We start from the raw sequence: 72089 nt of genomic DNA, 5'->3' as shown, positions 1-72089 counted from the left end.
TGGGTTTTCATGGATAAAAATATACCTCAATGTAGATATAGAAAAATTATCAGCATTTTGAAAATCCTCTTTTTGATGTTTTTCATTCCAAAAATGATTCTAACCTTTTTGAAATAATTTTTGACCTTATAAAAATATTTTCCAAGTATTTTAAAAGGTATCTAGGTCCAATAAATTAACCTAAGAGTTTCATATATCCATATTGAAATTATTTGAAGTACTTACATGAAATTTCCTATAAACTCCTTCAAATTTCCAATTCTTGAATTCCTTGTAGTCTTTATGCTTGCATCATCTTTCTTTGAGCTTTCATCAAGTTCTCATTAATCCTCATGCTCTCATGATCTTCAAGATTTATCTTTAAATTCATTTTTGAATTCATGCTTCAAGCTTGATATAAATCATCCTTCTTTGAAATATAAGTTTTCATGAATTCTTTAACCTTACATTTATCATTGAGTCCTGAAAATACATCACTTAAACAAAGCATGTTAAGTTCTACTTGTTTGTTAGCATCAAAACAAAATGTTAAGTCTTGTAAGACCAACAATCTCCCCATTTTTTATGATGACAAACAAGTAGCAAATATTGGAGTGAGCCTTAAAAAGACTTCCCCTTTCAATAAGCATCATTTTAGCAATATTTACAAGATCAGTATTAATTTCAAAAACTCTTTTGTAATCATGCTCATCACTTCATTCAAGTTTAAGTTTATCAATCAATATTAATTAGTTGTCCTCCTTTTAATATATATTTTGTTCATGCTCAGTTTTTGCAATATCATGCTCAATTTTTGCTTAACACTTCTCCCCCTTTTGACATCGATCAAAAAGAGAAAATAAATGATTAAGTTCAAATAAAATCAAATTCTGAGCATATCATCAAACATGCATATTAAACATATGAACACACTCAATTTATAGTTTTTCAATATAGTAAGTGTAGTGTGTTATAACATTCAAGTATATGAGTTGTAACTTCATTACTAACAACTTTTTCCTTTAGACAATATTCAAGATTTCAATTATTGATTTTATGATACCAATTTAAAATTGAATTCATGATATCTATTTAAACTTCATGATACCAATTGAAAACTTAATTCATGAAACCAATTGAAAATTCTCTGAATTGATTAATAGGGAAACAATCATAATATAAGCAATATGACATAACACTCCCCCTGAATTTAACACATTCAGTTTTGTTATCAATTTTGCTTTCATCATCTCATGTTTCAAAACATTGATTCACATTATGTATCAAATATCAATATTATGTTCATATCATCAATGTTATATACCATGCTTATAGATATAATCATACTTGTCATGCTAAAAAAAAATTGATCTTTTAGATTTTGATACCAAGTGAGCTTTTTAAAATTGTGATACCAATTGAAATTTTTAAATGTGATACCAAAAATATTCATGGATACCAAAAACTTTATAGATACCAAAGTCATTTTCACATTATACACAGCTCATGAATACCAATATAACCATTATATCTCTTATAGCTTATGGATATCAATATAAAAGCAGTAATGTTATCCATGTAATTCATCAATAGCATACATGATCAAGAATTAATCTCATATAAGAATTCATGCTTATGCTCAATAATCTCATGCTCAAATTTTCAACATAGTGGGCCATAAATTTCCAATATAAGTCAAGTCAAGTCATACACATGTAGCATATAGCATATTATATAGGCATGTAAGCATATAGCATATATAGTCTTTCATTCTCAAATATTTTTTTCTTAATCAAGGTACTTATGTAATAATTTCAATAATATTTTCTTAAGTTAAGCCTTGTAAAAATCATCCTATGATGTTTGCCAACAATACCATTTTAAATAAGCTCTTAAACTCATCTTTAAGTTTTGCTATTTCAACTAGTTCAATTGTTGATCATGAATTAAGTTACTTTCCTAATTTTTAAAGGGGGCTGACTTAATCCATAAAGTTTTTCACTTATGAACTAGTATTTCATCTTGGTACCCATACTTTCTTGATTCCGATTTGTAACAACTTACTATTTAACTGGGACTTTTTTTTTTTTTTTTATACTATGATAATCAACATGCTCTGATACCATATGGGGGTAAACCCAATCATCAACCTAAGCAGCAAGAAGCGGAAATCAAATAAACATATCCATACATACTCATATACAATACAATACCAGAGTGCTAACATATTTCCCTTACTATACACATATCACTGTTCCCCCCAACATCCTCAACCAATGAGGGGTATACAAAAATACTCTGAAAAATATACTCACTCTCCCTCTGACTGGGCAGTACTGAAGCCCCTCTATCTGCGAGCTTGGTCTGCTCGCCTATCTGGATCACCTGAAAAATGGTTCAACACTGGGATGAGCCAAAGCTCAGTAAGACGAAATATGCTATTACTAGTGTGTGGCAATTGAGCTACAATACTGAGAAAATCTACTACTATATAATCATGTATCACTGAATCTGTAAAGTACAATAATAGAAATATAGCCTTTATCTTTTACCTGTTGCTTAACATTTCTGTACTTTGGGTTTCTATTCAAAATACTGCTAATATACGTATATATTTTCTATTTTTGTAAAGTTGTATAAACATAATAATAACTGTAAACTTCCCCTGTGGATAACTGTGTGTCATGATTTAACCCCTCATGATAGGGTTGTACGGCCCGTAGGCGGGATTTACCCTAGTTGGCCAACTAGGAATAAATCACTATACTCCATAGTCTAATCAACCCTCCTCTACCCATGTCTGATGGGGAGCCTGTCCACTCGTGGGCTCTATGCGATCGACCTTTAAACCACGTATTATCTGAATAGGTGGTTGCACTCTATAAACTGTATGTAACTACGGTACCATGCTCTATAACTATATGGTCCAACAGGGCTTGATACTATATAATATATCTCTATATACCACTATCTATTTTACCATGATTCTGTAATAGTTGTGTAAACCATGATGCTGTAGAAAACTGTATCTATAACACTGTGTTTCTGTATTGAACTGTAAAACTATATGTCATGGTACTATAAAACTATATAATCATGGTATTTCTGTAATTGCTATAAAATACATTCACTGTTTATATATTCTGTAAAACACATCTCTAAAAAATACTGTAAGCATGTTTCTATACAATGTGCATATTCTCAAGTCACATAGTAATTTTAAAACATATTAAACACATTTGGCAAACTGTATAAAACTCTGCTGTAAACAATACTTTAGTAGAATATTTATAATTTCATACTAAAAACATTCTCAAATAACCTAGCATAGCATATTTCTCTTACCTGTTTCCTGTTAAAAATCCCCTTCTATAACGGCTCCAACACCCGCAGGGTTCTTCACTTAACACCCTGAAAACCATAAATCTCAGAACAAAACATCAATATTTCTTGGCCTACATCGTTTCCTATAACTGTCAGAAGGCCAAAAACTGAATGAAAGACCTTACCTTGGATTTGGGATGAAATCCAACTTTGTTTTACCAACGATCCGCTCTGGCAGACTTGTAGAGAACTTCACTAGGAGCGTCGTGGTAGTTTCAGATCGTCGATCCGGTGACTGGTAGGACCGAAATCGAAGACATAAGGGAGAGGATTCGTGGGAGAGAGAGTGAGGCGCTGAATTGTGATAAAAATATGGTTTTTAGCTATTTATAGGGCCAAATTCGTTGACGAGACACGTCACTTTGTCGATGAATCCTTCATAAATTCATCGACGAAACCTTGTATTCGTCAACGAAATTCAGAATAGTCCAACTCGTTTATCGGTAACGAAACCCTGTGTTCGTCGACGAACCTTCATCGACAAAATCCTGTGTTCGTCGACGAAGTCTACGGCCTCCTTCTGTTCATGTTTCCATTTCTCTCCCTCTTTATTATTAAAATACTATTTTTCTTTGAGTCATTACACGGTTGGTTTAACAAGGGATGATTCCTTAATTCTCCATACTTGTTTAATTTTCACATCCTTTCTCTTAAATGGACATTCAAACTTTATATGCCCCTTTTTCTTACATTGATAGCATATTGTGTTGGTATAAGCATTAAAGGATGTGCTTGAATTATCTTTGGAGGCTTTTGAGAAATAACCCATGTAAATATTCTTTTTCTTTTTATTTTCAATTCCATTAAATCCAATGCCTTCTTTGTTTAGAGACATTCTTTGGGAGCCTACCATTTTGTCAAAGTTTGTTTTTCCTTTTGTAAAGTTATAAATGATATTTTCTTTATCTTTAATCTTATTTTTGAGATCATTTAACTCTATCTCTTTCTTGTTGTCAACTTTCTTTAGTGATTTTTCTAATTCTAGAGATAGTTTTCTTATCTTATCCTCTAATTCAGAAATATAAATATCTTTCTTATATTTTATAGAGGATAGGGATCGAAGGTCTTCTATCATCTTTTCATTCTTGTTTTCTAATTCTTTGATTTTCAAGTCTTTCTCCTTTTCAGCAAGATTTTTAGCTTCTAACTCCTTTGTCAAAGTTTCATTCTTACCTTCCATTTTCTTGATTCTAGACTCCTTTTCTCTTTCTGCAACCTTAAGGGATTCTAACTCTTTCATTATTCCTTCATTCATATTTTTCAATGAAGTATTTTGTTTAGTTACTTTAATTAGCATCCTATGAACTTTGAATAAATCATTTTGAAGTTCTTCATAAGACGACGTGCTCTCATAATCAGATTCATCACTAAAAGAATTATTTAAAGATTTAGATGAGGAGCTTTCTTCGTTGTCCCAAGCCATAAAGCACGTATAAGTAACCTCTTGGTCACTTGATTCATTTTCCGAACTACTTGAACAATCCCAAGTAGTGGCTTTCATGGCCTCTTTGTTTTTCTTCTTAAACTCTTTCTTAAGTAGTGGACATTCTGGTTTTATGTGTCTAGCTTTGTTGCAATTATAACATGTAGGAGTTTTACTTTTAGATTTCTTTTTGCTAATTTCTTCTCCTTCTAAGTTAGAGTTTTGATTTCTTCTTTTAAATTTGTTTCTCCTTCTTAGTATCCTTGCTAGCTTTTTAGATATGAAGGCTTCTTCATCTTCATCAATTTCACTACTTGAGTTTTCTTATAAGGCTTTAAAGACTATTGATTCTTGGGCTTTGGTTTTTCCATTCTTTTCATTCATTGTCATTTAATATGTAATGAGAGAACCTATAAATTCATCTAAGGAAGTGTTTTTCAAATTTCTTTCTTCGGTTATGGCAGTGGCTTTTGGTTCCCATATAGTTGGCAGCCCTCTAAGAATTTTCTTAATCATCTCATAAGTAGTGTAGGTTTTTCCTAGTGCATTTAGGGAATTTATTATGTGAGTGAACCTTGTAAACATACTAGTTATGGATTCATCCGGGTTCATTCTAAAGACTTCATATTCACTTGTAAGCATATCAACCCTATTATCCCTAACATCCGTTGTTCCTTCATATATTACTTCTAGCTTATCCCATATCTCCTTAGCTGATTTGCAAGCTATTACTCTATTAAATTCATTAGCATCCAAGACACAATATAAAACATTTATAGCACTTGAATTTGTTTGGAGCATTTTATAATCTTGATCGGTCATATCTTTCTTCTCTTTTGGGATTTGTTTTCCATCTACTATCTTAGTGGGAATTTGATATCTATCTATAACAACTTCCCATACTTTCCAATTCATCGTTTGGAGATAGATTTGCATTCTCTTTTTCCAAAACGTGTAATTCAAACCACAAAAGATAGGAGGCCTAGTTGAAGATTGTCCATCTCCAAAGGAAGCTACGCCTATGTGAGCCATTAGGATCTTTCTATAGTTCCTTGTTAAGAATTACTATAACCCGCTCTGATACCAATTGAAATTAGGAATAGCTGCCCAAGAGGGGGGTGAATTGGCTTCTAAAAATTTACTTTAATTCCTTTTAAGATACCTTAAACTTCTTTTATTTCTTTTAACCAATTCTTGCTTGTTTGTTTAATTCTTTAATCAATCAAGAACTTAGTTCTTTTATCCAATCAATAACACAATTAAACAACCAATCAATTAAACACAATCTTCAAGCCAAACAATCAATTTATTTGCCAAGTACAAGTTAAACAACAAACCACCAAACCAAGATATAAGGTATTCAGCACTTTGGTAATATAAGATCTTGAGATAGTTTGTTTGTTTATATAAGCCCTATGATTATGAATTTGAAAACCTTGTGACGAATGTAATTTAATATTCAACAATCCTTTCACAAACACAATAAAGCTTTTGTTGTCAGCCCTAGAAATAAATTCGAATCAAGCCCTGTATATATGGATTTGCTTAATATGATGATCAATACAACATTCAATCACTCTTTTCAAATATTCAAAACTCAAATAAACTTTCAGTTAATTTATCTTTGAGTGTTTAACCAAGAAACATACTCCTGTATGGTTTCTACAATATATAGTTTAACCAACGTACTCCCTTTCAGTTTCCACAACCCAAATCAAAATTAAACTTTTAGTTTACTTGATTTCCAAATATGCGTAGCTTATATGATTTTCAAATCTAAACAATCCACGTAATTTAAATATGTACTGAAAATAAAGAGTAAGGAAAAAGAGAGTGAGACGGAGATTTTTACGAGATTCGGCTTAAACCCAGCCTACCTCCTCACCTTTGGCAAATCACCAAATGATTCACTAAACATGTTCCTTTAACGGGTGGAACAAACCTTTAGCGCAAGCTGTATAACCAGACTGGCAATAAATGCTTGGTGACCATCCTTCACTAACTCCACACCGAGCCTTTCTAAGTCCATCTGAATTGGGTGCTGAATTACTGCTGCTAACCACGTTGTACCCTCTGATTTATGGCTCAGTGCATCAGCCACCACATTTGCTTTACCTAGGTGGTAGCTGATGGTGCAATCATAATCCTTGATGAGCTCTAACCATCTCCTTTGTCGCATATTCAACTCTTTTTGTGTGAAGAAGTACTTTAAACTATTATGATAAGAGAATATCTCGCATCTCTCACCGTACAAGTAATGCCTCCAAATCTTTAATGCATGTACCACTGCAGCCAATTCTAGATCATTGGTAGGGTAGTTCTTTTCATATTCTTTCAACTGTCATGAGGCATAAGCTACAATCCTACCATGCTGCATCAAAACACAACCAAGTATTTTCAAAGACGCGTCACTGTAAATTACATAGCCATCACCTGCAGATGGAATCGTTTGTACTGGTGCAGTGATGAGCTGCTATTTTGATTCCTAGAAGTTCTACTTGTATTCATCATCCCATGCAAATCTGACATTCTTCTTGGTCAATCGCATCAAAGGCCCCGATAGTCCTAAGAAACCATCTACAAACTGACGGTAATATCCCGCCAGTCCCAAGAAACTCCTAATCTCCTAAACATTTCTCAGCCTTTTCCAATTTACCACTGCCTCTATTTTACTAGGATCCACTGAAATTTCATCCCCTGATATAACATGCCCCATAAATGCAACTTTCTCTAACCAGAATTCAGATTTACTAAACTTGGTATACAATTCATTTTCCTTGAGTGTCTAGAGTACCAGTCGTAAGTGTGCTTCATGCTCCTCAAAACTCCTCGAGTAGACTAGTATATCATTAATGAAAACCACAATGAATTGGTCTAGATATTGATGAAACACCTAATTCATTAAATCCATAAATACTGTTGGTGCATTAGTCAACCTGAACGACATCACCAAAAACTCGTAGTGCCCGTATCTGGTTCTGAAAGCTGTCTTAGATATGTCCTCTGCCTTGACTTTCACCTAGTGATAACCTGATATGATGTTGATCTTGGAATAAACCCGTGTACCCTGAAGCTGATCAAATAAATCATCTATATGGGGTAGATGATCTCTATTCTTAATAGTTACCTTGTTTATCTCCCTATAATCTATGCACGTCTTCATAGACCCGTCTTTCTTCTTTACGAATAAAACTGGTGCTCCCCAGGGCGATATGCTGGGTCTGATAAACCCTTTATTCAATAGATCTTATAACTGGTCCTTTAATTCTCCCAATTCAGCTGGAGCCATACGATAAGGAGCCTTAGAAATCGGCGTTGTTCCTAAAGATAAATCCATAGCAAAATCTACCTCGCGATAGGGAGGCAACCCAAGTAGCTTTTCTTTGTTAGCAAGGGCATGTCGTCTTCCATATTAGAATCACTTTCTTCACTATAGTTGTTTGACAATGACTTTAGTGTTGTGGCTTTCTTTGCTTTGCTTTACTTATTCTTCCTCTCATTTATTACAAGCTCATAGGTAATGAGCGATCCAATGAGTTCGTCAACAGACATCTCTTTTAGATTTCTCCCTTCTGCTATTGCAGTAGTTTTAGCTTCCCAAACTGAAGGTAGTCCCCTGAGTATTTTCCTGATCAACTCATAAGTAGGGTAAGTTTTTCCAAGTGCATTTAGAGAATTTGTGATGTGTGTGAATCTAGTGTACATGGATTGAATAGATTCATTAGTAGTCATTTTAAATGCTTCATATTCACTGGTAAGCATGTCTATCCTACTATCTTTTACTTCCTTAGTGTCTTCATATGTAACTTCTAATTTTTCCCAAATTTCTTTAGCAGAGTTACATGCTATTACCATATTAAATTCATTTACATCTAATGCACAAAAAAGTAAGTTCATCGCAGTAGCATTTATTTGCACTGATTTTCAGTCCTTTTCAGTATACTCATCTTCAGTTTTAGGTACATTAACCTTATGAGCTACTTTCATAGGGACATGGTTTCCCTTAGTAACTATTTTCCATACCTTCCAATCTATATTTAACAGGTATATGCTCATCCTACATTTCCAATAGGTGTAGTTTACACCATAGAAAATTGGTGGTCTAGTGGACGAGTGTCATTCACCGAATGGAATTACACCGATGTGTGCCATGTGATCTTTTGACAAATGAACTATTAAGTCTATGTACACCCCCTCTGATACCAAATGTTGATTTAGGTGTAATCCCAAAGGGGGGGGGGTGAATTGGGTATTTTAAAATCTTTCAAACTTATTTACCACTTAATCATGATTTCTATGTTTAACAAATTAGATGCAAGAGTTTGAGGTTGATTTAAATTTATTTTATCAATGAATCCTTTTTACCCAATTAAGTTCGTGTGGAGTTATTCAACACACACGTGCAATACGAGTAATGAAATGCAGTGCAGAAAATAAAAAGATAAGGGAAGAGAAAATGCAAATATGATTTTACAAGGTTCAACCAACCCAGCCTACGTCATTGCCTTGAGCAACCCACTCAAGGATTCCACTAAAATCCCTGCTCCTTAAATTGGGACAGAGCTTCCTTTCAATCCGCTGCTTACAAGAGGTACAACTTCCTCCTAATATGCTGCTTACAAGAGATACAACTCTCTCCTCAAACTCGGTTTACAACCCGAACCTTGATTACAATATAATATCAAATCTGTAAAACACTCAATGTTGCTTCTAACAAAGTTAGGGAGTACAATTGAAATTCCTAACACATAATCATATGATGAAACTTGAAGTTCAATATGTATGTAATGATACAATCGTTAATGAATGAATATGCTTACAATCGTTAATGAATGAATATGCTTCACCAAATTTCTCTTTTATCAAATCTTCCAAAATATTTGTATGACTAATAGCTTTGAAGACAAGATGCACAAATATCAAATATGATCCTATTAAAAAATTTGTCTTAAATATTATAAAGATCTAACTCAATAAGCTTTCTCCCAAATTTTCAACCACCATATGATCTTTGTAATATGCAAATTAATATGTATATACATATATATATATATATATATATATATATATATATATATATGATGTGATTACCAAAGATCAAAACCTAATATAAGATTTTTCAGAAAATATCCCTCAATAATATATATAGTTATGAACTTCTAAGGATATTTAATCAAGTGGTTTTATAGTATCAAAAACATCAAACTTTAACTAGATACACACTTGAATAAAAAAAAACTATTTAACCAATGAAATAATCTTTCACAAGCAATGATCTTGTCAAAACACTCTCTATATGTATATGAACACTCAAGATCAATCTCTTTAATAATATTCAATAATAAATGATGAGATAAGAAACTCTTGAAAATAATAAATGGATTTAACAAACCTTAATACCAAATAGAAATCAAGTTGTGTATAAGAAATTCCTTTGTTTTTCTGAGTTGATTTGCCCAAGCTTGGTGAGTATATGTTGGAGTGCAGGCAATCGTATAACAATATGTTCAAGTCTCTCAATTCTATGTCAAAAAGATATTCTCTTCTTTTCTCGTTGATCTTGGCTCTTTTATAAAAATATTTTCCGGGGTTTTAAAAATATTTCTAAGTTCATAAATATCCCCTAATGATGTTCATGAGATGCATGAGTCCTAAGGTCATTTTAGGGCATGTGTTGAGCCTCAAATTAAATCATATGCAATATGTGTATACATAAGTTCTAAGTACCCATTCCCATGACGTTCTTGAACTTGTTGTTTGCATCTTTATTCTTCTACTCCTTTAGTTCCATGGATTGTGCCAAGATATGTATGCTTTAATTTTCATGGCTTCCATGACTTGTTATCCTTCTGTGCATGCTAAATATTATTCTTGTTCACAATCTCAATGCACAGATCAAATACCAAGTGATTTGTCATTATCAAAACCGGATTGGACTCATAGAGTCAACACAGTTCAATACAATTCCAGTATTTTTCACAAATCCGTTCCAATACATACGATACCAAACATACGGTCAGTGTTGTCACACTCAAGCACCCGATACCCTATAATAATGGAAGCCTCACAGCGATATTGTTGCTAGTACGGTCTAGCTCACACCCATTGATGACCAGCAGGAAAGAACAGACGATATTTCACACCCTCGGATATAGAGCCGGATACTCTCGCCCATGGTAATTAGTCGAGACATGGCGTCAGCGTACGGTAATTAGCCGCCCCTAGCCGATTCAGCGTACGATAATTAGCCACCCCTAGCTGATTTACAAAACCTGAAACAATTTTGGAACTCATGTTCCTATACTCATCAATGTACGGTAATTAGCAGCCCCTAATTGTTTTTACAAAACCCTAGAACATTTACATACGACATTTCATTCCACACTTATTTCAATATACAACAAATCATATCGTTTTTCAGTTCAAGAATATAGTTTAATACAAATATGGGTACGGTCATCTCAATACTACAATTTTAATACAACGTACGATTTCTCCAACAAAATAAAGATAATACCCAAAACCCTCAAATTTTCCCTAAAACTGTAACTCAAAAATCCTATATTTTTACCCGATAGATTTTCCCAAATAAGTAACCAAAACATACATACGATTGTAACCTACAAGTTTACTGATCCTGATTTCAAAAATAAACTGATATGAATAGAATCCTCTTACCTTTTCCCAAATACCAAAATACGAACTCTACGGCTCCAAAACTATGAACCGAGATACCAAAACCTAAACATCCAAGAACTATACTTCACTACAATTCATACTACTACATATATTTCAAAACGAAACTGAAATCATACCCTTATCTCGGTTTTTGGGTCAAAAACCCAAAAATCCCTGAAACAACTTTCTAATCTGCTAAAAACATAGAGCTTCTCCTTATGATCTATGTGGTAACGTTGGATCGACAAATCAGGTGACGAACAACGAAGAATCGAAGAGAGAGAGAGAGAGAGGTTTCGCTGGTTCTAGAGAGAGAGAGAGAGAGAGTTTGAGGTTTCTTAGCAACTAAGCAATAGAAATGGATATTTATAGCCCATTTGACCCGACCAACCTCGTTGACGAGATGGCGCCTTCATCGACAAATCATCCATACATTTCGTTGACGAACCGGCTCCTTCAGCGACGAACCCTATTCCGAAATTTTACAACACGTTCAGTATCTTTTCGTCAATGAGGCACTGAATTTCGACGATGAAGAGTACGAGGGTCTTCATCGATGAGAAAAATGGCTTTGTAGATGAAGCCTGCAAAATTTACCTTTTTACCCTTTCATTATTTAGTCAATCTACATATCTCGGGTCGGGTTCTTACAAGAAGACTATAGACCCAAGTGGCAACCGAAGAGGGGATAAATTGGGTTTAATTAAAAGTAAAGTGTTTGATACCAAATTTAAAATAAATCAAAAAAATTAAGCAAATATCATAAATAGTAAAGATTAAGATGTTAAACTAAATACTAGGGAATAAGGAAAAATATAAACTATTTATAATATTTTGGCTATTCTCGTCTACGTTTCCTTTCTCAAAGTCGGCCACTTTGAGGTTTTACTATTCCCTTCCTTTTTATGCATGCTAGTAAGGATACCAATACTCTCTTTGTTTTAAATAGAGACAAAGACCACCAATTACATCTTAGTTTGACGAGGTAAGAACACCAATTTACAAGATATTATAACAAAAAATTATCTTTAAGGATAAGAATAACTCTCACAGGATATACAAGATTGCGACATAAAATTTTTGGTGTTCCTTTCGAAAGGAGCAATTTAAGGCATAAGAAATATTAAGAGAGAAGAAATGAGTTGAGTACTTAAAATTTAATATCCATATCTTCTCTACTGCTTGTTAGGTTTAAGATGACATATATACATAGAGTTTAGAGTTAAATTAGTCATTTTATGTTTGTTAGAGTCAATTTATTGCTCAAACTAGTTGATTTGTGTTAGAAATCGACCGACTGGGCACTAGCCATTAGAGTGCAGAATCGACCATTGAAATCTTCGTAAAGTAAGATCAGTCGACCGCTCACCTCGATTGTTGACGACTTATGCTTTTTTGCGTAGGCCAACTAACTTGCTATCATGGGCCGATAGACATCCTAGGCATTTTACCTAAATCGGTTGACAGTCTCTCTTGCCGGTCGATCACTCCTCTTAGTAGTGTAGTTCGAAACAATCTCTCAATTTTGTTTGCATTTTTTAGTTTAAGTTCATTTATGTCATGTTCTTCATATTTTTAAAACATATACAAGTTATAATCTATACAAATGAGAGAAAACAAGTGAAAAAAATAAAAAAATAAAAATCTTCAATTTCTCTAATTTTTTCAATTCTAATGGCTTGAACTTGTTGAAATACAACTTAAATGCAAAACTATTAGTACAAAATAGTTTTTTATCATTAAAATTTAGTTAATGAAGTCTTACTACTAACAAAAACTTATAAATCAATTTTTTTTAAAAAAAATAAAAAGAAGAAAATGTGTTGATTCAGGTTATTTTTTTCTTAATTAATAATAAAAATAGAGAGTTTAACAAAATATGATATAAAATTATATTAAATTTTATTTGATGTCTAACTAAAAACAACACCCGGTCCAAAGACCCACTAGCCCAATTGCCCAACCCAAAAAGCCCAAAAAGCACACCCGACCCGACGCGACTATTTTGTTGGAGAACTGCAACCGACGTAAGAGAAGTAGAGCATAGCAGGAGAGCACTAATCGCCAAAACCAAACCCAAACACAAAACCCTTCATCGCTCTCTAGAACCCCTTTCGACCTCATCTCTTCCGATCAAATGGCCGCCGCCGTTGCACGGGCCGTCGCCACCGTCACCTCCACTGCCAGCCGCCCGTCTTTCCTCTCTCTTCTCCTCCCCAAGCGCTTCCTTTCCTCGTCCACCATCGTTCGCCCACCTCCTATACCCAACCTCCTCGCTGCCCGTCGGCCAACGACCCTTCTCTCTCCCGCCCTCCGCCTCGCCGTCCCGGGCTTCAGCCGCATGACGGCGGTGCGCTGCAGGGTGAACCGCTCCGGCAACTCGGCTTACTCGCCGCTGAACTCTGGCTCCAACTTCAGCGACCGCCCCCCCACCGAGATGGCCCCGCTCTTCCCCGGCTGCGACTACGAGCACTGGCTCATCATCATAGACAAACCCGGAGGCGAGGGGGCTACTAAGCAGCAAATGATCGATTGTTATATTGAAACCCTTGCTAAGGTCGTTGGAAGGTGATTGTTCTTTGCTCCTTGTTCCGTTTCTGAGAAATTATGAGAAAGGAATTAATCAATCCGTACTGTGTTTTAGTAGTTTTCATTGTCCTGGCCTTTATTGGCCTCACTTGGGTGGGCGATTTTAGTTTATTTCCCAACATTTGTTGACAACGAAGTGGGTCTCTTGTTTTGTATTCTGAGTTTCTACTTTCTGGGTTTTCAAACTTGTGTGCGAAAATGCTTCCTTTCACTCAACTCCTTTATAGGAAGTTACATGTATTGAGTTTAGTGTTGTGGAAGGGGAGGTATAGAGGTGATGCAAAAAACAAAAATACCTCAAGATAAACCTTCCTTAGTCCAATCAATACTAAGTAGAATAATTAACTACCCAATAAATAGAAGCAATCAATAGCTAAAAAAATACAAATCAGCTACACAATCACAAAGAGAACATCAAAATTATGTGGAAAACCCTTCAATGTGAAGGAAAACACTATGGGACTGAAATTTTCTTCCAATCTTTTACTATGTCAAAATAGTAGTTATAGTAGGTTTTCTCTAGTTGAAATTAGATGCATACATCAACTAAATTCATTAAGAACAATAAATTCTTAGCATTCAAATCAACATCAACACGAGTACTAACAAAGGTGGAATCAAACTTCAAGAAAATAGAGAGGTCTCACAAAAAATAGAGGCTATTTTTTAAGCTTCGAAACTAAGGCAATTGAGCTCCAAATGATGATCAAATTGATCAGATTGAAGAAGGATGAGTCACGAACAAAATGTCAAAATTTTAAATCGATCAGGCGAGAAATCACCACCTAATTATAACAATCAATCTGACATCGCTTGCACCTCTGACGCCAACTTTCAGCTAGTTTTATTTCTCTCCTTCACTTCCTTCTTAGCTGCTTATAGTGATGTACGAAAATGCATTGACTTCTAGCAATAACTTCCATCATTTGCCTTTTAACTTCTCCAAAGATGATATTTCATCTTCCAAACGGATCACAACAAACTATTTAGTGAATCACTCCTTTCATGACACCTAAGTGGGCTATTCCAAAACATGAGTTTTATATTTCTACTTAGGCATGGATTCCACATGGACATTAGCCAAACATCCAAGTGGACCAATCACACATGTGGAACATCCTCCACATATGAGGGAAACCCAACAAATCTCCCCCTTCTAATTTTGTTGAGGAATTCACCATGTTGACAATCACTCAACAAGTTTATTTTTCTCCCTTGATAGGGATTTGTAATCATGTTTGAACCATTGTCATTAGTATAAGTCTTTTCAATTTCTAATAAATTATATTCCAGTGCATCTCTAATCCTATGGCATTTCACATCAATGTGTTTAGATCAAGAATGAAAAATTTGATTCTTACAAAATGAATTGCATTTTGACTATCATAGTGCAACACATACCTCTTTTGCTTGAATTTGAGCTCTTATAGAAATTTATTCACCTGCAACACTTCTTTGCCAGCTTTAGTAGCTGCAATGACCTTCGCTGCAGTAGTAGAAATGGTAATATATTTTTGTAACTTTGATTGCCAAGTCAAGGCTCCCCTTTGTGGAAATAATCAAGTACCTCGATGTAGACTTTCTAGTATCAACATCTCCAACCATCTCTGCATCTGTATAACCAACAAGTATAGGTTTTTCATTCCCAAAGAAAGCACTTAAGGAGGAGGTACCTCAGAGATACTTGAAAATTCATTTGGCGGCATTCCAATGCTCTTTATCAGGAGTGGAGAGAAATATACTAACAACACCAACTGCATAAGCTATGTTTGGCCTTATACAAATCGTTGCATACATCAAATTTGCAATTGTTGAAGCATATGAAACTTTTCTCATCTCTTCCTTCTCTTTTTCAGTGCAAGGACACTGCTTGGAACTCAATTTGATGTAATTAGCAAGAGTAGAGCTAACTGCCTTAGCCCTATTCTTGTTGAATCTTCTAAGTACTTTTTCAATGTTCTTTTCCTGTGATAATCACAACTTCTTACCCTTTCTGTCAAGGGTGATTTCCATGCCAAAGTTTTACTTTGCTAGCCCTAAGTCTTTATGGAAAAAGATATGCTCAAATCTTTTTTCAGCCTGTCAATCCTATACATATTGTGGGCATTAATTAGCATATCATCAATATAGAGCAATAAAATAAGAAAATCACAGTCATAAAATCTTCTAATGAAAATACAATGATCAGAAGTAGTTTTTTTGTAATCATGCTACTCCATGACTGATTCAAACTTCTTATACCATTGCCTCGATGCATGCTTCAAGTCATACAAACTCTTATTTAGCCCGCTTTCTAGATTTTTCTTTCCTTTCACCTGAAAACCCTTTGGTTGCTCCACGTAAATCTCTTCTTTCAAGTCACCAGATCACATCCATCTGCTTTATCTCCAGATTTATACTAGCTGCGAAGAGCGCTGCTTTGATAGATGGCATCTTTACAACTATAAAAAAAGTATCATCAAAGTCAATTCCATGTTTTTGGTTGAAACCTTTCACAACCAACCTTGCTTTGTACATGGGCTGTGAACTATTTCCTCGATCTTCAATTTGCATACCCATTTATTTTTCAAGGCTCTCTTGCCCTTAGGTAGCTTTACCAACTCAAGTGTATGAGTTTAATCTAAAGATTTCAACTCTTCTTACATAGCCTTCAACCACTCTTTTTTGTACCCATGTGCTACAACCTTATAGTAGCACTTTCGTTCTCCTTCTTAGTGAGTAATATGTATTCATGTGGGGAATACTTGCTTGAGGGTTGAGGATCCCTTGATGATTTCTTCAATGTTATATTAGATGGAACTTGTGGCACTCTATGTTCTGTAATTGGTTGCTCATCTAGCTTAATTACCTCATTACTAGCTGTAGGTGGATCTACATCACCTGGATCACTCTGATCATATACATCATCTCCAACCTGATTTGAACTCATAGAAGGAGGGTATTGGATCCAAATCAATCAAGTCATCACAGTTTGTCTTTTCCGTTCCAACAACATTTTCAATGTCTTAAATGGTTTGGTCTTCAACAAATGCAAGATCTGTTTCTTCTAAAATGGATCATATAACTTGTACCAAAAATTGTCATGCTGCAAAAAATTCATGGTTTCGTTTTTGTATCAAACTTCGATCTCTCATCCTTAGGAATGCGCATAAAGCTTTGCAACCAAACAATTTCAAGTGACTGTAGAAAATATCTTTCCCACTCCAAACTCTTTTTGGCATGTCACACTATAAGGAATGCATGGAGAGAGATTTATCAAATGAATTGTTGTGCTCAGTGCTTTACCCCAAAAGGATATTGGCGACTTAACATGTGATACCATGCATTCCACTTTCTCAACTAGAGTCCTATTCATCTGCCAAACGATTCTAAGTAGTTTGAGGAATATTCTGATGCGAATGCTCGGAGCTCGTCAATACTCATCAAATGCCCTAACTATTTATCACTATTATTTGATCGGATGCACTTCAGTTTTTGCTTGTCTCTCTTTTAACAATAGTGTGAAATTGCTTAAGTACATTCAACACTTGGTCTTTGCTCTTCAAGGTATACACCCATACTTTCCTGAAATGATCATAAATAAAAGTAATAAAGTACAATGCACCGCTAAGTGTTCTAGTTTCCATAGGACCAAACATATCCGAATGCATCAAATCTAAAACATTAAATTTTCTAAATGGAGGAGCACTTTTAGTGGATTCTTTATTTTGATTCCTAGCTAAACCATGCTTATAAGACTAGTGACATATCTTTCATTTTTGGAAGAAGCTTTTTCTTGGATGGAAATTCAAGTCCCTTCCAACTCATGTGCCCAAGTCTCTTGTGCCACAACTCCAAAATTGAATCATTTTCCGTTGCATCAACTATGCTCTTGGAGAGCTTTGCCTGCTTCAAGTTTAGTGTAAAACACTTTTTCTCTTTGAGAACAAATATAGAACCTTTAGTGAGCTTCTATTGCCCATCACCAAAGGTGTTAGATTATTCCTCATCATCAAACTTTCCTACAGAGACAAAATTCGGTCTGATGTCTGAGAAATAACTTGTTGACATTGTTAGTTTGCAAGCATACATATCTTCTACCAACAATTGTAGATAAATGATGATTTCCCATCATCATTACACCAAAATCGCTGGATGTATATGATGAAAAGAAATCCCTTTCGGAAGTTGCATGAATGAAGGCGTCATTATCTATTACCCAACTAGTCTCCTAGCAAGCAAGATTGTCAATAACAATAAGAAAACCATTAGTAGTGGTAGCAGCCCTATCTTTGTCTTCATCTACCTTGTCTTTTTTTTTTTTGTTAAGTTGCTCTTTCTTCCTCTTTTGACAATGTTTCTTTATATGTCCTCTCTTACCATAAGCAAAGTATTAAATGTTTTTCCTTGAAGGGACTTGCTTTTGGATTTATTATGGTATCCAAGATCTCTGCTTTTGCTTCTCCCCCATTTTTTTGTGAGAAGAGCTTCTGACTGGGTGGATGAAGAACCTTTAGTTTTTTCTCCTTGTATCTTCGTTCAATATATTGCTATTTACCAAACTTATAGACAAATCCTTTAGGGGCCAAGTTTGTGATGGCTCTCAAAGTTCTCGAGTGTCTAGTAAAGATCTAGGAATCCATAAAGCTTGCACCTTATCATCAAAAGAAATTTTTATAGAGGCCAACTGATTTATAAAACCCTGTATTTCATTTAAATGATTAGTAATAAGAGTACCGTCCCTATACTTAAGATTCATAAGCTTATTTATCATATGCAATTTATTTCCCCCCCCCCCCCTTGCGCGCCCATTTTTATAGCATAAATCTTAAACAACTTTGTCGAAAGTGAGTATGCGTCAATTTCATTGGCCACATGGTTATAGACATTATCATCAACCCATTGCTGGATATAATTTCATACTTAACTATTTAATAAGTTCCAATCATCTGCAGTTTTGTCACCAAGCTTCACCAACTCACCAAAAATATGAGCATTATAATTTTTACAATAAAGTAGACCCTCCATTTTTCCTTTCTGAATGTGATAGTTACTCCAATTCAAACTAATCATTCTACTAGTGTTTACCTTAATAGCTACACACCAACCAAGCTCTAATACCACTATTGAGGAAGGGAGGTATGAAGGTGATGGTCGAAACAAAAATATCTCAAGATAAACTTTCCTATAGTCCTATCAACACTAAGTAGAATAATTAATTACCCAATAACATAAATAATTAATAGCCAGAAAAACACAAATCGGCCACACAATCACAAAGAGAACACCAAATTTATATGGAAAACCCTTTGGTGTGAAGGAAAAACCATGGGGACTGAAGTCTGCTTCCAATCTTCCACTATGTCAAAATAGTAAGTTACAATAGGTCTTCCCTAGTTGAAGCTAGAGGCATACATCAACTAAATTCATCAAGAACAATAAACTCTTGGCATACAAATCAGCATGAGTCACACCAACAATGATGGAATCAAACTTCAAGAAAATGGAGAGATCCCACCAAAAGCAGAGGCTGCTGTACAAGCTTTGAAACCAAGGAAAATGAGCTCCAAATGACGATCAAACCGACCAGATTGAAGAATGATGAGTCACGAATAAGATGTCAAAATTTCATACTGATTGGACAACAAATCACTCTGCAACGATCAATGTGAGGCGCAGACACCTCTAACCTTAATTTTCAGCATGTTTTTCTTCTCTCCTTCAATGTCTTCTTGGATGCCCACATTGATGCACAAAAATGCACCAACTTCCAGCAATAGCTTCTCCATTTGTTGCCTTTAACTTCTCTGAAGATGATCATTCATCTACCAAACAAATTATAACAAACTATTTAGTGAAGCACTCCTTTCATGACACCCTAAGTGGGCTACACCAAAATAGATGTTTTCTACTTCCACTTAGGCATGGATTCCACTTGCGCATTGGTCAAGACATCCAAGTGGACCAATCATACATGCGGACCATCCTCCACATGGGAGGGAAACCCAACTTTTAGTTGGGTGGATGGATGGCTCTGAATGTAAACTACTTATCTAGCTTCTTGAGTAGGAGTTTCTGGGTTCTCAAACCTGTTCTGGAATTTTTTCCGTACTATGATTTACTTCATGTGCTTTGGTCGAAACATAATTTCTTTGGGCTAGTGTGGATCTATAAGTTGTCATTTCTATAGAGTTCTGTGCGGACGCATGCTCAACTTGTTGATGCTAGCATATGTAGAAATTATCAAGTGATTTTTTGATTCTATTGGTTATGTTTTGAGTTCATATCTGGCAATGTATCAGTGACGAGGAAGCAAAGAAGAAAATTTACAATGTTTCATGTGAGAGGTATTTTGGATTTGGCTGCGAGATTGATGAGGAAACTGCAAATAAGATGGAAGGTTTGAGTTAAATTGCTTTCAGAATTGTGGTTCTCTATGTTTGTTCCGTACTTAAAATCTTTTTCACCCGTGTTTGGGACTTAAAAAATCCATATTATTTCCTTTGTTACAGGATTGCCTGGTGTTCTATTTGTCCTTCCTGACTCGTATGTCGATGCTGAGTATAAAGACTATGGGGGTAAGTCTGCAACAATATACAAGTCTTCAAAAATTATGAACTTATCTGGACTATTGGGCTCTTAACCCTATGCTTGGGAGCATGGATGTTGGCACTTGGATATTCTGTATTTTTATAGATTTAGATAGAAAAAAGTATAAAATTGTCTTTTCTTCTAAATCCGCATGAATCTAAATCTAAGCATTGAAATCTATGCCCCCAAAGACTACCTAAATAAATTTTGATGCATATTCTCTCTCTTTCTCTCTCTCTCTCTCTCTCTTTGAACACCTTGAATTTTGCACCCAATACCCATCCACTGAATCACACCATTGGGAAGGGGGTTGGTTTAATTTTTGCAAAGCTAATTGAAGTTGTTTCTATTCATTACTTTTACTAGTTTGCTTGAATTTATGCTTGTGTTATCGACTCTCGTAGAATGATAGCAATTATGGTGAAACAGTAAAAGTAGTGAATAAGACTAAAAAAAACCATACGCTTTAAATACTTCTGTTCTAATTTTCTAATCCATCTTGAATTTCTTCCATGGTAAGTACTGCATTTTTATATTATCGTCTTATTTGGTAAGTCACTCAGACGTGGAGAAACTATTTTTAGAGAGAAGAATATTAATACAAGTTATGCATTTGTGTATATTTGTAAATAAATCTATGTAGTCAAACCACCATCCTCCACTCTTGAAAAATTAGTGGCTGGTAGGGAAGAACACATTATTAGTGTATTGCACAGAACTTGGGTAAGAAGTGAATGATGCAGAACAGAAATTGCAGTTACTGCTGAGAGAGAAAATACGAAGAGTGAAAAGGAAGGGAAGGAGGAAGAACACGAAGGGAAGGAGGAAGGAGATACAAGAGGAAACACACATTAACTTCTCAAGTTCAAATTCACAAACTGACCTTATGTGACGTCCACACTCCACACACTATTTCATAGTAAAAATTAAATTACAGGAAATTAAAAAAAACCCCTAAAAGACATCTATTACAAAATCAATCCTCAAATGTAATAAGCTTACGACAGTGTGAACTAAACACACATGTTAACTGCTAACTAACTAATCACATTTGGTTTTCATTCCCTTGGTTCTATTCTTTGAAATTTGTCTCCAAATTTGGTCAAAAGTGATCAATCCATTTTTTCGCTTCCCATCCTGCATCGATTCTCCCTCACTGAGAACAAAGTCAACCGCTAATTTAGAAGTGCAAGAGTGTCAAAAGAAGCAAGAGACTGTTGACAGAAATATAATACTTGCTGTGTGTCCAGTATATTTTATTTATGAAGGCAGTGTCTATATATACAATGCAGGAGGAATCAAAGAATAAAAATGGTTACAATTAAATCAGAAGAGGAATATATTGGTTACAACTTATTTTGTACTGTAGCTGGGCTGGTATAACTGCTAATATGCCCCCTCGAGTCCAAAGGGGTGTCAACCACTTTGTGACTTGTTGTAAAATGATTAAATTTTTACGCAAGTAAAGGTTTGGTAAGAACATCCACAAGTTGATCTTTGGAGCTGCAAAGGAAATTCTGAGTGTGTTGGTAGCGACATGATCCCGAACAAAATGGTAGTCGATATCCATGTGCTTGGTTTTTGAATGAAATACAGGATTGGCACAAAGGTATGTGGCACCAAGGTTGTCACACCAAAGTGTAGGTGCTTGAGGTAAAAATAAACCAAATTCCTTGAGAAGAGTTTGAAGCCATATTAATTCAGCTGCCGAGGATGCCAAGGATTTGTATTCAGCTTCAGTGGATGATCTGGCTACTGTTTTCTGTTTCTTAGAGCTCCATGATATGAGATGGTTACCAAGAAAGATGCAAAAGCCAGCGGTTGATCGCCGATCATCTGGACATCCACCCCAATCTGCATCAGAATAAGCGTAAAGAACAAGCCCTGTGTGACAAGTAAAAAATAAACCATGGTTGATTGCTCCCTTTAGGTATCGTAGGACTCTTTTGAGTGCACTCCATGAGTAAGTTTGGGTGAGTGCATAAACTGAAAAAGTTTATTTACAGCAAAAGATATATTTGGGCAGGTGAAATTGAGATATTGAAGACCTCCAACTAAGCTTCTGTAGAGAGCTGGATCATCAAAATCAGGTGAATCAAATTTGGAAAGCTTAAGTGATGCAACCATTGGTGAGGACATGGGTTTGCATTGAAGCATGTTGCTGCGAGTGAGTAAATTTTTCATATATTTTCTTTGGGAGATGAACAAACCAGCCGCGGTGTGATATTTCAAGACCCAAAAAGAAAGACAAATTTCCAAGATCCCGAACAAGAAAGGCATCACTCATGGCAGCAATCAAGGTATCAATAGCAGAGGAGTTGGATGCTGTTATTACTATGTCATTGACATAGACAAGCAAAAAAATTTTAGCAGTAGTAGTGCTGAAAATGAAAAGTGAAGGATCAATTTTGGAGACTAGAAATCCATACTAAGTAACCATGAACTAAGTTGAACCACGCTTTTGGAGCTTGTTTTAACCCATAAATTGCCTTGTTGAGCTTGCATACAAAGGTAGGATGAGCTGGATCCACAAAGCCTTGAGGTTGTTGCATAAAAACATCATCAATAAGGTTCCCATGTAAAAAGGCATTCTCAATATCTAGCTTGCGCAATGCCCAGCGCCGAGACACGGCAATGGACAAGATGAGGCGAATTGTTGAAGGTTTAACCACAGGACTGAATGTCTCGTGATAATCAAGGCTAGGTTGCTGATGAAAGCCTTTGGCCACCGAACGGGCCTTCCGTCGCTGAAAGGAACCATTGGCGTTAGTCTTGGTGCGATAGACCCAACGGTACCCAAGAATATTTGAAGAGGGAACGGGAGGTACAAGAAATCAAGTCTAGTTGAAGCAGCAATTTCTTGTGTTATAGCAGCACACCAATCCGCAAATTTGGAAGCCACTGTGTAGCTCGAAGGTTCATCGGGAACATGAACAGTGGTGATGAGGCACTGGCGGGCTAGTACCATAAAAAAAATACCTCGGGGTGAGAAGAATTGGTCTGGGCTCGAGTGATTATGGGGGACCGAGGAGGGACAAGAATAGGAGGATCAGTAGGGGGAATGGAGAGTGAAGGAGGTGAGGGGTTTAATGATTGTGAAGATCGGGAGGTAGACGAAGTTATAGGGGAAGACATATGCGGTAGTGGACTAGGGCCTGGGTTGAGAATAGAAGGAGATAGGGAGGGAGTTGGGCCTACGGGAGGTAAGTGTGGGGTGGGGCCAAGTAGTGAAGGAGATAGAATGGTTAAGGAGGCGGGAGTAGAAGAAACAGGCGGTGCAGAGATTGTGGGCCGAGATTGTGCAAAAGGGAATGAAGTTTCATCAAACGTGACATCACGGGATATGTAAAATCTATTTTTGGAGAGATCGTGATGTAGGACGTTTCTAGGAACCCTAGTCCTACCAAAGACCCTCTCACAAATGTGCAGACACCAGATACACTTTAAGATGAGAATTTAATTAACCACAATGAACAATATAAACTATATGCGAAAACTACAAGTTGTGGAAAATTCAGAAAGTTATAAGATTCACGTAAACTTGTCCTTAAGGACCTAATCAAGTAGGAGAAGATAATCACTTGAAAGATGGTAGATTCAAGCCTTAGAATTAAGCCAAAACATGCAAATTATATATCCTTAGAATAAGACACAATCAAGCATTCAAGTGTTGAAAATCTTCTTGGCTTTGAAGAGTTTGTCTACGGAGTTTGTTTAAAGATATGCAATGAATTTTTTGAAAAGGCTATCGGAAGATGAATATTATATTGACTATCTAGGGTGTATTTTGGAAGTGTTTGAAATGAGCTTACTATAATGATTTGGAATGATGAACACAACACGCTCGAACCTTACTTGATATCCCGAATGATGATTCTTGGCACTACTTGGGGTTGTGATTGATCCGCTTGATTGTTGAGGCATTAATCCCACCCAACAACTACTGTAATGGTAAGATAGAGAATGGAGAATGATAATTTCGTGGCCTTTCACCACCCAATCTCCAAAGGAGAAGGGATGTGGTCTCTCACCACTCACTCACAAAGAGGGAACAAGCTTAAAGTTTAAGCACAAAGCAATAACTCTTGATTCAATTCAAAAATACTTGATGTCCCTAATAACTTACATACCCAACTATATATAGAGATGTTGGAACAACCCTCCAACCATAGGTAAATAAAATATAATAAACTTTTGAATGGAAAATGATAAAGTGAAACCAAAAGTCAAAAATGCAGAAATTTTAAAACAAATGGTCTCATTCTTCAGCCTTCCAGATGTTCAATACTTTGAATTAGCTCACCTACTATATACCAAATTAAAGATATGAAAGTCTTCTTTGCAACACGCTTTGAACCACTCCATTTGGACTTTTGTAGAGAAAGTTATGACATATTTGGTGAAGGTGTACAACTGTCCATGTGATGCAGAATTTTTGGATGAATGGTTACAGTTATTGGGCTGCCAACTCGTGCACACTTTGAACTTCATGTGTTTCCTTATACCCAAAGAAAGGTATGAGAGTCTTCCTTCCAGCCCAATTGGAATCAGGTTATTTGGGTCTTTGTAGATGAAGTTATGCATTTTTTTGTAAAGGTGCGCAGTTGCTTTCATCCCAGTGAATGTATCCACATGACACCATCTCAACGAATGTTATGTTTGGGGAATGTTGATCTCTATCATCTCTCCTTGGCCGAGAAGATTCTACCCTGAAGAATTTTGTTGAAGATATTCGGTGTATAGTTCTGGGTTGAGGTGCAAAACTTCTTCCTTTAAGATCCAACTTTGTTCTGATAGGGGCTCGCCTTTCCATTTGACCAATAATTTTTGATATGATCCAGCCCGTGTGTGCGTTGTTTTATCATCCAAAATCTTTTCAATTTGCTCAGGTTTCTTGGGTGGAATTAATGGTGGTGGCAAAGACAATTTTGGCTCTTCAGTAGTATCTGTGTCTATAAATGGGGAAAGGTCACCTGCAGGGTTAGTATGGCTAGGCTCTGAAAAAAGAATTGGCTTCAAGAAAAGGGGTTAGATCCTCAACATTAAATACATTGCTTATGCCATAATCAAGAGGAATATCTTACATGTATGCATTACAGCTTATTTTCTTTAGGACTTTAGATGGTCCCCTCTTTTTAGCATGAAGCTTTCTTACCTTTCCTGAAGGAATTCGTTCGGGATGAATAAGAACCATAACCATATCACCTTTTGAAAATTCTTGCAACCTGCGATGTATGTCAGCCATAGATTTATAATGCTCATTGCTCTAATTAATTTTCATTTTGATCTCAGAGTGTAAGTCATGTATGTGTTTTGCAAAAGTATCAGCTGCCTCGCTCACTCTAGACTCTGGTGGTTATGGAATGAGGTCTATAGGCTTCTTGGGACTATAACCAAGGACAACCTGAAAAGGGCTAAGTCCCGTGGTCCTATTCACTGAGCTATTTGAATACCAGATGGTGGGGATCAACATTCCCCAAACATAACATTCGCTGAGATGGTGTCACGTGGATACATTCGTTGGGATGAAGGCAATTGCGCACCTTTGCAAAAAAAATGCATAACTTTATCTACAAAGGCTCAAATAACCTGATTCCAATTGGGCTGGAAAGAAGACTCCCATACCTTTCTTTGGGTATAGGGAAACACATGAAGTTCAAAGTGTGCACGAGTTGGCAGCCCAATAACAGTAGTCATTCATCCAAAAATTCTGCATCACGTGGAAAATTGTACACCTTCACCAAATATGCCATAACTTTCTCTACAAAAGTTCAAATGAAGTGGTTCAAAGCGTGTTGCAAAGAAGACTTTCATATCTTTAATTTGGTATATGGTAGGTGAGCTAATTCAAAGTATTGAATAGTTGGAAGGCCGAAGAATGAGACCATTTGTTTTAAAATTTCTGCATTTTTGACTTTTGATTTCACTTTATCATTTTTTATTCAAAGCTTTGTTATATTTTATTTACTTATGGTTGGAGGGTTGTTTCAACATCTTTATATATAGCTGGACATGTAAGTTATTAGGGATAACAAGTATTTTTGAATTGAATCAAGAGTTATTGCCTTGTGCTTAAGCCTTAAGCTTGTTTCGTCTTTGTGAGTGAGTGGTGAGAGGCCACATCCCTTCTCCTTTGGAGCTTGAGTGGTGAGAGGCCACGAAATTATCATTTTCCATTCTCTATCTTACCATTCTAGTAGCTGTTGTGTGGGATTATTGCCTCAACAATCAAGTGGATCAATCACAACCCCAAGTAGTGCCGAGAATCATCATTTAGGATATCAAGGTTCAAGCGTGTTCTGTTCATCATTTTGAATCATTTCAGTAAGCTCATTTCAAATACTTCCAAAATACACCCTAGATAGTCAATATAATATTCATCTTTCGATAGCCTTTTCAAAAAAACCATTGCATATCTTTGAACAAACTCCGTAGACAAACTTTTCAAAGCCAAGAAGATTTTCAACACTTGAATGCTTGATTGTGTCTTATTCTAAGGATATATAATTTACATGTTTTGGCTTAATTCTAAGGCTTGAATCTACCATCTTTCAAGTGATTATCTTCTCCTACTTGATTAGGTTCTTACGGACAAGTCTAAGTGAATCTTATAACTTTTTGAATTTTCCACAACTTGTAGTTTTCGCATATAGTTTATATTGTTCATTGTGGTTAATTAAATTCTCATCTTAAAGTGTATCTGGTGTGTGCACATTTGTGAGAGGGTCTTTGGTAAGACTAGGGTTCCTAGAAACGTCCTACATCAGATTGAGGCATTTGTATCCCTTGTGAGAAGCACTATAGTCAAGGAACAAGCAAGGAGTGGACCGAAAATTAAATTTGTTGGGAAGGTATGGACGAAGGTGGGGCCAACAAAGGCAACCAAAAACCTTCAAAAAATTGTAATCGGGTTCATGATTAAAAACTATTGAATAAGGAGATTAATGAATTAATGTTGGAGTGAGGAGGCGGTTTATTAAGTAAACAGCAGTTTCAAAGGCATCAGCCCAATAAGTAAAAGGGAGAGATGCTTGGAGCAAGAGGGTAAGCCTAGTTTAAACAATATGACAGTGCTTTTGTTCAATGAGTCCATTTTGTTGATGGGTGTGAGGACATGAGAGGTGATGGTGAATACCAAGTTTTTAACACATGGAGGAGATGAGTTTAAATTCACCACCGCCATCAGTTTGTAAAGTTATTAATTTGGTGTTAAACATTCTCTCAACAAAGGGTAAAAAATTGGAATATATATGAATGTCATCAAATTTTTGTTTGATAGGAAATAACCAAGTGAATTTGGTGTAGTGGTCCACAAAGGAAATATAGTATTTATAACCCAAACGAGATACAAATGAAGATGGACCCCAAAGGTCCGAACAAACTAATTCCAAGGGCTTGTGATACGCGGCCCGACTTGAGGGAAATGGAAGCTAATGTGATTTTGCAAGAGGGCAAATTGGACATTTGAAAGAGGCTTCTGAGGGGCAATGCGTCAAACAGTTGGTGTGTAGAGAGTGATGGACGAGAGCAAGGGAGGGATGACCCAATCTGCGATGCCACTGTGGAAGAGAAGTGTGCTAACTAACATGGGTGGAAGGAGAGGACTGAGTGGTGGAAGGAAACACGTATAACCCATCACGGGTTGGCCCGGTGAGGAGGATTTTCTTCGTCTGCGAGTCCTTGACAGAAAAGTGAGAGGAGTGAAATTCAAAGAAGTAGTTATTATCAGTGCAGAAACGAAGAACAGAAATTAGGTTTTTGGTAATTGACGGAACATGGAGATTTTTGAGAAGAAAAAGGAAGAAGTAGGAAAAGAAGAATCACTGAAGTTTTGAATGGGAAGTTTGGAGCCATCGCCAACCTTGATGGTGTCATCACCACTGTATTGCTTGGATGAAAGGTTCAGGTTCGATAGAGCATTGGTGATATGGTGAGTGGCTGCAGGGTACCACTCATTGTTTGAAGAAGAGGCAGGAGCAGTGAAATTTGCTGAGAAATTGCGAGGAGAATCATATTAATAAACATGATTTGAATCTGTTTCGGCAGTGGAGTGCCACATGCCCAATCTTGTTGCAAACCTGGCAAGTTGGCCGAAAGAATGAGGACTGCTGTGGTGGGTTGCGAGAAGCATTGCGATCACCACGATTGTGATAGGAGAATCTCCCACAGCCACGACCTTTTCTCCCAACTCGGTGAAGAGGACAACCTCGTGAACCAGTAGCAGAGCTGAAATTCGCATAGAAATCAAGAGAAGGAGGTCTGAATGTGGAAGTATGAGTGAGGCAGTTTTCGTGAATGAGAAGTAGTTGATACAGTTCATGGGTTGTCAAAGGTTCAGCTCTGGTTGTAATGGAGGTTACGAAGGATTCATAAGAGGGACCAAGGCCATTTAAGATATAGGAAATGAGCGCTTTATTAGACAGAGCATTACCGGTTGCAGCAAGTGACTCAGCAAAAAGCCGAATTTTTCCAAAATAATCAGAGATGGATTGGTCACCGCGAGAGAGGTTGGCAAGTTGAAATCTGATCTGAAACTCTTTTGCTTGTGAGTGAGAGAACATGGTGGAGAGGAAACACCATAGATCATGAGATGTTGAAGAAGAGAGCACATGGCCGAGGATTGATTCAGAGAGAGAGGAGAACAGAACGCTGAGGACCAGCTGATCAGTGCGTCTCCAGGCCAAGAAGGCAGGGTCAGGTTTGGGTGGCTGCTCTGCAGTTGCAGGGAGAAATTCCGGTGGAGGAGGAAGCGAGCCATCAACATAGGAGAAGAGGTCCTGACCCCTTAGGTAAGCTGTAATCTGAACTTTCTAGAGGAGATAGTTCTCTGTGGTGAGTTTGGTGGTAACAATGTGAGAAAATGAAGAAGCAATGGAAGGCACTGGGGGAAGGGAGGAAGAGGATAACTCCATGGATCTGAAGAGTTATCCATGGATCTGAAGACAAGCTAGTCACAGCAGATCTGATACCATGTCAACAGCAATAAAATACTTTCTATGTGTCCAGTATATTTTATTTATGAAGGCAGTGTCTATATATACAATTCAGGAGGAATCAAAGAATAAAAATGGTTACAATTAAATCAGAAAAGGAATATATTGGTTACAACTTATTTTGTACTGTAGCTGGGCTGGTATAACTGCTAATAGAGATGAACTATGACTGCAAAACTGGATGCATCGCAAGATGAAAAAAAATTTCCTTGTGGCAGCGAGAAAGAAACAGACGAGCTCATTAACGTCTACGGGAAGTACAAAATCAATGAATGGAATGCACATATTTTATTCACATTCAATCACAGCACTGTCAACTATTTATTAGCGGGGCCTTCAATCCGTTGTTCTTTCGTATCTTCAATGTGTCTTGAAAATTCATAACATCGGTTCCAATATCATGGGCTTCATTAATATCCTCCTCAATATGATTATCTTCCCCTAACTGTAGAACTTGAGAATAAATGTTGGATTTTTGAAGTTTGGTGAAGGTGGACAAGACAATAATCGATCATATTTTGCTCTTGATGCATTAATGATTAATAATAAGCAAGTTATTCTTGTTCTTCTTGAAGCATTAGTTCCTTCATATGCAGGTTATAGACTGAAGATTGTGATAAGACTGGATAGGGGGAGGAAGAATTCCATACTTGGCATGCAAGGATGTTAAATCAATCAATGGAAAAAAGAATTGGCAAAAATTGCAACCTTCAAATCTCAAATTTGTTTCCACAAATGGAAACTCACTGGGATATCCATGAATTCCAAAAGTAATTTTTAATTTTTAATTCTTTTTAGTGAGGTGAAATAAGAGAAGAGCTTTTGTAAAGAAAGTAAAAGTGAATCAAATTTTCTAGAACAGGATTGGAATTTCAGATTTTTTTTTCCATTAAAAATTAGAAAGTGAAAAGATGAAGAAAGTGAAATTGGAACTTCAATCCTAGGAAAATCACAGGGCTGTTTCTTTGGACTCTGGAGTAGTATGGTGACGTGGCCATTTGTCAGATGATGTGGCACTGTGGTTGGGTTTAATGAAGTTGTTCTGGGTACAGTAGGAGAAAAGATAGAGGCTTGTTTCTGCTTAGTGAGGAGACAGGCAGGGTCTTTTAATAGTAGAAGAAAAGACGCGGCCACTGGCCACCCTATTATATAAGAAGATTAAAATACAAGAAATTACAAATAAACCCCTAAACGACATATTTATTACAAGCAAAACCCCCAAACACATACAAGCCTACTACAAATTAATCGAAACGCACACAATAACTATTATTTTTTGGATTTTTGGTCCAACAATTCCTTGACCCTTTTCTTTGAAATTGGTCTCAAATTTGGTCAAAGTGATCATTCCATTCATCTGCTTCCCATCCTACGTTCATGAAGCATGTATTTTTTTCTCTTTAGAAACATGCGAACAAATATACCTACCTCTATCGTTTTCCTATTCTCAGCCACCATTGCTGGGTGTCACGAGCTAAGCTTGTTCAGGGCATTATGCTTGCCTGTGACCGCTTATTTCGTGTGCTTGGGATGGGTTTCCATCATGTAAATACTAGTGTAGGGTTAATTTCTGCTAGTAGAGTCTTTGTAAGTCAAATAAGGCAGTATGACTCCTCGGTCACTTTGATGTTTCCTAGTGCCAGGATGATAATTACATAAAAACCTCTTTAGGGGAGGGTGAGTGTTCATTAGTCATTGTAAAACTCACTAGCAATTGTCAACGTGCTTAGCCTACTTGCCTCCCTCGCTAAGTACAACATGTCAACGGAGGATTTGTTAATGAATTATGTTTGCTTCAATATTTACTGCTTGGTTGCCACGGCTTTCATGAATTGATTATTATTTCCGCTGCTATCTGATTGAATGTTAATGAAAGTGTTTTGTGGATGAATGTTGGTAAACGATAGGCTGACTAGTTAAGCAAGAGTGCTAGCGCCGCACGGCCCCTTCACAACGGTGTGAAAAGAGTCGGATCGTGACACTGGGCGACGACTTCTTTAATTGCGGAAAATAATATTTATTTTCTATTTACAATTTTTCAAAAAAAAAAAAATGTGACAATGCCTCTTTAATGTTTGAGATTTCCAACATTTATATGGAGATTTATAAAAAAAATTTCCAAGTTTGTTATATAAATGAAAAACTAGAAAATAAAGGGGGGCATTCTTGTACTTAGGGAATTATATGTTAGATTGCCACTTTACCTAGAAACTTAAGCTGTTAGGTTGTGGGCTAACAATGTATCAAGCCTTAACACTCCCTTGCTCGTGCAACCTCGACAGCATGTGGAGAGATAAACACATGATGATAACACCCATGATAGGGAATACAATGATTTTTTAAATGCCGCACATTAAATGCGGGCAACAAGACTAGAACCGGGAACCTCTTGGTAACCAGCTCTAATACCATGTTACAGTACTCCCTTTACCTAAAATTTTAGCTATTAGGTTGTGGGCTAACAATGAATATCAAAGCCTTAAACACTACCCTGCACATGCAGCCCGATTGCATGTGGAGAGATAAACACATGATAAACAACACTGATTATAGGGAAAGATAATTTTTAATAAACAAACAATAAACACGGGCAACAAGATTGGATCCTAGGATCTCCTGGCAGCATGATTTTTAACAAACAAACATTAAACACAGGCAACAAGATTGGAACCTAGGACCTCCTGGCAGCCATGGCTCTGATACCATGTTAGATTTGCACTTAACCTAAAGCTTAAGCAATATAAAAAATTGGATCTGTTTTCCCGAACTAAGTGGGCTGTTAGAGTCTTGAATGGGAATAGGACATCTTGAACGCTGATGGTAACAAACTCACATTTTTTCTGTCCCTAGTACATTTTGGAAAGCTGAACCTCTCATAGCAGTTTTTAGCCTTAATTGTAGCAGGCTCACATTAAACAGCTATTTTAACTGTTCTCTAGTTTGTAAAATTAGTGGGGTTAGATTTAGCGGAGTTGAAAGAGATTACGTATTTAAACATTGAACCAACATTTCAACAATGACAGATTTTAAATGTAAACATAGAAGAGAAGAAGAACGTGTTTTGAATTGTATTGAGTAATTTTCTATGTTAAAAAATGGGTGCAAAAATAAAATAAAATCAAATGACACAGCACATTTGGCCTGGTTTGTTTGAAGACTTATTTTATTAAGAATGCTATCATTTTCTGGAAAATGTAATATGTTTTCTGAATTTTCTAGATTCTAATTCTTTAACAAGCTAGAGCAACATAAAAAACAATGATGATTTGTAAATTTTCTTGTTCACCTATTCTTGGTAATAAAAACCATTGTCCAAAGAGGAGCTATGACACAAGTTTATGGTTGATCTTGGCAAATCTAAAGAGCCTCTGAGGTGATGTTTAGTTTTGAATGCTAATGGACTAACTGTTGTGCACTTTATATGCTTGGAGTTCCAGATCTGCAAGATGAAACATGAATTAGCACCTTTGTCTTATATATATAGTGTCAAGTGCCTACTGCTCCCCTCCTTTCATGTTTCTGTCCTTTCTTTTGTTTTCCATGCTTCCCACCATTGCCTGTTCTTCTTTGTCAATGGTTTTATGTATTCAAGCGAGTGAGATTAATAGGTATAAAATTTGGTGTTTGGATTCTCAGATTGTTTTGGCTGGCATGTGTAAATTTGAGAGGGAATGTGATTGTCTGTAAATTGTGTTTCTCTTGATGAAAGACCTTATTGGGGTGAGTGTAATTGTTTGGCAGACCTGGCTGACCTTTTGTGACCGTTGGAGTTATCTTAAGTTGGCAAAGCTAATAGCCTTGAACAAGCTATTTTTGACTTTGATGCTAATGGACTCATCAAACATCACAACCCCCCCTCCCTGCGCAATCTTTTGTGCTTCTTAACCCTAAGTGAAGTCATGAATCAAAAGATGGAAAATGAAAATGCATCTTTCTTCAATATTTTTGGTTTTATAAAACATGGAAATGCAGCTTTGTACCATATTTTTGGTTTACGAAACATGAAAATGTTGTTTTTTTTTTTCTAATAATATTTTTGGTTTAGTGTGTCAAGCCACATATTTTCACCATTAAACATGGTTTTAAAATCTGGACTGGACGGGACAGACTGACTGGGTTGGACCAAAACTGGGCCCCTGGTTGGTCCATGATGATACGAAGCTGATTTTGATAAAACCGAAATCAACTGAGTCAAAAATGTGCAACTTGGCCGGACTTGGTAAATCGACTAGGTTGACTCAGCACCTTATACACCTAAAAATTCAAAAGGAAATGTTACTTGAGGCTGGGAGAGATTGAATTTGCAAGCTCTAGAAAGATGTGCAAGCTGCTAATGACCGCACCAAGCTGCATTTTCTGCTACACTTTCCGAGAGCTAGTAAATGTCTTGATTCTCATATGGGTATTTGTGCGCGCGCGCACACCCACAAAAACAATTTTGATACTTTGAAGGACTTGGTCTTGGACAACACTCACTTCAAGAATCAGGTATTTGTTTGGCTTCTTCGGAAGTTGAAATTGGTAAGCAAAATCGTAGGTGTGTGGAAGCCTAGTGTTGTGGAATTGTTGGACCACTTTATTAATTCCTTTTCAGTGTCTTGTTTGTTCAAAAGCATGAATGATAACTTTCCGAGGATTTTCAAAGGTGTTTATGGCCCTGGTGAAGGACCCTCTAGATCTCTCTTTTAGAATGAACTCAACAAGATTAGGAATCGGTGGGATGCTCCTTGGATCATTGGAGGTGTCTCCAACATGATTGCTTATCTGCACGAAAGAAGTGGGGGTAGCCATGAGACCAATTGCATGAGAGAATTTCTTGACTTAGCATGAATGCCCTTATTGATCTCCCTTTCATAGGTGGCAATTTCACTTGGTCTAACTCGAGGGAGCTGCCTTCCTTTTCAAGGATTGGTAGGTTCCTAATCTCGGCAGACTTGGTACTTCACTTCACTTCACTCACATGATTCAAATACTATGTTGTAGGCCCATCTAAGATCACTTCCTAGTCACCCTTGACATTATGGGACTATTTATAAGAGAAAAAGAGGTGACATGGACCACGAGGCTTCGTGAGATGTGAATCATGTTGGAGAAATGTACTCAGAAAACAAGCACTAAGCAAAAAAAATGACCCATCTTATGAGCACCGCTCATGAGGCCTAAAGATGCTCATTTGACAAGTACCGCTCATGTGACAATAAGAAATGGACACTATTGGGCAAAAAAATGGCCCATATGATGAGCACCGCTCATGAGACTCAAAAATGCCCATCTGATGAGCAACGTTCATGAGGTAACAATAAATAGGTAATGCTCGACGAGAAATTGACCCATCTGATGAGCAGTGAGCACCGCTCATGAGGCCAAAAAATGCATATTTGATGAGCACCACTCTTGAGGCAACGATAGATGGACACTGCTTGACAAAAATTTGGCCTATATGATGAGTACCGCTCATAAAGCCCAATAATACTCATATGATGAACACTGCTCATGAGGCAATAAGAGATTGACATTGTTTAGCAAAAAATTGGCTCATCTGATGAGTACTGTATATGAGGCTAAAAAATGCCTATCTGATGAACACTGCTCATTAGACAACAATAGACAGACTGATCTGGAAAAAATTACCCATCTAATGAGTACTGCTCATGAGGCAACTAGAGATGAACACTGCTCGACAAAAAATTGGCCTATCTGATGAGCACCGCTCAGGAGGTCCAAAAATGCCCATTTGATTAGCATTGCTCATAAGGAAACAAGAAACAAGCACTGCTTAGCGAAGTATTAGTCTATCTATGAGACCCATAGATGTCCATCTGATTACTTAATTCAAATTTCATGACAATAAAAGGACTTATGGTAAATGCAATATATTCTTGAGCCAAGAAGGTAACTCTATTTTGAGAGTATGGGCAACTGACATAACCTAAAAGAGACCTTGATATAAACTCGACATTAACTTATGTAAGACCGAAAAATGAAAAGACATCGAAGGATTAATAGAAAGGAAGTAACGTCCATTAATTAAAGCATGGGGTTTGCACGCCAGTCTTTTCTCTCTAGTAACATATTTGAAATGTGACCCCTGCAATCCATTAGTACGGAAATCAATAGATAGCTATTCCGAATGCCTATATAAAGGATCCTCTAAGGAAGGTAAGACATCTCATCTTATTCTTACTCTTTACCATTGCGATCATATAATCCTTCCAAATTCCCTGACTTAGTCATTTGGGTGATCTCCCAGGGTACACCCCAAGTCCTCCAAGCTGTTCTCCTCTCATTCTTGGTAGGTGATCAAAGTTATGATTGATCCAAATTTTCTTGGACAAATTTTCGCTGCAACAGGATCAAATTGCGACAAGTCCCGTTGGATTCACATTTGGAAGATAGCAGCCCCGCTTAAAGCTGCTTTTTTTTTTTTTGTTTTGTTTGGGAGTCCACACATGGAAATATTTTAACCCTTGACAATTTGCAGAAAAAGGGGCTTATAGTCTGCCACATTCTTCTCCATTGCCCTTGGACAAAGAACTTGTGGAATATGGTTCCATCCTTGACTGGACAGCAGTGTGTTACTGTAACGACCTGGCCCTTTACACGGACTCAGGTGTCACTCACATACATCAAATATCTATACTTGTTCAAGATATGGAAACAACCCGCCCGAAATAGGGACATACGGGTGTAAATCATACATAATCATGATGTAAATGTCGCGGAAAAACATAAACATCCATTGGGATTATTACTAGCCTTATACCAGAGTTTACTAATACATCCATAATTTACATACATTCGGACTTAGAGTAATTGTCATATTACAACCCTCCAAAAAGGACTTTCATCAAGTTTAGTACAAAATTTAGATGCTTACGTAAGTTAACCAAAATAACCTCCCCAGTCCCTTTATCTACTAGGACCGACGCACGGACGGACCTGAAAACAAAGGTTGTAAGATAGGGTGAGACACCTCTCAGTAAGGAAGAAGGAGTTACAACAGTGTGTGACTGCATACATGCATATTTTTATTCAACATCTGGAATATAAATAAAATATTTTCAATACAGTAATGCATCAGGTATATCATTATTCATATTACAAAATTCCCACATCTGTCTTTTGACCATTTAATGATTTATCAGATGACCAACAGCAAAATATCCCTATAACCAGTTTTACCCCGTGGCTCGGGTTGTGCACTGATACTCGTCCAATGCCCTGTTCGTGCAGGCACTGTCGAGTACCTACATACGATCCGACTGCCTCCATTGGCCCAATATCAGCCAATGGTTTCATCCTGCTAGCTGACCATCTTGGTACCCACATCGTTTAGTACGTGTACATCTAGCTATGATATCGCGCCGTATCATATAACAGTGGTTTCATTTCACCCTGCAAAGAAAGTATTTTTCAACCCTCCCGGGACTCTCAAGCTGTGGTTCCGTGTATCATAAATTCAATTTATACAAATATGATTTTATCTCCCATAATCTATATCAATAGTATAGAAATAATTCCATCGGGTTCAAACCAGCGTCTTTCCACTCAGTTTACCCCTCTTTGTTTACTGATGCGGCTCGGTGTATCACCAGCCTCTGTTTATCACATTGTCAGTATAACAAATTGGAATTTCATTCCCATATTCTATATCAGTAGTATAGAAAATACATTCATTTTCATTACAACATATATCACACAAGTTTAATACAAAAACCCGCTAAATGATAGAAATTCAATATACATAGTTTAACTAAATAAATAAAGGATTCGAGCCTCTCATACTATAGTATAAATACAAATAAACAATATTTGTAAAATTTGGAGATCACACATCGAAATCCTCGTTTTTACCAAAAACCGTAAAATCGTCAAACCGGCATCTCTATTCGGTAGATTTTCACAAATAAGGAGTTAAATCATAAATAATAACATAAACTAGCTTTTTAGGGGTTTAGTTTTCCAAATATGCTGTTGTAATCAAATTCCCCTTACCTTATATTCGAAATGAAATTTCATACGAAAACAGTCCAAAACGACAACTCGAGATCCCGAAAACTTAAAACCACAAAACATAACCTTACTATGTTTTCTACTGCTATCCAAATATCCAATCAAAATTAGGATCAGATTCCTACCTCGATTCTTGGGAAAACCCGAAACTCTCCGAAACGACGATCCGATCCACTAAAAGTGTAGAGTTTCCTCTTCTGATCCACGCAGTACCCTCCGTTTTGGAAACGGACGACGAACGGCGAAGGATCTTAGAGAGAGAGAAAATGAGAGAGAGAGAGAGAGAGAGAATGAGAGAATGAGAGAGGATAAGAGAATTTATAGAATAAATCTTTACTTAGCCCTTAAGTAATCTAAATAAATATCTCCTCCAAGATATTTATATATAAATATCTCAAAATATCTTTTTTCAAAATATCTTCTCCAAAATATCTTTTTTTTTCTCTTTTTTTTTCTTTTTTTTTTTTTGGGGTCGGGTTACTACAGTTACTGCAAGTTCCGTAGGAGGGGATTTGGGTTTGGAAAGGCATCAGAGGCACGAAGGAGAAGCGAAAGGCTTTGAACCTCGTCCCTCTCCCTATCTTGTGCTTGGAAAGAAAGAAATAAGAGTGCCTTCAAAGATACAATTACTTTGCTTCAGATTTGCAAAGAGCAGTGGATTGCTGTTGTTTCTGGCTGGCTTAGTGGGCAAATGGTTAAGGATCTTAATGTAATCCTTGATGTTTGTGGCACTCTACAGAGTGGTTGATATTTTGTACCATTGGGATGACATCCCCTTGATGCCTTGCTAATATAAATGTCTCTTTACTAATAAAAAAATGTGCTTGCTATCTTTGAATATTTAATAAAAATAATAAATTATAAAAATATTTTAATACTAAAAATAGGAGTACAATTTTTTTTTGGTTTTGTTGATTTGTTTTGCTAGTATAATTTTTTAAAGGTACTCATTATTCGTGGGCGTGCGGTGAAGATGTGCGTAACCCCCTCTTTTTGGAAATAGTTATGTGAATTATGAGGATGTAATGGAGATGATGGGAAAGTTAAGAAATATTTTAAGACTTTATAATTTAAATTATTTTAGTGTAGTACTTATGTATCCATGTTTGTACATTTTGTAAATAAATGATAACTTAAAAGTTTGAGGAAAATTTTGAAATAGTGAGAAAAAAATGATGATTAAAGATGGTCTAAAAGCATTCTATTATATAGGTATGTATGTGTGTGTGTGCATGTGCATGTATTATATTACCGGGTTGGTCGCTGGTCTGAGTTTTTAAATATGCATTCAACAGCAATGCGGAATTACTGCAGAGAGAGAGCGAAGGAAAAATAGGGGAGAGGAGAGGGGAAGAGGAAGAAGAAGAAACCTTTAAATGACACATCTATTATGAACAAAGACCCCAGATATAGATAAGCTACTGTAATTTAAACTGAAGACACATAATGACTATTATTTAGGTTTATGGCCCAAAAATCCCTTGACCCTTTTCTTTGAAATTGGTTTCAAATTTGGTCTAAAAGCTCATCCTATAATTGCTTCTCATCGTACATTCATGAAGCATGTATTTTTTTTTCTCTTTAGAAATATGCGAACAAATAAATCTACCTCTACCTTTGTTTTTTTTTTTTTTCTATCCTCGGCCTTCATTGCTAGGTGAGGGTTGGTTTAATTGTTGAAAATAATTTTCATTTTCTATTTCCAATTTTCCAAAGAATTATGAAAAGCCTCTTTGATTTTTGAGTTCTCCAACATTTAAATGGAGATTTTGAAAAAATGTTTCCAAGTTTTCTATATAAATGAAGAAGTGGAAAACAAGGTGACACTTTTAGTTCTTTGGAAAACTAGTTACCAAAAATTGGAACTGTTTTCCTAAACTTGGTGGGCCCTAAGTCTTGAATAGTAGGAATAGGACAACTTTGAACACTGATGGTAACAAACTCACATTTACTGTCCCTAGTACATTTTGGAAAAGCTGGACCTCTCATAGCAGTTTCACTGCCAAGAGAGAAAGTGGTGGAAAAATAAGCGAAGAGTGAAATAACAATAATAATAATAATAAGAAGAAAATCCACTTCAAATTCAAAATGTTGACTTTACAATATGTCCCAACCCTAATATATAGGAGGATTAAAATACAAGAAAGTACAAATAAACCCCCCTAAACCACACATCTATTACAACGAAAACCCCTAATTATATATAAGCCTACTACAAACAAAATGAAACATGCATAATGACATTTCAAAAAATCAATTTGATTTAATGCTTGGGAGATCGACAATAGAAGTCATTTATATTTTAAGAAGAATAATGGAAAAGTTTAGGGAAGAGAAGAGGGACTTGCATGTGGTTTTTATTGACTTAGAAAGCCTATTATAGAGCACTTAGGAAAGTTTTTTGGTGGATTTTAGAGAAGGGAATATGCAGTAGATATATTGAGATAATTAAGGATATGTATGACAAAGTAACGTCTAGCGTTACGGCTGTAAAAGGGGTGTAGAGAATTTTTCATCACAATAGGTGTACATTGAGGCTCTATTCTGAGCCCTTATCTTTTCATTTTAGTGATTGATGAATTAACTAGAAATATTCAAAATGAGATCTTATGATGTATGTTGTTTGTAAATGATATTGTCTTGATTGATGAAAGTATGAGTGGAGTAGATGGAACGCAACTTTAGAGTCTAGAGGTTTTAGGATAAGTAAAAATAAGACAGAATATCTGAGACGTGATTTTAGTTACATGAGGAATATTGGAGATAAAATTATACTTGATAATCAAAAAATTAATAGCACTAGTAGATTTCGATACCTTGGATTTATTATGGAAGTAAAAGGAGAATTTGAAGAGGATGTAATAGATAGAGTTAAAGCAGGTTGGGTAAAATGGAGGAATGCTTTGGGTGCATTGTGTGATCATAGAATATCTTTAAAATTAAAAGAAAAGTTTTATAGGATGACTGTAAGACCAATTATGCTCTATGTTAGGTAACTAAGAAACAACATGTTCAAAAAGTAAATGTTGCCGAAATAAGAATGTTAAGGTGGATGTGGTATAACATTAAAATATGTGAATATTGGGACTTGCCACACACAAATAATAGATGTGAATGTTTCAAGAATTTAATCTATAATCTTTTAACCTAGGAAAAAAATTCTTATATTGTTGCTCTTGTTGATGAGAACCTTTTTCCCTTTAGTTCTTGCTACATATTTAATGAATTCCACAAAGAAGAAATAGGTTGACTTTGCCATGCTTTATCTTATTTGAACCTCATTTAGGCTTGTTTACATTGCAAGCTAGTTACAAAAATCATATTTGGTGTTTAATGCCATACAATTCTTTATCTTATTTGAAGCCTCGTTTGGAATGTCTTAAAATATAAGTACGTTTCTAGATAAGTACTTCAAGTAAGCACTTGTGTTAATAATGTGTTTGGCTTACACTTATCGAATACTTATTTCAAAAAGTACTTTTCCAAACTACTTTTTTTAAAAGGAAATAAATATTTTTTGCAGTAGTATTTTTCTAGAAGAAGTACTTATCTGAAAAGTACTTATAATAAGTAATATTATATGAAAAAGTACTTATAATAAGTAATCTCAGAGACTACTTTTGGAGTAGTACTTTTTCTAATAACTTTTGTAGAAGTAATTCCAATATTATCTTCGTTTGCTGCAGTATGGACATTTCTTTGTTTTGTTTTGTTTTTGTTTAATGTAAAATTTTTCCTCAAATTTAGAGCCCTACACCTACACATTATTTGTAAAATGACCAGACACGTCTTGTGTGGCTTTGTTTTGTTATGGCATGGTCCTGTTAATTGTGGAGGCAGCTGCCCATAGTATTGATTATGTAATTAATATTGTTATGGCATGTTGCATATAGTAGCTAATTATTGTGTAACCATTAGCTAGTTATGGTCATCCCAGAGGGGAAATATGGGAGGGGTGGTTTTGATATGGTTCTAACCTCCAATATTTTTGCAAGTGATTGGTGTCCCTCAACTCGGCACATTTGCCATTGTGATTATTGGATTTCTACTATCGCACTAAGTATAATGTGTACACATGTGGGGTCTGCGTGCAAGATATGAAACATGATTGTTCATTGTTGAGGTGCTTGCCTGCTTTTCTTTTGAGTGAGATTATTGCGTGGCATATAATAATTTATCTTCATTTTTAGTTTCTTCAATTATGACAAGATTTAATCAATTGATGCATTTTGTGCCTATAATGAGAAGGAAGCTAGAAAATTCTCAGAGCATGCTATTTTGGCTTCGAAGCTACTTTTTTTTTTTTTTTTCAAGAAGATAATGACGAATGCTGTGATTTGTTTTTATACCTAATGTTGCAGGTGAGTTGTTTGTAAATGGAGAAATAGTCCAAAGATCTCCTGAAAGACAGAGGAGGGTAGAGCCGCAGCCCCAGACAACAAGGCCCAGACCAAAATACAATGACAGAACACGTTATGTTCGTCGCAGAGAAAACATGGGTTGAAATTCTTTCTAAATGTGAAGACTGCTGGATAGATGTGTCTAGTTTCTCTGCTGAAAAGGGTTCTGTGCATTGGAAGCATGTGTCGTTTTGGTTATGATTGGGTACCTGAATGCGTAGGGCGGTTGAACTTCTAATTGTATGGATATTTTGTGGGGTTTGTGAGGAATGTAGGACTGCTAAACTCGACCATAATATAATGATGTTTTTGTTATTCTACATGTTTGGGACTGCCTTCTGTTCCCTCGTTGCTGTGTGCGCCTTTGAAAATGATTGTGGACTGGCATTTCCAAGTCAGATGACATCCTGAGGTTGAGTTAGAAGTGAGGGGGTTTGCCAGGATTCCTCCTCTTTTTGGGGCCTTTTTTTCTTCTTGTAAGTTCGGAATGAAAATTTAATTTCAGATAGCTGTTAAATGGTTACTTAAGTTATTACTTGGCCGAGAGGAGCTGGTTCAAACCACCTCCATTATTACTTGGCTGAGAGTAAGTTTTCCCTATGAGTTGCTGGTGAATTGAGATGGGGTCATTTAATTGAACTAGGCGTCTACATGGAGTTTTGACTTCAGCTTTTGGAGTTAAAATTGTTGGTGGGCCGATATGGGTATTGGGGCCGAGTGTTCCTCTGAGATGCTTGCTCATTAGATTGGAGGATCTCCCAATGCCATCGCAATTAACAAAGATCTCTTCTTCCCATTCTTCGTGGTTGGTTGGGTGGGTGCGCTTCCTTCCTACATTTTACTATTCCTATTTTTATTTTTTTTAAGATCTTAGGCATTCTCCTTCATCTTCATGTAATCTTGTCTTCCAACGGGTGTTCTTCTTCTCTAGATTTCTACGACTATTTTGGTATAATCTGATTGTGAATCTCTCTCTTCGGTAACGTTGAGGATTTATTTTTCTTCTCTTCCAAGCTCCTCCATATTGTGCTGCACTTCCTATGGTACCATGGGTAGGAAATTATCATCATCATCTTCTTCTGTATCTTATTCTCTTGCTTCGTTCCTCTCCTGGAGCTTGGGGGAATGGGAAGAAGGTAAGCATCTTGGCTGTCAAGGAATTCTTAATGATGAAGGTTACCTCTACACTGTCACTTCTATGGACGTCTCTCGCTTTATTTATTTGTACCACATTCGAGTAATTTTGCCCTTGTGCCTTCCTAAGGCGTCCTTAAATTAAGATGATTTAAAAAAAATGAAAGTAAAATGGGCGGCCAGTTTAACTTGAGCATGAGGCCATCTTACAACCAATTCACTATGTTTAAAAGCTTAAATATTAGATTTAAATTGTGGGCAATAATATAATGTATATTAGCGTGCTTTGAAGTCCGTTTAACTGCAAAAAATAATTTTTTTAAAGATTTCTTTTTTAGAAAATTTTAGCTTATTTCTTTTCAGTTTTTTCAAGATTCATATTAAAAAGGAGGAAAAAATAAAAATTATATTTTAATGAGCAAAATAGTTTTTTTTTTTAAAAAATTTTAAATAATTATAAAAAAGATAATTTGTTTTTAAATTTTTAAAAATTATATAAGGTAGTATATATTTAGGATTGTGAAAATAGAATAAAAGGTAATAATTTTGTAATTGTTTGAAAAATTAGAAATAAAACTATAAAATTATTTTTATAAGCAAATATTAGTCTCGTAATAAAAAAAAATAATTAGATTTTTCTAGAATGTTTTAAAAGCTAAGATAAAAAATGAAGACTGTACGTTTGTCCACAACTAAACAACCCTTGCTGGCATTTTCAACAAACTAAAATTACAATGAAGCACATCACAATAGTAATACCAACATTTAGGTAGTTCATCAGCAAGGTACTTGTCAGATATTGATGAATTCGAATTCGGATCAGCAGACGTACTGGGGATACCAAAGAATTAATTTGTGGAAGCCCATTAAGTAGGCACACATGCAAATACCGGTAAATATATAAAAATTATAAAAATAAAATTAGAATATCAAAATTATAAATATTATATTAGGATAAAAGAGATTGATCTTCTTATAAATTTTAAAAATTTCTTAAATCTTTTTTAAGATTTTAAAAATCTTATAAATTTTCGTGCATATTAAGTTTTGAAGCTCTTATAACTCTCAAAAGTTTTATTTTATTTTTAATAAATATAAAATGGGGGACTAAAAAGCGAGAAGCTCACATGCTTACTTCTTTTAGCATGATAAGCTGAGCCAACCCTCCCAGAAGCGCGAATGCTGGCAAGCGAGGTAAGTACGTAAGCCCGCGCCCGCCCCCCTCTTAGTCATAGTCAATGGCGTAGCAGGTTCAGCATCTACTATAAGTCGCCAATTTTCACCCGATTTCGCTGACAGAATTCAAGAGTATCAGTATCTTTCTTCCTAATATAATATTTATAATAGCCATTGATGACTGGAAACTAGAGTGGTTGAGACCCTTTGAGCCCCTTACCTTCTCGTCAAACCCGAGGTGAGCTGGCTGACCATACCCGTCATAGCCAATACCGAACAACCCAATAATGATTCTGTAGGGAATCGAGCACAAGACTTCTTTCAATCCCTTGTCAGCATTTACCACTGAATCACGTCCTATTGGGTTCGGAGAGACGTCGATCCTTAATTTTTACCATCCAATATCTTCCCTTGCTTGTTTTTTGACCCTCTCCTCTATCTTGTCATACCAGGTAAGTAGTGGAATTGACTCAAATGGATCTGGGGCTGTGCCAAGATTGGCCGCATTTTGAACTGACCTAGCATGTGCCATCTGCTCCCTCTTAGAACTGACTGAAATATGGGCCATTGAGCCTCCACTCTAATATGGATCTACCGTTGAGAGAGTCCAAAATTTTCAATCTCGAATTATATCTATGGTCTGACGACTCTGACGTCTTCAGAAAGTGATTGTCATAGCGATGGTGATGGAGATGGAGTGGTGCCCCCACTCGCTTGCAAGGTGCATCCTTGTCGACGAGGCAGGAATAGGATCGATCGACTTCAAGGCAAATCCTAATTTTTAAAAGAGATTTTGCATTCTCCTTCTCAATTAAATTTTTTTTTTTTTTTTTTTTGATTACGCACCGGGTATCTACGTGTCCGTTTTACAGTCTATGTGACTAATCCTGCGCCTCTTGAAGTTGACCCCACAACTCCAAAGGGAGGATAAATTCAGGAGTTCAGGGGCGAAAATGAGTCTAGGAGGGTATGTCTTCAACAGCTTGGGAGTATGTCTGTCTTGGTTTTACCGTTTTCCAATCGGCTTCCGTAGGTACGTATGCTTGATTAATTGAGACAAAAATGCTTTATAAACTAATTTTAATTTTTTCAAACTTCCGAAATGGGACAAATTTTTCCATTGACTAACACAATGTTATTCATACTCTTTTTTTGGAGACACAAGACCAAGCGTTAACACTTTATTTGAATTGAAAAATACTCGTTTTTGAATCTATGCAAAAGTGAAGAGATTTGGATAGAAAGAAAATCAAACTCATCACATTTTTTAGGTCATATGATATTTTAAATCAAAACTCTTATGAATATTTTGAGAAACCACCATACCTTAACGTGGGTGTTAATACTATATTTATAATTATAAAGAATAATTATAATTAAATGATACCATATGTAAAATAAAAACTAATATCCTAGAATAAATGAAATATTTACAATCATGGGAGTCAATGCATCTATATTTGGGAAGCCTCCGTGGAATGAGCTGTGTGATCCTCAACACTCCCCCTCAAGTTGGAGTAAATAGTGATCATACTCAACTAGCTCAATAAATGGTTGAATTTTGTGGGTCTAAGTGCTTTCGTGAATAAATCCGCAGGCTGTTGACTTGTGGGTCTGTGAATAGTTTGAATAATTTGGTTTTGGATCTTCTCCCGTACAAGATAACAATCGATCTCTATATGCTTTGTTTGCTCATGAAAGACTGGGTTAGATGCGATGTGAATAGCTACTTTATTATCACAATACAACTTGATTGGTTGTGGGTGAGCTCTCTAGAGATCTGTCAAAAGTTACTTTAACCAAGTAATTTCACAATATGTTGATGCCATAGAGTGGTATTCTGCTTTAGCCGAGGACCGTGAAATTGTTGTTTGCTTCTTGGTTTTCCAAGAGATTGGTGATTTTACTAGTAAAATACAGTATCTAGCAACAGATCGTCGAGTATCTTTGCACCAAGCCCAATTGGCATCACAAAATGCATGTAATTGAATACCACTGGAAGCTGACAAAAGGATTCCTTACCTAGATAACTGTTTGAGATAGCGCAAAACTCGACGTGTTGCATCCAAGTGGGAAGTTTGAGGCTTATCCATGAATGGACTCAATGTGTGTAATGCATATGCCAAATTTGGTCTAGTGACAGTCAAATATATCAGTTTCCCAACCAGTCTTCGATATGAAGATGGATTCGAGATAAGTTCTCCATCTGTCTTACTAAGTGCCAAGTTTGGTTCAATTGGTAGACTACATGGTTTAGCCCCAAGGAAACCAGTCTCCTCAAGTATTTCCAAGGCATATTTCCTTTGTGATAGGAAAATTCTAGTTTTGGAGCGAGCCACCTCTATCCTTAGAAAGTATTTCAAGGGACCAAGATCCTTCAGTTTGAAGCATTCTCCCAAGTATTTCTTAAGCTCATTGATCTGTTCCACAATATTTCCTGCCAAAATAATATCATCTACATAGACCAAGACGATGGTGAAACTTGTTTGATGGGATCGGACGAACATAGAGTAATCTGCTTTAGATTTCTTATAACCAGCATTGATAAGTGTGAAAGATAATTTAGCATACCACTGCCTAGATGCTTGTTTGAGACCGTATAGAGACTTGTTAAGCTTGCAGATTTTGGTCTCCCCCTTTCGTCCAAAACCAGGAGGAAGATGCATGTAGAAATTTTCATCGAGATCACCATGTAGAAATGCATTATTAACATCAAGCTGAAAGAGGTGCCAATTGTGGGCAGCAGCAAGAGCGAGGACAGTGGGAACAATGACCATCTTGGCTACAGAGGCAAATGTTTTAGTGTAATCAATCCCTTCCGTTTGGTTGTACCCTTTGGTAACAAGGCGACCTAGTAACGTTCTACAGATCCATCAGGATTGTGTTTGATTTTGTACACCCATTTGTAGCCAATGGATCATTTGTGGGGTGTAAGAGGAGTCAAAGTCCAAGTGTTATTGGCTTCCAAGGCATCAATCTCAACACGCATGGCAGCACGCCTGTAATAACCCAAGAAATTAATCAGGGCCTCGTCGACGAACACAGGGGATTCGTCGACGAGGGTACATGAGGATCTCGTCCACGAGGTCATCTCTCATCGACGAGAAGATACCGAGGGGGGTTTGTGTCAGCCTGAAATTTGTTGACGAGGGGTGCAGATTCGTCAACTAACTTCTTCAGGGAATCGTCGATGAGATGACGTGTCTCGTCGATGAATTTAGGGCTATAAATAGCCAAAACTTGGATTTTTGGCAGAATTTTGGCACAGGAAATCCTTTTTTTGTCTCTAAAACATTTCCCTCCCCTTCTCTCTTCGATCCCGACCTCATTTCTCGCCGGATCAACAATCTGAGGCCACCACGACGCTCCTGGGAAAGTTCTCCCCAAGTCTGCCAGAGCGGATCCTTGGTGGGGTTGGGTTGAATTTCATCCCAATCTCAGGGTAAGACATTTTATTCAGTATATGCCTTTTCCATAGTTCTAAGAAACATAGTGTACGAAGAAATAATGATATTTTGTTTTGGGAAATATTATTTTCTGGGAGTTGAGTGGGGAACCCTGCGGGTGTAAGATCAGTCTTAGTAGGAGGCTTTTGCAAAAATCAGGTAAGGGAAATATGCTATGTTAGAGAATCTTAGTATGATTTCAGTATAAATTATATGTTTTTACTAGATTATTATTCATAGTGGGAATTTATACTGTCAGAGTTCAGTTGACTTACCTTGGTCGACTAGCCAGGATAGGTCCCACCTACGGGCCACACAACCCTGTCATGAGGGGTTAAATCATGACATACAGTTATCTATTTAGGGAAGTTTTCTCAGTTATTATAAGTATAAACAAATTTACAGAAACAGTAGATGTATTTATGAATGTTAGAAGTATTATTGTAATGACCAGCTTATCTTAATATACAATAAAACATAATAATTAAAATGGTCAATCCGAACTTGTGGGTAGCGGAGACACCTGTCATACACAGCGGAACCTAGGTAGCAGTAAATGTAAATCACATCATCAACCATAAATTACATAATACCAGAGTTTACTACATCTCCAAAATACTGTGTTTATATACAATCTCCAAAACATCAAAACAAACCTAGGATCATACAAAAAAAAATCTCCTGATCCTAGATCAACACCTACCCTTCTAGTAGGGAAGCTCAACTCACTCAGCGGCGGCCCTGACCCACCAGTCTCTCTGGGTTTCCTGAAAATCATTTAATGTTCGGAGGTGAGACACTTCTCAGTAAGGGAAAATAAAATAAATATAGCTGTGTGGCAACATGATTACTTAATAATAATATAGATATACAGTACGATCTTCATACCAGAAAACATTCATAATTTAATAACTGCAAAAACGTATACTTTCATATTTCTAATAAATCATACTAATCATAACTGTCTGGTATAGCTACTAATACTGAAAACGTACCCAGGATGAATAGCTAGCTGGTGTCATGTATTACATCCCATGACGGGTTGTGTAGCCCGAAGGCAGAACCTAACAATGGCTGGCCGACCACTACCGAGCCAAAAATATTTGTAAGTACGATGGACCTGCCACACCCTGGTCCAGACTGCTAGGTGGACGTTTACAACTCTACACTGAAGCCACATCGACTATCCATCTCCTACCCCCTCGTGGGATGGTTAGCCCCAATCTAATCATAAATGTCTAATCTATAAACTACAGTATCGTGCTCCTGAACTGAACTAAACTAACATCCTAGTTCTGATAACATATAATACATGATAATATAGCGTTTAACATAAATGGATTGATAGCATTTTCTATAATTTCATAAATACGACCTCATGCCGAACATTTCATAAATACGGCCTCTGTAATGACCCCAAAAATATTAGGTGTAGCGTAAAAAAATAAATAAATAAATAAAATAAAATAAAATAAAATAAAATAAAGATAATTAATTAAATATTATTAAATTGAATTGATTAAATAAATAATATTAAAGATATATGTGTGTGTGGGTGTGTGTATATATATAAATTTATAAGGATTAAAGTAAAAAGGAAAAATATAATATAATGTAATTATATACCTAAAGATAAATACACAATAAGTATATAGGTAAAGTAACTGAAGGAGATGAAACCTTAGGACGTTTCCTGAAGGTTGGTTCAAATCCTCAATGAATTTTTTTTTTAGATTCTTTTTCTTCTTGCGCAGAGCAGCCCCCCCCTCTGAACCCTCATTCTCTCTCCTCTCATTCTCTCTCCCTCTCTCCTCGATTTCATGATGGATTTTCGCCCGATCGAAAATCCGAAGATACCACTGGACTCCATTCGCCACTGCCATCACTTCTACTGGAGTGGATCGATGGTAGAAGTGGCGTAAGCGTATTCCCTAGGGTAAGTCATTTTTTCCTTTTTCTTTAATTTCTTATAAAATATAAGTCCAATTGATGAACGGACACCACCACGAGAATCTAGGGATGATTTTCTACAAGTCTAGTTGGACGGAATTCTCGTGGGGGTGTCGGGCCAAAACCCCAAATTTGGGGTACGACGGTTATTAAGGGACTTATTTTTAATTAATTAGCATTAATTTAGAAATGCTAAAATATTGAACATCTGGGGTTGAGTAGGATTTTTGAAATTTAGGGTCCGGGTGAGCACCGCAGGTGTAATTTTGGGACTCCCAGGAAAAATTCAGAAAATTAGGTAGGGGTGTTAAATAATAGTTTAAATATTGATTTGAGGTATATGGAGCCTAAGGGAGGCTAGATGAGTATTATTTTGGAGAAATAGATTAATTAATCTGGGGAAAATGTAAATTTCAGGAGTTGAATTTCGGGCGCCAAGGGCATAGGATTTGGGTCCTAACAAATTTCTCAGTAGTCAGGTAAGGGAATAAACTAAACAGTTATTTTCCATGCAAATTATTATTAATTATGAGTAAATTTATTTTTAGAAAAGCATATGCTATATTGTTTATTATGAATGAAATGTGCGATTGGGAAAATACTGCTATGATGATTAAAATATATATGTATGTATGAGATGCCGGAAAATCACGATTTTAGAATATGAAGTATGACTTTTAACAGCATATGTGTGGCATGAATATTATTTTATGTGAAATGTATTATGATGTGAAAGATCTTACGAACAAAGCATGGTTTCAGATATTCTGAAAAGATGAGTCATGTTATGATGATTTTGACGATTATATGATAAATAATTTATTTTCAGAATATATATACCTGAAGCGATTTTGGCACAAGGTCATGTATTTATTTTATCGGCACGAGGCCGTATTTATGTTATTGGCACGAGGCCGTATTTATGTTATCGGCACGAGGCCGTATTTATGTTATTGGCGCGAGGCCGTAGTTATGTTATCGGCGCGAGGCCGTACTTATGAAACTATGAAAGATGCTATATTATCATGTACTATATGTTATCGGAACCCGGATGTTAGTTTAGTTCAGTTCAGGAGCTCGGTACTGTAGCTATATTGTAGATCAGATATCTACGTCAGATTAGTGCTAACCATCCCACGAGGGGATGAGAGATGGATAGTCGATGTGGCTTTCAGTAGAGTGTGGATGTCCACTGGCAGTCTGGACCAGGGTGTGGCAGGCTCATCGTACTTATAGACATATTTGACTCGGCAGTGGTTGGCCAGCCGTTGTCGAGTCCCGCCTTCGGGCTGCACAACCCGTCATGGGGGGTAATACATGACACCAGCTAGCTATTCATCCTGGGTACATGTTTTTAGTATTATCAGTATAACAGATGTTTTATATATGATATGACTTACTAGAAAATACGAAAGCATGTGATTTTTCAGTATGGTAAGATAAACATTTATGAAATATAAAATGTACTGTATACATTTAATTGCATTAAATATTCATGTTGTCACACAACTGTATTTAGTTTACTTTCCCTTACTAAGAAGTGTCTCACCCCCGAACTTATTTAACTTTTCAGGAAACCTAGAGAAACCGGCGGGTCAAGGCCGCCGTTGAGTGAGTGGAGCTTCCCTACTAGAAGGGTAAGCGTTGAACTAGGACCAGGAGATTTTTTGTTGTATGGTCCTAGTGTTGTTTTCACTTTTTGGTAGTTGTGTATAAATACAGTATTTTGACGATGTAATAAACTCTGGTATTATGAATGATGGATGGATGATTTCAATTTTATACTTACTGCTGCTTAGGTTTCTGCTGTAAATAACAGGTGTCCCTGTTACCCATGGGTTCGGGTTGACTATTTTATCTATTATGTGACATTTTATGTTAAGAAATTGAGGGATGTTACAACCTTGCGCTGAACATTTAATAAATATGGCCTCGAGCCGAAATCATACGTAAAACATGGTCTCGTGTCGGCTATCAATCACGGTCTCGCGCCGAATATCTCATATATATCATTCTGAATAATAAATCAATTATCATGTATTTTCAACATCATTTTGTATTGTAATATTTCATATTCCTGAAAACATGCTCCATTCATAACATAGTCATATCATAATATTTCTCACGTAAAGTAATATCCATGCCACACATTTGCTGTATAAAACCATACTTTATATTCTAAAATCATAATTTCTGGCATCTCATACATATATATACATTTCAACATAATAGCAGTATTTTCCCAAACGTGCATTTCCTTCGTAATATACTAATATAATACATGCTTTCCTAAAAATTAATTTACTAATAAATAATAATAATTGGCATAGAAAATAATTGTTTTAGTTTATTTTCTTACTTGGTACTGAAAAGAAAACCCCCCAAAAAACTTACTTGTTCTGCACCCGCAGGATTCCCCGAGCAACACCCTGAAACCAATAACTTATAGAACTAAACTTCAATATTTTCACGTAAGTATCATTTCCTTTAATTGCCAAAAGATCAAATTTGGCATAAAAAACCTTACCTTAACTCAGGGATGAATTTCAACGAAGTTCCACCAACGATTCGCTCTAGGAGATATGCAGAGAACTTCTCTAGAAGCGTCGTGGTGGCTTTAGATCCTCAAACCGGCAGAAATCTGGCCTAAAATCGAAAAGAGAAGGGTGGAGAACCGAAGGGAGGAGAGAGAGAGAGAGAGAGTTTTGCGCCAAAAAGTAAGCTTAAAAATGAAGTTCGGGCTATTTATACACTGGCCTTCGTCGACGAGCCACGTCACCTCGTCGACGAGGTCAAGAAGGCTCCTCGTCAACGAAATCTCCCCTTCATCGACGAAATTCAAAGTTTCCCCAAAACCCTTCGCGGTATCTTCTCGTTGACGAAACTTGTCTTCGTCGATGAGGCCCTTTTGTATCCTTGTCGAAGAATCCCCTGTGTTTGTCGACGAGGACCTGATAAATTTTCTCAGTTATTACTTCCAAAGTGCAATGTCGTCGACGACGAAGTCTGCTGCCTCCTTCTGTTTATGTTTCCATTTCCCTTCCTCTCTATTTAAATTACATTATTATTATTCGGGTCATTACAATTATGAATAGTAAATTTATAAAGTTAGATATGTTAAGCCATGTAGATAGTAGTTATATTATATGTTATTTATACCAGCATTTCAGATTTAGTTACTCATGATATTTTTAAATCATATTTTTACAGAAAAATAGCTCATTTGCCACACACTAACAATAGCATATTTCTTCTTATTGAGCGTTGTTTCATCCCAGTGATTTAATATTTTTCAGGTGATCCAATTAGGCGAGCAAATTAGGCTCGCAGGTAGAGGGACTACAGTACTGCGCTTTTGGAGGGTGAGTATTCTGGGAAGTTATTTTGTATGACCCTAGTTTTAGTTGGGAGTATTTTTGGAGAACAGTTGTGCATGTACATTTTGAGGAATGCTCTGACACTCTAGTATTGTAGTATATATATGGATATGTTTTTATGTATTCAGCTTTCTGCTGCTTAGGTTGATGCTTAGATTTAAATTAGAAGGATATTAGAGCAGTGTGAATTTCAATATATATATAAATATTATAAATAAAAAAAAATTTAGCAGGTTGTCACAGTTTGGTATCAGAGCCTAGGTTGCTAGGTTCTGTAGACTTTAGAGTGCAGCGAAAGCTATACCAGAGTATAGGAAAGGATTGAGGTTTTGTTCAGTAGTCTGAGTATAGGATTTTCGTGGTGGTTTCTGTGTCTTTCCTAGGGTGACGATTCTAGGAAAGCCATAGCAAACTTTTTTCGGGTCGTGTGTCAGGGTTACAAGATCTGATTTTGAATTTAGAACAGGTGAAGATAGTTAAGTGTGAATAAGGAATTTCAGTTGAATGAAATAGAATAGTTTCGCATAGGGGATGAGGTCCTTATAGTGCGTTCTTTGTTTTCAGGATGGACCAAAGAAGTAGTGGAACGAACGTTGGGGAAGATAGACCAGAACCTTCCAGTATAGGAGGTGGAGATACTGGTGCAGTATTGCGTAGCATCACCCAGCAGGTGATGGCTGAGATGGCCAGGAGTTCAGGGGAGCGTAGCTGCACGATTGATCAGTTTACATGGATTAGGCCCCATATTTTTCTAGAGGAGATGACCCAGTTATAGCTGAAAATTGGGTCCAAGACATTGAGGAGACGTTGGTTGTGCTTCCATGTACGGATGAACAGAAGGTGGTATTTGCAGTGTTTAAACTGACAGTAGAGGCAAAGCGCTGGTGGAGATCAGCGCGACTGATTGAGGTGCATAGACCGATTCCAGTGTCGGTGATGTGGGAACAATTCAAGAAGCTATTCTTTGAGCAATATTTCCCTGCTATTGTTCAGAGTACGAAGGTAGCAGAGTTTATGCACCTAGTACAGGGGCAGATGACAGTATCTCAGTACGTAGCTCGATTTATTGAATTATCGCGATTTGCCCCATATTTAGCACCAGATGAAGAGAAAAAGGCAAGAAAGTTTGAAGAGGGTCTAAGGCAGAACTTGTTTGAGCAAGTGATAGATTTTAGGGCTCAGACATTTGTGGAGGTCGTAAATAGGGCTGCGATTATTGAGAGTGGTATACAGAGAGGTATAACAGCTCAGAGTCAGAGGAAGAGACCCACACCTCAGGGTTTTCAAGCTGGTTTCAGTTGGGGCCCATGGAGAGGAGGCTATGATAGGGGAGATTAGAGGAAGATGATAGGACCTCGTGAGAATCAGGGTATGCAGACCTATCCGATATGTCAGACATGCGGGAGACGACATTTAAGGGAGTGCCGGGTAGGTAGAGATGTTTGTTATCGTTGTGGGAGACCCGACCATATGGCACATGTCAAGCCCTGAACCCGAAAATGGGGCCCAGGGGTGAAAATGTAATCTACCAGTACCTGTATTATACAAAACATCCAGAGATACAATACAAAGGATGAGGGTCCGACCTCGTGGGGTTCCCAGGCACCCTATACACATCCAAACACAATAAAATATACGCAGTAGAAAAAGGTCATCCTATATATATATATATAGTACCATACCAGAGTCTATACAAGGATAGAATCAAGGTTCCATCAAACAATGTACAATCGCGTGCCCAACATAGCCCAAAATGGCAACCCACAAAATACAAGTCCTAACACTTACCCAAGCGCTACCCGCAGTACACCGGCCACTACGCTCCCTACACCAGGATACTAGTTCCGGTTACTCGAAGGACCTACAAAAATGTACGTATAGTAAGGGAGAGACACCTCTCAGTAAGGAAGAACACATGTTATATCAGTGTGTGGCATTTGAGTGTTATCATGATGCAACATACATGCAATTAAATGCAGTCCAGTACTAATTTTACATAGTGCATACATGCACACATACACATGATCAGCAATCCTGGTGTCCTCACACCCATCGGCTCGAAGCTGGCCCACGGCATACGGCATTAGCCAGTAGCCAACCCACGTAACACGGCGCCACCGGCATATGGCTAGTCCCTGACTCCCATGGCATCGTACCGGCGCTAACTGGTGGATCCACACCCTTTGGTCTAATCTGTATGAATAGGCTCACACCCTTGGATATAGAGCAGGACATCTGCCAATCTATGGCTAGTGATTTCATACGCCCTCTGATATAGAGCCGGACACTCTTAGTACTTGGAACAATTCGGAACTGCGTTCCTACTAGCATTTCAATATATCACACATACATGCATGCTCATATAACTGAAAAAACCACACCCATTTGGTAATCTAAAATCATGGTTTTCCAACATATACAATTTAAAACAATTCAAGGCACGACCATCCCCATAACACAGTATAAATCAACATACACGCTCGGTTTCCAACAAAACCAGGGAAGTAGCCCGTCGCCCCCTTTTATTGAAAACTATAATCATGAAAAACCCATAGTTTTCCCCATTAGACCCCCCTCCAAATGAGTAGCCAAAACACACACAGAACCGTGGACCACAGTTCCACCGAGTTCGATTTCAAAAATAACCGATATAAACACAATTCCCCTTACCTTTTCCCCGAATAGTAAATCCCGAACTCCAAGGCCCCTAAACAGCGAACCGAGTTCCAAAACTTACAAATCATAGCACAAAATGTACTCACAAGACTGTTCTCTACTAAACTACAAGATTAGAAATGAAAACTGAGCCTTAACTCGCGATTTTTCGCCAAAACCCAAAAATCTCCGAAATGAGATTCCAATCTGTAGAACTTGTAGAAAATCCTTCCACAATCCTCGTGGTAGCTTCAGATTCACGATTCTAACGACGATCGGCGAAGAAATCTAGAGAGAGGAAGTGTAGGGAGAGTTCTAGAGAGAGAGAGAGAGAGAGAGAAGATATTTGAGTTTCTTAATGGTTAAGCAATGAAATTTCTATTTATAGCCCCTTTGACTCGGGCGCCTTAGTTGACGAAATGGTGTACTCGTTGACGAATCTGCCATTGCCTTTGTCGAAGAATCGGTGGCCTCATCGACGAGTCTGGGATCTCCGATTTTTTTGAAAACTCCTTGGCTTCTCCTCATCGACGAGCCTCTGAACTTCGTCAACGAGACTTACATGGACTTCGTCGACGAACTCTGGCTTCGTTGACGAATCCTGCTAAATTTCAATTTGCCCCTCTCTTATTTATTTAAACCCACCTATCATGATTCGGGTTCTTACAACCTCCCCTCCTTACAAAAATTTCGTCCTTGAAATTTTCCATCTCTCATTCACAATATCATTATTATAATCGAACACATATACACAATTCTATGAAAACTAGCGACCACTATAGCGTAGCCCCATCATACACATACATATACATACACTCACTTATGATGGAGGAATACCGTGGTCACGTATACAACTGTCTCAAGAGTTCACAATACACATACACACTCCCGACGACAAACCCCCTATCCCAACCCAAAGTAGGATAACATACAAGTGCTCAAAACAACTATGGATACTTTTGGCGTATTTCCATTTCCAGTTCCTAAGAAGCTTCCTCAACCTCGTGGTTTTGCCACAATACCTTCACTAACGTATCTCTTTAGTATGAAGCTTTTGAACTTTACGGTCCAGAACCTGAACAGGTATCTCCTCATACGCTAAAGTATCCCTAATTTCCAACTCATCGTAGCTGATAATATGTGAAGGATCGAACATGTACCTTCTCAACATGGATACGTGAAACACATCGTGGAGTCTCGAAAGTGTTGGAGGTAATGCAATCCTGTAGGCTACCAGACCCACTCGCTTAAGAACCTCGAATGGTCCGATTTACCTCAGGCTCAACTTGCCCTTCCTCCCAAATCTTGTCACCCCTTTCATCGGAGCGATACGTAGAAATACCTTACCCCCCACCTCAAACTCTAAATCATGGCAGTGAATATCTGCATAACTCTTCTGCCGACTCTGAGCTGATCTAATCCTCTTCTAGATCAAACCCACATTCTCAGATGCCTGCTGCATAAGTTCAGGTTCTAACACCTGACGTTCACCAACCTCATCCTAACACAAAGGCAATCGACACCTTCGACCATACAAAGCCTCGACCGGTGCCATTCCGATACTAGAATGGAAGCTGTTATTATAAGCGAACTCTACAAGTGGCATAAACTGTATCCAGCTACCACTGAAGTCTAACACACAAGCTCACTACATATCTTCCAATATCTGTATCGTCCTCTCCGATTGTCCATCAGTCTGGGGGTGGAACGCTATACTGAAAGTAAGTTTCGTCCCTAATGCCTCCTGCAAGCTTATCTAGAATTGAGAAGTAAACCTCAGATCTCGATCTGATACAATGAATACCGGTACTCCGTGCATTCTCACAATCTCAAGCATGTACATATCTGCTAGCCTACTCAAAGGGTAGCCAACCTTCATCAGTATGAAATGAGCAAATTTAGTCAATCTATTTACGATCACCTAGATAGCATTCTACCCGTGAAGCGCTGGTGGCAAACCAGTCACAAAATCCATGGAAATATGATCCCATTTCCATACCGGAATAGGCAAAGACTACAACGGCCCTGCTTGCCTCTGATGTTCAGTTTTTACCTACTGACACGTCAGACATTGCTCCACGAATTGAGCAATCTGCCTCTTCATACCAAACCGCCAAAAGGACTCACGCAAATCCCGATACATATTTGTACTACTTGGATGTACCGTATACAAAGAATGATGTGCTTCCTCCAGAATTGTCCTTTTGATCTCATCATCGTTCGGAACACATAACCTAGTCCCAAACCTCAGCACACCTCTATCAGAGATGTTAAAATCCACAGCCAATCCTTGGTGCACTTTCTCAACAATCTCAGCTAACTTTGCATCACTAGCTTGCGTGAATTTAATACGCTCAAACAAGGTCGGTTGGACCACCAAACTAGCAAAGAAAGCCTGATGATCACCAGACATCAACTCTACACGCAAGCTCTCTAAATCCCATCTGATGTGACACTGAGTTACAACTGCAGATATAGCCGCAAGACCCGACTTCCAACTCAATGCATCAGCTACCACATTAGCCTTCCCCGGGTGATAACTGATCGTGCAATCGTAGTACTTAATCAACTCAAGCCACCGTATCTGCCTCATATTCAGATCCTTCTGCATGAAGAAATACCTGAGGCTCTTATGATCAGTGAAGATCTCACACTGCACACTATACAAATAGTGTCGCTAGATCTTCAGTGCATATACAACAGCAGCCAACTCTAGATCATGCGTAGGATAATTTTTCTCATACTCTTTCAATTGCTGAGAAGCATACGCTATTACCTTACCCTTCTATATAAGCACACATCCCAGACCTCTCAGAGACGCGTCGTTATAAATCACAAACCCACCATCCCTCAAAGGAATGGTCAAAACCGGAGCAGTAACTAGCCGGTGCTTCAACTCCTGAAAACACTTGTAACGTCCCTCAATTTCTTAACATAAAATGTCACATCATGGATAAAATAGTCAACCCGAACCGGTGGGTACGGGGACACCTGTCATACGTAGCGGAAAAATCTAGCAGCAGTAAAATAAAATCACAATCATCCAACCATAATGCATAATACCAGAGCTTTCTATTAACATTAATATACTGTTTATATGTACAATCTCCAAAAAAGAAAAATGATACTAGGACCATACAACAAAAATCTCCTAGTCCTAGTTCAAAGCTTACCCTTCTAGTAGGGAAGCTCCACTTACTCAACAGCGGCCTTGACCCGCCGGTTTCTCTAGATTTCCTGAAAAATATATCAATGTTGGGGGTGAGACACTTCTCAGTAAAGGAAAATAAACTAAATACAGCTGTGTGGCAACATGAACATTTAAGGTGCTTATACATATACCATACATTTCATAACTCTGGAAATAATCATAATATCATACTGGATAATCATGTATTTTCATATTCATTAATAAATCATAACATACATAAACATCTGTTATAACTCGTAATACTGAAAATCAACACAGGATGAATAGCTAGCTAATGTCATGTATTACCCCCCATGACAGGTTGTGCAGCTCGAAGGCGGGACCCGACAATGGCTGGCCGACCACTGCCAAATCAAATATGTCTGTAAGTACGATGGGCCCGCCACACCCTGGTACTAACTGTTAGGTAGACGTCCACACTCTACTAAAAGCCACATCGACTATCCATCTCCCATCCCCTCGTGGGATGGTTAGCACTAATACGACCTCGTGCCAAATCTAATCTACCCATAGCTACGGTACCGAGCTCCTGGTCTGAACTAAACTAACATCCTGGTTGTGATAACATATAATACATGATCATACATAACATCATTACGGCCTCGTGTCGAAAACATAAATACGGCCTCACGCCGAAATCATACGTATGGCCTCATGCCAAAATCATAGTAAATATGGCCTCGCGCCAATAATATCAATACGGCCTCGTGCTGATAGCATAAATACATGGCCTCGTGCCAAAATAATGTAAATACGGCCTCGTGTTGATAACATAAATATGACCTCGCGCCAAACACATTTCAGGTATTTACATTTAAAAATAACTCATTTATCATATATTCGTCAACTCAATATAACATAACCCATCTTTCCAAAATACCTGAAATTGTATTTTACTCGTAAAAGCATTCATATCATATATCATTTTACGTAAAATAATGTTCATGCCACACATGCTCTATTAAAAGTCATACTTCATATTTTAAAATCATAATTTTCTAATATCTCATACATACATATACTTTTTAAGCATCATAGCAGTATTTTCCCAATCGTACATTTCATTCATAACAAAAGAATATATCATATGTTTTCCTGAAAATAATCTACTCATAATCAATAATAGTTTGCATGGAAAAGAACTGCTTTAGTTTACTCCCTTACCTGGCTACTGAGAAAGCCCCCTAAAATCTTAGCTTGACCCCCGTAGGATTTCCTACTCAATATCCTGAAACTCAAAACTCCCAGTATTAAACATCAGTATTTTCATGCGTACGTCAATTTCTATGACTACCATGAAGTCTAATTTGGCTTAAAAAACCTTACCTCAACTCTGGGATGATTTCCAACTTCGTTTCCCCAACGATCCGCTCCGGCAAACTTGTAAGGAACTTCGCCAGGAGCGTCGTGGTAGCCTCAGATCTTCGATCCGGCGTAAAACCAGCCCAAAATCGAAGAGAGAGAGAGAGAGTGAGAGGACCAAAGAGGAAAGAGAGGAGAGAGAGAGGAGCGTGAAAAATGAATAAACAATCGGATTTTTCATATTTATAGGTGGCGGAATTCGTTGAAGAACCCGACCTTCGTCGACGAGTTCTTCACAAATTTCATCGATGAAATCCAATCTTCGCCGATGAAATTCAGTCGGCTCCAGAACCTCTCTCGGTAATTCTTCGTCGACGAAGCCCTGTGTTCGTTGACGAAATCCTTCAAGCCTTCGTCGACGAAACCCTGTGTTCGTCGACGAATTCAAGTAGTTTCTTAAAAATTATTTTATTTCCCAAATGCATTGTCATCGACGAAATCTACGGCCTCCTTCTGTTTTTGTCTCTATTTCCCCCTCTCTTTATTACTTAAATTTCCATTTAAAAATTCGGGTCGTTACAACACTGCTTGCAATCACTGGTCCACTCAAACTGAACTCCCTTCCTGGTCAATCGAGTCAAAGTCCTGGATAGTTTAGAGAACCCCTCTATGAACTGATGATAATAACCCGCCAGTCCTAGAAAACTTCGAATCTCCTGCACATTCTTCGGCCTTACTCAGTCAACCACAGCTTCAATTTTGCTAGGATCAACTGATATACCATCCCTAGTAACCACATGGCCTAAGAATGTAATCTGACTCAACCAAAATTCACATTTCTTCAGCTTAGCATACAACTTCTTCTCCCACAGAATCTGTAATACTAACCTCAAATGATCCTCACGCTCTTCCGAACTCCTCGAGTATACCAGAATATCGTCAATGAACACCACCACGAACTGGTCTAGGTACTCATGGAAAACCCTGTTCATCAGATCCATGAACACCGTCGGAGTAGTTGTCAACCCAAAAGGCATGACTAAGAACTCGCAGTGGCCATATCTGGTTCGAAAAGCTGTCTTTGCTACATCCTCCGATTTGACCCTCATCTGATGATATCCTGATCGCAAGTTGATTTTTGAAAAGACCCGCGTCCCCTGCAACTGGTCAAAGAGATCATCTAGACGAGGTAAATGATAACGATTCTTCACAGTTACCTTGTTAATCTCAAGGTAATCAATGCACATCCGCATCGACTCGTCCTTCTTATTCACAAACAATACTGGAGCTCCCTAAGGCGAAACACTAGGTCGAAGGAAACCCCTGTCCAGTAATTCCTGCAACTGCTCCTTCAACTCTCGAAGTTTCATTGGAGCCATCCGGTATGGAGCTTTAGAGATCGGTACCTTGCCAAGCAACAACTCTATCGCAAACTCCACCTCATGATCCGAAGGTAAACCGGGTAAATCATATGAAAACACATTCGAGAACTCGCTGACTAGCCGAATATCCTCAAGCCTCAACTCATCCTGCGGCGGTTCCTTCATACAAGCTAGGTACCCCTGACATCCATCCAAGAGTAACCTCCTCGCCTGTAGTGCCGATAGAATTTATGGCACTAGACGCACACACGATCCCTCGAATTCATACTCCTGCTCCCCAGGAGGTTTGGCCTTCCTACGATAGTCGATCACAGTGTAACTAGAGAACAACCAATCCATCCTCAGAATGATGTCGAACCCTGACATGTCGTATACCACAAAATTCGCCGGTAGAAGCTTCCCCTGAATTATCACTGGGCAGTCTTCCAACATCTTCCTAGAAAAAGATACACTCCCAGATGGCGTAGTAACAAATAACGCCTCATTCATGACTTGGGTCTCAACCCCACACCGTTCCACAAAATTCATAGATACAAAAGAATGGGTTGCACTCGAATCAAATAAAACAGAAACCTTATTCGAAAGCAATAATAAGGTACCTGTCACCACGTTCCCTACATGCTCAGCGTTCGCTGGAGTAAGAGAATATACTCTAGCCGGAGCTGTATTGATCTAAACAGTTCCCCGAGTTATCTGGTTGCTCCCTCGATTCACACTAGATGCAGGCACATCTCGCTTCGGTGCACGACAATGATGAAACATGTGGCCTTGCTGGCCATAGTTGTAGCAGTTACCCCCAAATAATCAGCACTCACCCTCGTGCCACCTGTGGCATCTAGTACAACGACCACTAGTCTAGTTTATTTGAGAATCCTGGTGCTCAGTATTTTGATGATAACCCAAGCTCTTGCTCCTCTTCTTCTATGATCCCTGACAAGATCCTGTCTGAGAACTAGAAGGTACTGTCCTCTTCCTCGATTCCTGATCCACTTCATCCTCTCGGATACTGGTCTCAATCACTGTGGCCTTATCTACCAACATCGAGAACTCGCGGATCTGAAGCGTACCCACTAGTCTATGGATATCCTTCCTCAAGCCCTTCTTGAACCTCTGAGTCTTCTCATACTCGCTCGAGATCAAACACGGCACAAATCGGGACAGTTCTATATATCGAGTCGCATACCCCTACATCGTTATACTCCCCTGAATCAGAGCAGAAAACTTATCCACCTTCGCATCACGTACAAAATTCAGGAAGTATCTGTCGAAGAACACCTCCTTGAAACAGCTTTATAACATTTCCTCAAAACCGCCCCTCTGCTTCTCTAGCAGATTCACCATAGTCCACCATTGACCCGCTATCCCAGATAGCTGGAAGGTAGCATTAAGGACTCGCTGCCTATCCGTGCAATGCAGGACCTCCAAGATCCTCTCAGTATTCTCCACCCAATCCTCCGGTATCATCGGGTCAGGTCCTCCAGAGAACTTTAGAGGATACATGCATGTGAACCTCTAAATGGTGCACCCCGCAGCAGTAGGAGAGTGCTCGCGTCTCCTCACACTCTGCCCGATCTCCCATAATACTTGCCTCGTCAAACCTCAAGGCATAGAAGGAGACTCATCACTCGCAGTCTCCTTGGAGCGACTTCTCAGGTCATTATCCTTGGGCTCCATTATACAGCACAATATGAATCTATCAGTATCCCTACATCACATACAGTTAACACAATGATTTACACTAATCGTGTTAACTACTCCCTGCCAGGTCCAGGTCTGTCCTATCACACTAACACGAAAGTCATCAATGATCTGCCTTGCTTTTATTGGAATCGTCATCCCAAGAAAAACACGGAATATCATCAACAAATCCCGGTCTAGAAACCGAACAATCTTCAACCAACTATACCCATGTCCAACATCCTATACTCTGGTATGTACTCACAGCTAAGCCTAACCAAGCCTACAATAATAACCTGGTTAGCTCTGATACCAAGCTGTCACGCCCCGAACCCAAAAATGGGGCCCAGGGGTGAAAATGTAATCTACTAGTACATGTATCATACAAAACATTCAGAGATACAGTACAAAGGATGAGGGTCCAACCCCGTGGGGTTCCCAGGCACCCTATACACATCCAAACACAACAGAATATACGCAACGAAAAAAGGTCATACTATATACATATGTAGTACCATACTAGAGTATATATAAGGATAGAATCAAGGTTCCATCAAACAACGTACAATCGGGTGCCTAACATAGCCCAAAATGGCAACCCACAAAATACAAGTCCTAGCACTTACCCAAGAGCTACCTGCAGTACACCGACCACTACGCTCCTTACACCAGGACGCTAGTTCCGGTTACTCGAAGGACCTGTAAAAATGTACATACATCAAGGGTGAGACACCTCTCAGTAAGGAAGAACACAAATTATATTGGTGTGTGACATTTGAGTGTTATCAAGATGCAACATACACGTAGTTAAATGCAATCCAGTACTAATTTTACACAGTGCATACACGCACACATACACATAATCAGCAATCCCGGTGTTGTCACACCCATCGGACCGAAGCCGGTAGGCAGCATACATCGTTGGCTCGTAGCCAACCCGCGTAACACAGCGCCATCGGCACATGGCTAGTCCCCGACTCCTGTGGCATTGTACTAGCGCTAATTGGTGGATCCACACCCTTCGGCCAGATCTGCCAGAATAGGCCCACACCCTTGGATATAGAGTCGAACCTCTGCCAATCTATGGCTAGTGATTTCATATGCCCTCTGATATAGAGTCAGACACTCTCAGTACCTGGAACAATTCGGAACCGTGTTCCTACTAGCATTTCAACATATCACACATACATGCATGCTCATATAACCAAACAAACCACACCCATTTGGTAATCTAAAATCATGGTTTTCCAACATATACAGTTTAAAACAATTCAAGGCACGACCATCCCCATAACACAGTATAAATCAACATATACAAGCAATCCGTTAGCCCCTTTTATTGAAAACTGTAATCATGAAAAACCCATAGTTTTTCCCATTAGATCCCCCCCAAATGAGTAGCCAAAACACACACAGGACCGTGGACAACAGTTCCACCGAGTCTGATTTCAAAAATAACTGATATAAACACAATTCCCCTTACCTTTCCCGAATAGCGAATCTCGAACTCCAAGGCCCCTAAATAGAGAACCGAGTTCCAATACCTACAAATCACAGTTCAAAATATACTCACAAGACTGTTCTCTACTAAACTACTGGATCAAAATTGAAAACCGAGGCTTACCTTGATTTTTCGGCAAAACCCAAAAATCTCTGAAACGAGATTCCAATCCGTAGAACTTGTAGAAAATCCTTCCACGATCCTCGTGGTAACTTCAGATTCACGATTCTAACAACGTTCGGCAAAGAAATCTAGAGAGAGGAAGTGTAGGGAGAGTTCTAGAGAGAGAGAGAGAGAGAAGATATTTGAGTTTCTTAATGGTTAAGTAATGAAATTTCTATTTATAGCCCCTTTGACTCGAGCGCCTCCGTCGACGAAATGGTGTACTCGTCGACGAATCTGCCATTGCCTTCTTCGACGAATCGGTGGCCTCGTCAACGAGTCTGGGATCTTCAGTTTTCCCGAAACTCCTCGTCTTCTCCTCGTTGATGAGCCTTTGAACTTCGTCGACGAACTCTGGCTTTGTCGACAAATCTTGCGAAATTCCAGTTTGCCCCTCTCTTATTTATTTAAAACCACCTATGACGGTTCGGGTTCTTATAGCACGTGCATGCCCAAGACTGCTAGTTCAGGTCCCAGCTCCCAGACCCTATTGGGGAGGTTATTAGGTGGCTCGTGGGGGTTAGCAGAGGAATGTAGCCTTAGTGCAAGTTTACGCTTTGACACCTGGTGATGTTGAGGCTGTCGCGGATGTGGTGATAGGTACTTTTACTGTTCTATCATATCCAGTTATTGTTTTATTTGATTCAGGTACTACTCATTCCTTTGTCTCTACGCCCTATGTCAAATTATTTGGAAGTGAGACTCAATCATTAGATATAGAATTGTCAGTAGCTATACCGTAAAGGTAAGTGATGAGGTGTCAAAGGGCACTCAGAGGCTATCCAATAGAAATTCAGGGGAGAGTGCTACCAACTGACCTGATCGTGTTAGATATGTGTGGGTTTGATGTAATACTAGGTATGGATTGGTTGGCAGATAATCACGCCAATATTGATTATCATCATAAATAAGTAATTTTCAGACCCCCTGGTGATCAGGAATTCAGGTTTGTTGGTTCACCTGTATGTGCTTCGTCATAGCTAGTGTCAACTATGCAGGCGAGCAGATTGCTCTTGGACGGAAGTCAGGGGTTTGTGGCTTTTGTAAAGAAAGTGTTAGGAAATAAATCGAAGCTTGACAATGTTGGCCTAACTGGGCTTTTCAATCTTGTTTTGATGATAACAAAATGAATGATGCTTTAACATGTGGTGTTGAGTGATTTTATTTCAGATCTAGGTAAAATGACTCTCACGGTTGATAAGCTGAAGATCAATGTCAATCTAGTGGAAGCTCCTCAGAATATTGAAGCAATGAATGAAAAATGAAGAGGTTAAAGGCCAAGCAAATCTTAAAGCCAAAAGTGAACCTCGAGAGGTGAAGGAGGCTGAAGGACTTAGTGATTAAGGAGACTATGATTAGAAGGATTGTTGTAAGTACTTCAAACCCATTATTATCTAGATATGTGAAGCTATTATAAATCAAAAGAAACTAAGAAACATATTTTTTTAAAGACCTTAAAATATGTTTTTGAAATCAAAGCAACAAAGGTCTCAAAGGAAGAAAAATTTTCAAAGAATATAAGGGAAAGACTGAGAGCGAGGCGACTGCCCTATATAGGCAGACGACGGCCAAGTTTTAGAAGAAGCAAACTTGGGAAGCAGTAGGGTGCCAGGCGACTGCCTAAACATTGTTAGGTGCCTGGGTGGTCAATGTAGGCGACTGCCAACCTTCTGGTTGTTTAGTTTTCACTATAGCAGGCGACTGCCAGGTCGTGGCAGGCAACTGCCACTCGGAATATATTTTTAAAACTCAACAGGAAAATTGTCAAACTTTTGAATTTCAAAATTTATTCTATAATTTAATATTTTTTGAAAATTTACCTAATTAAATGAGAAAAATTTTCCTTGAAAAAGTCTATAAATACCCCCTTTGAGTAATGAAAAAACGAACAAGAAAAGAAAGCCAAAAGATCAAACGAGCTATACGCTGAAGCTATTCCTACACTAAAACTCTCCTTAAGTTATTCTTGCTCACATCATTTTGTTGGAGAAAAACTCTACGATTTTGGTGGATTGAAAAATCAAAAGCTTGGTTCCGAGTTGCATTCAAATTTTTTTAAGAACCATCGGTGACTTCTAAACCTTTAAAGCTTCACATTTTCTATTTAGCTTTGGTTTTTGAAGTACGATTTAGAAATTAATTTGTACAATCTGCTTTAAATTTTGAGAGTGTTTTTGTACACATAATTTATCTTATACTTTTGTATATTATAACGATTCTAGGTTTGTTGGATCGTTGGCTGGGCGAGGGGATATTACTTAAAGAGGTGCTGCTCTAGCCTAATTGAAGGAGTGACCAAACGAGGGTATATCGTTTGGAGAGGCGGGCTCTAGCCTACTAAAGGAGTGTGTAAAGGTTTTTGTTCCACCTAGAAGAAACAAGGTATAGCGACCTCCTTAGGTGGTTGACCTAAGGCAAGGATATAGGCTGAGTATAAGCCGAACCTCGTAAAAGTTGTGGTGTCACTCTCTTTCCCTTACTTTCTTTTAATTTCATCAACGATATAACCTGCGTGGATAGTTTAATACTTTGAATCATAAAAGTAACACATATTGGAAATTTAGTAAACCCAAATCCTAATTTGTTCTTGGGCTTGCAGAAACTGAAAGGGAGTACGTTGGTTAATTGATCTTTTGCAGAAATCGAAAGGAAGTACATTGATTGGTTAACATCCCAAAACCTATTAGCTGAAGGTTTATTTAAATTCTAAAAGTCATTGGATGTTATTTTAAATATTCAAATTCAAAAGCCAACTATAGGAAATGCATTTTCATATACAGGGCCGCTAAATATTGCAACTTAATTTCTTGTGGAATGGTTGTTTTACTTGAATAGTTAATTGATTGATAGTGGTTGTTGTGATTATGGATTGATTAGAGAAAATAAGAGTTTGTGTGGATTGCTCGATTAACAAAAATACAAGAAATCCTTAAAATATTGCAAAAAGGGACAAGAACTCTTAAAAAGGATTTAAGGAATTTTTAAATAACCCAATTCACCCCCCTCTTAAGACTACACCTTAGGTTTCAGACAATACACCAGTAGAGGTGGATTTTGCTATAGATTTACCTCCAAGGACAGCGCCGATCTTTAAGATTCCTTACCGTATGGCTCCAGCTGAATTGGGAGAATTAAAGGATCAGTTGCAAGACTTGCTGGATAAGTGATTTATACGACCCAGTGTATCGCCGTGGAGAGCTCCATTGTTGTTCTTAAAGAAGAAAGACAGGTCTATGAGGATGTGTATTGATTACAGAGAGATAAACAAGGTTACTTTTAAGAACAGATTTCCTCAACCCCGTATAGACGATCTATTTGACCAGCTCCAGGGTACACTAGTGTATTCTAAGATTGACCTCAGATCAGGTTATCATCAAGCAAGGGTAAGAGCAGAGGATGTTTCGAAGACAACCTTCAAGACTAGGTATGGGCACTATGAATTCCTTATTATGCCATTTGGTCTAACGAATGCCCCAACTGTGTTCTTCGATTTGATGAATAGAGTCTTTCACCAGTATCTAGATCAGTTTGTAGTGGTTTTTATTGATGATATACTGGTTTACTCGAAGAGTTTTGAGGATCATGAGGTGCATTTGAGGTAGGTACTGCAGACGCTCAGGGAGAAAAAGTTCTATGCCAAGTTTAGCAAGTATGAGTTCTAACTTGAGAAGGTTGTGTTTTTGGGCCATGTGATCTCAAGGGATGGTATTTCAGTGGATCCCAGCAAGATTGATGTGGTGGTGAATTGGGTCAGGCCAAAGAACGTGCAGGAAGTCAAAATTTTCTTGGGACTAGCAGGTTATTATCATCGATTTGTTGAGGGGGTTTCAGCCTTATCAGGAACTCTCACGCATTTGACCAGGAAGAATGCCAGATTTGTGTGGGATGAAGAATGCGAGCATAGTTTTCAAGAATTAAAGCAGCGACTCGTCACTGCACCAGTACTAACGATTCCATCAGGAGGTGATGGTTATGTAATTTACAGTGACGCGTCTTTGTAAGGGCTCGGTTGTATACTGATGCAGCATGGTAGGGTGATAGCGTATGCGTCCAGATAGTTGAACGAATATGAAAAGAACTACCTTACTCACGATCTGGAATTGACTACAGTGGTGCACGCACTGAAGATTTGGAGGCATTACTTATATGGTGAGAGATATGAAATATTTTCTGATAATAAGAGTCTAAAGTATTTCTTTTCACAAAAAGAGTTGAATATGTAGCAAAGGAGATGGTTAGAACTCATCAAGGATTACGATTGCACCATTAGTTACCACATAGGTAAAAAAAATGTGGTGGCTGATGCATTGAGCCGTAAATCAGAGGATACAACGCAGTTAGCAGTAGAAATTCAGCGCCCAATTTAGATAGGCTTCGAAAGGCTTGGTGTGGAGTTAATAGAAGATGATCCTCAGGCATTTATTTCCAACCTGGTTGTACAACCTACACTATATGAAAGGATTAAAGCTTCTTAGGGGGATAATTCAGAATTAGCGGAAGTAATAGCCAAAATATAGGATGGTCAGGGAGAGGAATTCAGCATTTCTGATGACGGGGCTCTAAAATTTTGCACCAAATTGTGCGTGCCTGTGGATGATAGCATTAGGAGAACGATTCTAAAGGAGGCACATAGGTCTCTATAGACAGTTCATCTCGACAGTACGTAAATATATAGGGATCTACGAAAGTATTTTTGGTGGTGGCATGAAGAGGGAGATTACATAATTTGTGCAGCAGTGCTTGACGTGCCAACAGGTTAAGGCTGAGCATTAGAGGCAGCAGGATAGTTGCAACCACTTTTCATTCTCGAGTGGAAGTGGGACCACATATCCATGGATTTTGTTACTGGGTTACCGCCGGTGCCGCATGGTTAGAATGTCATTTGGGTAATTGTTGATAGATTGACAAAAACAACTCATTTTCTACTCATTAAAGTTAGCTACCCTATGAACAAATTAGTAGAAATTTACATTCAGGAGATTGTTCGATCCCATGGAGTGCCGGTATCTATAGTTTCAGATCATGATTCACGCATTACATCACGGTTTTGGAAAAGCTTGCAGGAGGCTTTGGGGTCTCAGTTAGCATTCAGCACCACTTTCCATCCTTAGACGGATGGTCAGACAAAGAGAACGATCCAGGTACTTGAGGATATGCAGCGAACGTGTGTGTTGGATTTTGGGGGTAGTTGGACTCAGTACTTGCCACTGGTGGAGTTTGCCTACAACAATAGCTATCAGGTTGGCATAGGCATGACACCTTATGAAGCGCTTTATGGTAGGAGGTGTCGTTCTCCTTTATATTGGAGTGAGCTTGGTGAGAGGTGAGTTTTGAGGTCAGAAATAGTACAGCAGACATACGATAAAGTTTGACTTATTTGAGATAGAATCAGTGCAACACAAAGTAGACAGAAAAGTTACGCGGATACTCGCCACCGGGAATTGAGATTTGAAGTGGGAGATCATGTATTTTTGAAAATAGCACCACTGAAGGGAATTATAAGGTTCGGAAAGATGGGTAAGTTGAGCCCTAGGTTTATTGGCTTATTTGAGATACTCGAGAAGATTGTGTCAGTTGCCTATCAGCTAACTTTACCACTATCTCTATTCAGAATTCATGACGTATTTCATGTTTCTATGTTTAGGAAATACGTCCCAAATCCTTCCCATATTATCAGTGAAATAGAATTAGAACTCAGTGATGTTTTAGCATATGAGAAAGCTCTAGAACAGATCTTAGATAGGAAAGAATAAGAATTGCACAGTAAGAAGATACCACTTGTAAAAGTCCTGTGGAAGAATCACGCGATAGAAGAAACTTCTTAGAAGCTTGAAGATGAAATCAGACGGAAATACCCCTACTTGCTAAGTGAATTACAACAGTTATGTATAAGTTAAGGTTTTTTTTCATTATTGTTGTCCTATATTTCAATTGTCATGTAATAAGATTGTTTATGTAAAATAAATTTTGAAATATCATAATTAAGTAAAATAATTTGAATAATTTTTTATTTTTATTATAGTATTTTTATTTTATTTTATTTTTACAAAATGAGCATTTGCTTAATCAAGTTTTCAATTTGTTTAAGTTGTATAAGATGTTAATTAAACAAGTTGTTAGCTTTGGATTTTCAGTTTCCATTTTAAAACTTTATACTGCCCCTAATTTTCTAAAAACGAAAGCAGTTCATCAATACGTTACACCCATGTTTTGTTTTGGGAAGTTCATGAGTTCAAGTCAACGAGTTCAAATTCAACTCACCAAGTCTTCCAACCGCTGCGCATCTGACTTGCAATACAAAATAACAATGGCTTACATTATGATTACATGGAGAAATTATTAAACTAGTCGGACACAGTCCAATTAATTTCTGTACTCTGCTAGTGCTCCTCCTCTGCATCTTTATTGTCCTGCATGAAACCTACTATCAATCACTTCTCAACGAAAGAAGCAATGCGTTTGATCATCAATTTAGCATTCTCAGAGTGGGGATTGTAGATGTGGAAAGTATGATCCTCCCCTTCCGCTTCAAACATCTCCACCTCCCCCTTCCACCCGCTCGCCCTCACTGCCTCCCCATACGCCACTCCCCTGTCCCTCACCACATCCTTCTCCGCCACACACACCAGCAGCCTCCCGCACCCCAGCCCCCCCAAACTCGGCGCACCACTGCCCACCGGATTTATCATCGGGTCGTCAATCCCCTTACCCGGGTACACGAACTTCCACACCCTGCACGGCAGATCCTCTTCCCGATCTCTTGTCCCCTTGGATCCGATCGGATCTGAACCCAAGAAGTACGGATGGCCAAGCAAAGCCCCCTGGATTCTCATGCCGCCCTGCAGGCTTTCGATGCCGGCTCGCATGGCGATGTTATGTGCAATATTGGCCCCAGCGCTGTCGCCGCCAATGAAGAGTCGGTCGAAGTCTGCATAGTCGGCAAGCCACGGATCCCGGTTCAAGCTGCCTGGTTCAGAGTGGGAGGCAACCCATTGGAGGGCTGCCCAACAGTCATCGTAAGCTGCCGGAAGAGGGTGCTCAGGAGCGAGGCGGTATTCGACAGAAACGGCAAGGACTTTGGATTGGG

At 37.8% G+C, this 72089-nt stretch overlaps 2 protein-coding genes and 2 long non-coding RNA genes across 4 annotated transcripts in view; 1 reads left to right on the top strand and 3 right to left on the bottom strand.

Moving 5' to 3' along the window:
* Window positions 1-13460: 13460 nt before the first annotated feature.
* Window positions 13461-42349, top strand: LOC131150642 (multiple organellar RNA editing factor 2, chloroplastic). The gene is made up of 4 exons (XM_058101495.1): window positions 13461-14032; window positions 20335-20432; window positions 20545-20610; window positions 41991-42349. The coding sequence occupies exons 1-4, from the start codon at window positions 13602-13604 to the stop codon at window positions 42131-42133; spliced, it is 738 nt and encodes a 245-aa protein (XP_057957478.1). The 5' UTR covers window positions 13461-13601; the 3' UTR covers window positions 42134-42349.
* LOC131150643 (uncharacterized) lies at window positions 36333-37929 on the bottom strand. Its single transcript, XR_009135579.1, has 2 exons — window positions 37755-37929; window positions 36333-36555 (listed from the first exon to the last, which is right to left on the bottom strand). It is a non-coding gene; the product is annotated as an uncharacterized LOC131150643 (long non-coding RNA).
* Window positions 42350-44200: 1851 nt separating the features above from the next.
* Window positions 44201-44869, bottom strand: LOC131150644 (uncharacterized). Its single transcript, XR_009135580.1, has 2 exons — window positions 44560-44869; window positions 44201-44455 (listed from the first exon to the last, which is right to left on the bottom strand). It is a non-coding gene; the product is annotated as an uncharacterized LOC131150644 (long non-coding RNA).
* A 26341-nt stretch (window positions 44870-71210) lies between these two features.
* Window positions 71211-72089, bottom strand: part of LOC131152198 (2-hydroxyisoflavanone dehydratase-like) — a 1282-nt gene continuing 403 nt past the window's right edge. The window contains exon 1 of the mRNA XM_058103920.1: window positions 71211-72089. This exon is cut by the window's right edge and continues 403 nt beyond it. Within this exon, the coding sequence (XP_057959903.1) occupies window positions 71434-72089 (656 nt within the window). The 3' untranslated portion in view covers window positions 71211-71433.

This window comes from Malania oleifera, chromosome 3 (genome assembly GCF_029873635.1).
Source record: "Malania oleifera isolate guangnan ecotype guangnan chromosome 3, ASM2987363v1, whole genome shotgun sequence".
In the NCBI taxonomy this organism is placed as follows: domain Eukaryota; kingdom Viridiplantae; phylum Streptophyta; class Magnoliopsida; order Santalales; family Ximeniaceae; genus Malania; species Malania oleifera.
This window is presented reverse-complemented; position numbering and strand designations above follow the sequence as displayed.

Coding starts and splice junctions, on each gene's coding strand:
- LOC131150642 (XM_058101495.1), top strand. CDS start 13,602: ATGGCCGCCGCCGTTGCACGGGCCGTCGCCACCGTCACCTCCACTGCC. Junction 14,033..20,334: donor CTTGCTAAGGTCGTTGGAAG/GTGATTGTTCTT, acceptor GCAATGTATCAG/TGACGAGGAAGCAAAGAAGA. Junction 20,433..20,544: donor AACTGCAAATAAGATGGAAG/GTTTGAGTTAAA, acceptor CCTTTGTTACAG/GATTGCCTGGTGTTCTATTT.